The sequence below is a fragment of the Photinus pyralis genome, unplaced genomic scaffold, assembly GCF_008802855.1.
Source record: "Photinus pyralis isolate 1611_PpyrPB1 unplaced genomic scaffold, Ppyr1.3 Ppyr1.4_LG4, whole genome shotgun sequence".
Classification (NCBI taxonomy): domain Eukaryota; kingdom Metazoa; phylum Arthropoda; class Insecta; order Coleoptera; family Lampyridae; genus Photinus; species Photinus pyralis.
In genome coordinates, this window is record NW_022170511.1 from 49740719 (window position 1) to 49812807 (window position 72089).

Genomic DNA, 72089 nt, shown 5'->3' on the forward strand with positions numbered 1-72089 from the left:
TACCAACACGACGGTGCTCCTGCACATTGCAGCCGTGCCGTTCAGGAATATGTTTATGAAAGGTTTCTGAACTCATGGATTGGCTGTGGAGGCCAGTAAGGTAACCCCCAAGATCACCAGACCTCATCTTCCCTTGATTTTTCCCCTGGGGCTATATCAAGAATGAGGTGTACAGGACTGTACCAACTACTGCCGAGCGAGTATATGCGGGAGAGAATACATGCGGATTTCCATGGTGTAACAACTGAAGTTTTCAGAACCGTTATTTCCAACATTTATTTTAGGTTGATATATTCGCTAACCCCCTTGTTCGTATCTCATTTTCATCTTTTGTAGTTGTAAATCTACCCACCACTTTTTTGCACAACATGTTAACGATATTTTAAATGCTTTTAAAAATGGTAGACTTGGATTCAAAGACGTTTTTGCTATCCAAAGCCACAATTTGTAGGGGGGGGGGGGTCCCATTTGGCATTAAAAAAATACGACATTTAGCGAAGGTGATTCAAAATTTTATTTTTTTATTAAGCAAAATTATGTCTTAGCCTATGTCCCAAATTAAAGCTTTCTAAAAAATTCGAAAATGTTGAGGAAAAAGGTTACAACAGCGAAATCGTTAATCTTAATGATATAACATGTTACATAAAAAAACAAAGGACTTTTCGAGCACTTTCTAAATCTGCAATAAAATATGGGGTGTTTCATAAAAATTCATAAAAGGAATGTGTAATCAAAAATGTTTTAGAAAAATGGCGACGGTTATTGTGTACAATTTTGCTCTAAGACTTTTTTTGTGATTATAGTAAAGGAATTATGATCCGAGGGGCTACAGGACTAAAAAGCGGCCTAATTAAAACGTACCCTTTTCCTTTAACTTTTCTCTATAACGTTCCCGTTTAACTTTTTTTTCTATTATGTTCTTTTTACACAAGTCTTAGGCATTAGCGATGGAAAATCTGGGGCGAGGGAAAGAATCGTTTCCTTGTTTAATTTATAGCTACGAAATCAATTTATTAGGTATTGCAGGATCTGGTCAACCTTGTCAAAAGGGGTACGTAATTATTCAGTATCTGTCCAATAGGTAATTGTATGGATTTACGTTCATCACCGCTTTGTTATTATGTTGGAAATTTCTAAATAAGATATGACTATAGTCCACAGAAGTTCGCTAAGCCAATGCGATCGATTGCACTTGCACTGGATAAATATTGAAACAGTTCCGTTTGTTCTATTGGTATCTCTGTATGCTTACCGAGGTGACAGCAATTAAACTAAACTAATGTGGAATTGGGTTTCTACGGCAAAAGTACCTATACACAAAATTTAGGGGTATAAGCGTTTATGGGTTGTATAAGAAATAACCATTGGAGAATTTATTACGGATGCGGAAAGCGACCACATTAATTTCGAAACTGTATTTATTCATAATTTACATCCATCTAGGAAATTTCTACTTTAAAATTCCCTTTTGATCACCAGCAATGGAGGTATTGCATTATGGGGTATAAAATACCTCTTACTTTTTTGACGAAATACACGTTTTGAAGCACAAGGAATTCGAATTAAACAAAATCTCGATGATGCCGGCCTGTCGGTCTGTCAGTCTGTCGACCTGTCGATCTGTCGGTCTGGCGGTCTGTCTGTACTCTCATTTCCGGCTAAACGGCCGAACCGATTGCAACCAAATTTGGTACACATATTTTTAAACATAAAAGGAAAAGTTAAAAAGGCAGAATCATATATGCGCACATGTGTCAAAGTAACAAAAATTTTTGACGTTTTTTTTCAAGTCATAGTAATTTTTTTTATAAATATACACTTTTAGTTTTATTGTGAAAAATAAACTTTAGGAATTATTGTCGCGATCTTCGGAGTTCATGAATGATGTTTAATTAAAACATAATTGAGAAAAAATTCTGTCAAATTGTTCATACTTCACAAAATTTAGATTTGTTTCTCACGTAATACAATGGTTGTGAGGAAAAAACCATATGTAATTACGTACTGTGTTTTTGTCGCTTATTAAACACTGTTCATTGCTTGACGTTTTTACTATATCTAATTATAAAGTACAATACGCATAAGCGAGTCAAGTGTATGGTAAGGTTTGTGACATTCATGATAAATGTAGTAAAAAAGATAAAAAAATAAGCTTTCTAATGACGTATCACATGACACATGAAACTTCAAAGTATGTGAAATAATTTAAAATGGAAGAGTTAATAGTTTTCTTGGCTATATCTCAAAAAAATTTGAGCGTGAGAACTTTGGTTCCATGTTTAGCAGCGACTCTGTATATTAAAAACGCGACAATAACTCGTGTATCCGATTTAAATTCATCGCAAATTTTGGAAAGGGTATTTTTTCATAGTCCCACTAGAAACTGGGCTAGAAGTGTGCTAGTTTACCTATATTGATCACACCATAAAGTTTCTGAAATACCAATTTATTGTTACTAAAGGTCGACAACATTGGAATACACGATTAGGTTACCATGGTGTAGGTGTTGGAAACTCGAGAAGAAGTCGTTTAATCGATTTACATTGATTTTCGTGGTAAACGCGCCACTCCGAATGGAGTCATTTACGATTTTGCGGTTTTTACGGTTTCCCAAGGCTGCCCTAAACGACACTATCGGAGATAGAGTTATCGGGTGCAACTCCAATAGTCACATCAAAGACTTTGCGGATTTACGATAATTCGACCGGTTTAACCTGCTTGGTAGATTTTGCTATGGTTACAATTATTGGGACAATTGTTCCTATGGTGATTTTTATCAACCCGGTTAAAACGGTTGAATTATCGTAAATCCCCAATAAAACTCAACAAAGTCCTATATTAGATTAATTGATCAGTAAATTTCGGAAATATTTCCACGTGTACTTCCTTTTGTACACGAAACTCTTTCTTACAAACAAATATATTCTGATAGCAACTTTTAAAGTAATTTAAATAACCATCTCATTCTTTATTCTCATTTGAACAATCTATATACATACCTACACACATTAAACATTTTTTGTTCACTTTATGTTATGAAAAAATACCAACAATAAATGAACCCTTGAATTTGGCAAATTGTTGGATTGAAATTGTGGAATAAAAACTTTTCTTTTCGCTATTGACATAATCTTTAGATTCATAATTACTTGAAAAAAAATGCGTATTTATCTAAATTCTGATAAAATTGGACAAACTGCAATAAAATCATTTACATTTTCCTTTCTGTGACCTAAATTATATTTTAGTTTGCTTCTGTATTGTAACAATATTTGTTTAAAATTACAGTTTAGACAAATTGGCATTATAAAAAAATGTTTGGACTGTATTGATATTGCCATGACATCGTAGTTCACGATTGTTCTAAAGTAACATGATTTAAATTAACAATACGTTCTAACCGAGGTTCTAACTCTCATTACTTGGCCCCCCTTCCTAGATGATTTTGAAGATTAATCAATTCAAAAATGCACATTCGGAATTTCTTGAGTTAGTGGTTTATCACAAGGTGATGTAAGAAACGAAACTCAATACCTCCGTTAAAAAGGCTTGCATTCAAGCTATATACCCGCAATATTGGCGTCTCAACTAGTTACGGATCAAAAAACCCATTGAAAGTGAATGGGTAGTGACACATATTTCATTGACCGCAATTAAACAGTTCATCAGAACTAAAAAAAAATGAATTGAGATACGCATTTCTGTGAAATAAAATAAATGAAAGCTTTTCATGCATAGAATCGAACCCGAGCGCTCCGGTTGCAAGCCGAGTATCCTTACCACTATACCATTATGGCACACATTCAATCGTGATTTTAAATTCTTCTTATGGCGCCGAGAAAAAAGACTGCTTCTCGAAGCATATTGAGATAAGGATCATCATCAGTGGTCCTCCGAAAATTTTGAAATCAAATTGACATTTTTTACACTGTAAAATTTCTAATTTAATAATTTACTTGTCTCTGCGAGAAATTAGAAAAAAATTAATCCAAATTTAAATGACTACAATACTAACAATGTTCAAAGATATATTATGGTAGATGGTAAAACTCCCCATATATTAATATTATATAAGCTATTATCATGGGCGTTAAATTCGTCCTCGAAGGCACGCCACTTAGATATTCGTTCCATAACAAAACTGATCTCCAGAAAATTGGTACCAGGAGAAACAACTTTGGTATGTTCCGTTCAGGAATAATCGCTCACAGAAGATTTCCCCTGCGAAGATTTTGCCCCAATAGATTCCCTACTTCCATAAAATTCGCATCCAAGGGAATTTATTGCAAGTTAAGTTAGCAAAAGCTTGCGATATACAAAGTACCCCAACAGTGCGTCAATCTTACCTAGTTTATATAGAATGTCATTCAGGCGAAAATAACGTAACACCGAGTTTTCTCATTAAAGTATAATTGGAAATGCAACCAAAACATATCAAAACGTACAGTACAACGAACTGCTTTACTTCCATACAAAGCGCATAACATTTACAATGGAAAAATGCATTGCCACGCCACCTATTATAAACAAAGTTAAATGGTAATATATTACAGGGGCGCAATAAGGCAGAATTGTACTTCAATACTCCCCCTCAATTCCGAAATCATGAAACAAATACAATAAGTAACTTAAACATTCAAAATTTTTAACTTATCTCTAAAATACTTAAACTTTACGGTTGGTAGACCTTTAGTAAATATGTCGGCTTCCTGCTCATTTGTTGGAATGTAGTTCAAAACAATTTTATTTTTCTACAACTGTCAAAAAAACCTGTCATTTTCTGACGGATTTCGAAACGCGAAGTGCTAGATTTTTAATCGGTTAATTAATAAGTAAGGTTGCTCTTGACAACGTGCGCGAAATCGTCAACAGTGAAAAAAAGTATTTCGCGCACGGGACAAAGTTGAACTTAAACAGCAATTTAATTAACAATCGGTTCAGTTGTAGAAAAAATATTGTATATAACGCTAGCGCGAAGTTATTTCGCGCATTTGACTGATATTTTAACTCGGCTTCGCCTCGTCAAAATACCTTCAGTCTCAATGCGCGAAATTGAACTTCGCGCTCTTGTTATATAAATAACTATTTTATCAATACAGTCTCTAATGTAATGATGTTTTACATCTATATGCTTGGTACGCTTGGTTTCCAAGGTTTCAGCCATTTTTATACACGACTGGTTGTCCTCATATACAGGGTGATTCCTATAGTACCTGCCACCGTTTGGGAGCGTATAGGGGGTGCCTAGGGGAGTATTTTGATATAAGACACTTGGGGTCGGAAATCTAAAATAAGGGCGCCAGAACCAAATTTATCTTCTGGAATTTCACGCCTGTATGTAGGCAACCCAACCGACCGACGTTTCGCGCGGAGCGATGCAGAGCGAGTTAGCGCGAGGAAGCGACATGGGAGGGAAGGAGGGAAAACGACAGTCAAAAGCAATAACGTTTACAAGTGTTCAACGTGGCCACCGTTGTTCTCAATGCACTTCCTACATCTAGCCAACTATTATTATACTATTGCCATAGTGTTTATTCACTTGATACGCGTCGTTGCAGACGGGATTTCGTGGGTTTAAACAAAATTCTGATCAAGTGTCAGCCACACATCGCCGCCTGAGATCGCTCCGTGTGCACCGCCGGCCGGTTGGGTTGCCTACCTACAGGCGCGAAATTCCAGAAGGTAAATTTGGCTCTCTTATTTTAGATTTCCGACCCCAAGTGTCCTATATCAAAATACTCCCCTACGCACCACCTACACGCTCCCAAACGGTGGCAGGTACTATAGGAATCACCCTGTATATTTATAGGATATATAGAATAATTCGAAATTTCATTAAGCAATTGTGACAAAAAATTACATTCCATAACACAATTTGCTAAAGCCACATATTCTGCCTCACAACTAGACAAAGCTACAGTGACTTGTTTTTTGCTTTTCCAAAAAATAATATTTCCAAACATTTTGATGCAATATCCTGAAATACTTTTTCTGTCAATTATATCACTTGCAAAATCTGCGTCAACAAAAGCACTAAAAACACTGTTAGTTATTTTATCAGTTGACTTTTCAAACTTAAGAGCATAATTTTCTGTTGATTTCAAATATTTTAATACATTTTTCAAATATACCCAATGCTCTCTATTAAAATTATTTTGAAATTGACTGAAATATGTTATCGCAAAACACAAGTCTGGACGGCTTCCGAGCATAATATACATTAAATGACCTACTAGCTGTCTATAAGGTAAGTTTTCATCACACACATCGGTCACTCTCAAATTAAGATTACGCTGTATAGGTGTACTTAAACCGAGACTTAAACTTTTACACTCATTCATTCCAAACTTGCATAACACTTTGCATATTAAATCTTTCTGGTTAACAAAAAGTGTAGTTTTAGTTTTAATTATGTTTAAACCTAAAAAACATAAAGTTATTTCTTTACAGGCATTAGGGAGCAAATCTCTCATTTCAAAATTTGACATTAGTTTACCTTTTAAATTGATTAACTTATCCAAAGATTTAGAGAATATTACCAAATCATCAACATGCACTAAGAGGTAAGTATCTTGATTATAGTAAAGACAGGGATCTGACTTTGATCGTTGCAACCCTATACTTACTAAATGACAATGCAGCTTCTCGTACCAACATTTTGGTGCTTCGCGCAGTCCATACAATGCACGGTTAAGCTTACATACCACATTATTAAGATTAGAATTTACCTTTAGTCCTTGAGGTATGTTCATGTACACAGGCCGTTTCAGTTCTCCGTTCAGGAAAGCACACTTCACATCTAACTGACCCACATACATATCTTCTTCGAGGCACATCACTAATAACACTCGTAGTGTCACCATCCTAGCCACGGGTGCATACATTTCGTAGCTTGGATTGTTCTGCTGAAATCCCTTCGCCACCAACCTTGCCTTTTTCACTTTTTCTTTGCCGATCTCCTTTTCTTTAAAGATCCACCTTGAGTCGATTACTTTTTCATTCTTCGGCCTTTCGACTATTTGCCATGTACGGTTTTTCTCCAGAGCTTGTAGTTCGCTTTCGATGGCTCCTTCCCAGCCTTCTCCTGAAGCGATAGCTTCGTTGTATGACTGGGGTACATCATCTAATAAATTCCCTGCAGATAAGGCAGCAAAAAGATCTTCGTCATAGTCCATTGCAAAATCTTCGTATCTTTTGGGTAGATTTATTTTTCTCCCTGCTCTTGTCTTGGGTCTTGCATCAGTATTCGAATCTTTTATCGTGTCCTCGGTCATGTCGTTACTCATGTTGTTACTGTCCTCTTCAGATCTACTTCCTGACTCTTGGTCCAATTCATCACGCTCTTTTTCTTCTCGATCTTGAGGTACGATTACTTCAACATCTTGTGGTATATTCATCCTCTTCTGCATTGTTTCGTCGAACACAATATTTCTTGCGGAAACGACTTTTCCCTTTATAGGATCCCAAAGTCGGTATCCATTATCGGTGTAGCCAACCAAAAACATTTTCCGACTTCTCGGTTCTAATTTATTTCTTCGGTCCTCTGTCGGTATATGCACATAGGACGTACAACCGAACACACGGATTTTGTTGAGGTTAGGTTTTTGGCCATACCATATCTCAGCGGGTGTTGTTTTGTCGGGCAAAGTAGACGTAGGTGTACGGTTTATGAGGTAGACTGACGTTGCTACAGCCTCTTCCCAAAAATGTTTTTCCAAACTGGATTCAAATATTAGACATCGTGCCTTGTTCAATATTGTACGATTGAGTCCGAGATTGAGTCTCTCTGCCACACCGTTTTGTTCTGGAGTTCTAGGTACTGTGTACTCCAATTGCACACCCTTTTGTTTACTATGGTTTCTAAATTCGTGAGAAATATATTCTCCCCCGTTGTCGCACCTTAAACGTTCAGGCAATGTTTTGAATTTATTCTGAACTAAGGCTAGGTATTCCTTATACTTTTCAAATGCCTCACTTTTGTGTTTGAGGAAATAAACAACAGTGAAATGTGAATAATGATCAATAAAGGTAATGAAATACCTGTTTCCTGTGTGTGCGACTGGATTCAACGGTCCACATACGTCACTGGGCACACACTCGAGCAACTTCTTCGCTTTTCTCTCCGGCTCCAAGGTTTTGAAAGGATTTCTTGTTTGTTTCCCTTGCAGACACACTTCGCAGACCTTCGAAGCTGGGTAAGTCGAAGAATGACCCATTCTTCGGTGCCACAAATCTTGATCAATTCCCGTCACATTTGCCTCACATAAATTCGGTGAAAGCAAATTTAGAAAATATAGATTACCCTCCAATTTTCCTCTAGCCAGAACCCGATCCTTTCTACTCCTTATTAACACCTGGTTCTTTTCAAAAACGATCCCCATGCCTTTGGACTCTACTTTCTCTACCGAAAGCAGATTATGTGTAAGATTCTTGCATACTAGTACATTTTCTAACCTTACTTTTACGCCGTCTTCCGTTTCTACATGCAGCGTTCCCTCTGTGTTGGCTTGCACACTTTCGCCTTTCTTTGCCACATTGATATTACGTTGTACTTGTCGCTTTTCTGTCATGAACTGTTCAAATTCTTCAGTAACTAGATGATTTGTACAACCTGAATCCACCACGAATCGTAAAATCCTGTTGGTTTCTTTTCCATGGTTTTCACTCGACATGCAAGTTATAAAAGCCACTTCATCGTCGTTTTCCGTCACATTAGCTTTCTTTCCTTGGTTGTTCTTGGGACATTCGGATTTCTTGTGCCCTTGGACACCACAACCGTAGCACTTGTAGGGAAACTTCTCCGAAAACTTGCTTGGGGGAAACTTTGAAGGAAATTTCTTTTTCTTGCCGCTGTGACTCATGAAACTGCTCGAACTACCTTCGGCTGACTCTCCCTCGATCTGCTTGAATTTCAGCTCTTCGCTCAGCAACTTACTTTTTACAAAGTCAAGAGTTACTTTGCAGTTTTCTTGCGAGAACAGTATGTCGATGGCTGTGACAACACTTTGATATTGTGGCTTTGTGATTGACGCTAGCAGTTGTGAAATGATTTCCAATTCGTCCATTTTACCAACTGCATTTTTCAGCTCAGTCACTGTTTTTTCGAACTCCACAATGTAGTTACCCAGTGAGTCGGTTCCACTAAACTTCATGTTCCGCAGCTTCCTCTGTAGTTGCACTTGAGAAGCCACACCGGTCTTGAGATACGTATGGTTCAGAGTGTCTACGATCTCTTTAGCTGTGGTCTTAGCTTTGATCATCTCGAGAACGTTGTCGGCTAAACAATTTACAATCAGGTTTCGTGCCTTTATATCCTGCTTAACGAACTTCGCACGTTCTTCCACATCGGTAGGTGCTTCGTTGTTTAAGGTATCAAGAACCCCGTGATGTTCTAATAGCAGCCTCATTCTGAACTCCCAATTTGAATATCCCTGTCCGTCGAAGGGTTTAATGCCGATGGGCATGATGTTCTGAGACGCCATTTTCAACACACGCGAATGTAGGACACACGTTTTAATTTACCACTTTAATACAACTCTATCACGACTAATTCACCAAAACTACAGTTAACGAGACTGGGCCCATAACCTATAGAATGTCATTCAGGCGAAAATAACGTAACACCGAGTTTTCTCATTAAAGTATAATTGGAAATGCAACCAAAACATATCAAAACGTACAGTACAATGAACTGCTCTACTTCCATACAAAGCGCATAACATTTACAATGGAAAAATGCATTGCCACGCCACCTATTATAAACAAAGTTAAATGGTAATATATTACAGGGGCGCAATAAGGCGGAATTGTACTTCAATAGTTTATACGAGTACCTCGTAAAGAATAGGAAAAAAAGAAAAAAAAACGAATGCCCGAAGGTAAGTAAGAGCCGCAAATTAATTATTTGCCGCAAGTGTACTCCCTATTTTCTCCTAAAGTAAGATTAATTAAAGAGATTAGTTCATCATTCACATTTTTAATTAATCTTATTTTACTACAAAATACGAAGGTAATTTTTGGTGAAATCATCCCTTGTAATAGTTGAAGAGATCACAAAATACTATCGAGTAATGAAATAAAATACGTAGTGGTACTTCCATTTGACCAAAAAAGTTATGACACCATGAAAGATGGGAAATTTTACCATTTCAATGTAAACACCAACTTTCTCATTATCAAAGTGTTGTCCTTTACTCGGATTATCACTATTGCTCAAATTTATTTCTTAACTTCAATAAACAAGGTCGCTACGATTCATCTAAGTGTGACTTGCTTATGAGGAATTATTCAGAAAAAAATGAATGAGAAATTAAAAAAAATCAGTTATTTGTTTACACCGTACAAATGGGACACCCTGTACATTCAAAAAATAATTTCTGTAGATGCGCAACCATCTATGGTTAACATATGCTTATAAGGATTTTTTATATTTTTTATCTATAGTATGAGCTAGGGGAGACCGACGCATTGTTGCAGGGCCCTGTATACCTAGAGATCCATTTTTGAGACCACGACCATCTGCCAGACCATACATACCATTTTTGCTGAAAGTTACCAACAAAATTGTGGAACAGTTTTTTTTTGAAACTTCCACGTGCAAAGCAGCTAAGAAATATTACGTTTTTATCCTCCACCCACTACAAAAAATAAATAAGTTCAAATCTTTCCTCAAACCAGGGTGTCTTGGGGTTAGTACACTTGTTGTCTGTCGGTATTGTTTGCGTAGAGGGGTTAAATATCTGTGCAATGTTGTGTAACTAATGAAAAGTGCTGCACCAATGCAAGCTATGTTTAACAGTCGTCTACAATAAAAAGCTGGTTGTTCATAGAGCACGTAGTTTCTCGATTATTGACATAAATCGAAAATTAAATTTAAAACCAATAGAATATAAGCCTATAATTAAAGGAAAAAAATTACGTCGTAACTGATGCATTTAATTATTAATTATTGGTTAAACGTAAAAAATGCTGAATATTATTATAGAATTTTACCGGCACGCAATCATTAAATATACCTTACGGCGGGCGTACTGAAATCCCTCGAAATTATTTTTAAAATATTTAGAATTCATTTTCTTTATGCAAAGGAGGATCGTGAGAAATCACGCTCTAGTAAAAACGTGAATTTTCCATTAGATACAAAGATTGCAACGTAAGTTTGGATCGCCGCAAACTGGGAGAGATAGAGATGTGAGATGTCGAAAATATTCAGAGCTAATTTCAGCATTTTGTAGCCTGTGTGATAAAGGCTTAAGGGAAAATATTAAATCAGGCGACACATTTAGGAACAGTTTCTGGTATGCACTAAATCGGCAGCTGCTTCAGTTTTATTTAAATTTTGTAATAGTTTATTTTGATACACTTATACACTTTACTCTTTAGACAAGCTCATTTGCAACATCGACATTACAGAAATCGATGATAAATCGGCTAAAACCGCTTCCATATTTTGCAATGTATTAACCCGTAACAAGTTTGCTCTTCTAAATATCACGATTGTCACAGCCAGTAATGGTACTATTTCCAGGGAATCGTACGCCAAAATTAAATCCCACAAATACAGTAACTGATCTGGTGGTAGATGTCCGCTGAACGCTCTCATCATCCATTTGAAAACGACACGGATCCTAAAAAGGCGTTTGTTTGTACAGCGTGTCAGTCGGCATTACTTACGGGGGGATGTTGTTTTTCTTGAAATGGTGCCACAAGACTGTATCAAAGCACTGCAGAAGTCGCTCGTACAAGAGGCAAAGGCACACTATGCCCTGAGGATGTCCGCAAACCTTGTGCAATCTAAACCAATATCTCAAATAAAAGGCCCGAAACATAAAGTATAACTCGACGGAATCGTCGAATAGGTAACAGAAGGGGGCGGCTAAAACGAAATTGAGTGATATTGTCACATTATCATCATTCCAAGTGTACTCACCGTACATGGTAAATCCGTGAAAGGGAATGACGCCGCTGGGAGGAAAAGTTAGAGTGCTCTCCGGCACGGAGGACTTGCCTTTTAAAACAACCTGCATGTAACCCGGTTTATAGGGTAGTAACTTTAATACTTCCGGATCTCTAGAGAAGCACAACAAGACCTAATAATTCCTTTTAGTTTGGAGTGCTTAGACGTGAATGCATAGGTACCTGATGCAAGACGTCCTCAAATACGAAGTATTGATCGTCATTAGATGCGGTTAAATGAATGTCTTTGATGATTAACTTGTCAATCATTAAATCATACTGAAGGACGTGAGATTTTAGCTTCTCGTACTGCAGGCGATGCTGAAAAGAACCAGAGACATTAACTATTACATATATACTTAAACAGTAAACAAAAAGTGCTTTTCTAAAATGAGCAAAACGGTACAAATACGCAAGACCTAGAGCTTCTTCTTGATTACCCAAATTTAGTTTTACATGTTGAATACTTTTGATACTATGTTAGTGGATTGTAGGGTAAGATACTCTGGCATAGATTTCTGAGCCATAACTACTAAAGTGTAGGGTTGAACTAACGGTGTCGTTTGTGTCGGAGCCCAATACCAGCTTCCACATCTTGGTCCTCAAACTTGGTGGGCAACCCTTCTTTAGATATTCTTGAGCAATTGGCGCGTGATTAGTCTCGAACACCTTTTCGCCTAACTCGATCCGTTCGGCTTCAAATGCTGCGTACCCGCAGGACGCGTTCCTAGATACGTCAATTCCCAAGACAGCCTCCCCGTGTGATAGCTCTGAGTACAATATCCTCTAAAGATAAAATTAATGCAGTTAGTAGCAACAAATGGTGAAAGGATTAAGTACCTACCAGTTCGCTTAATTCTTTAACTTTGATGGGAATGTGTGAAAAATCCCAAGCCGGTTCGTCCCTGAAGCAGAAATAAAAGTGTATGGTAAAATGTTTTTGGGTAATTTGATGATTTCACATTTTAATAGTTGGTTAGTGGATTCTTCTGTTGTGAAATTTTTTTCTTTAAATGTATGGAACAGTGGAATAATTCATTTTTAAGGGCCGGTTTGTGTTTATGTCTCACGTTTCTGCCTTACTTGATAGAAAATAAACCCACAGTTATGAGGAAAAAAATTACTATATTTAAAAAAAAATTAAATTCAAATTCCACTGCACTTACAGTTTGTTTTTCTATTAATTACTCAATTAGTGATGTCTATCCTGAATCTTAATCCAATGTTAATCCGTGGCCACGCTTAGTTTTTTGCTACCTTGGTTTATATAAAAATTTACTTAATTAAATACAGCAATGATTTTCATGACTCTAAACAACCTACGATTAAGTTACCTATTTCAACCCATTCGCAGGAAAATTTGGATTAATTAACACAATTTAGGCAATCAAAATTAGTATTCAATACAGATTAGCTCCTGGTTAATGAGATTTAGGTAAATAACTTTTTATAAAATAACTTACAGTTATAAATTCGGTATTTTCTCCTACCGAGATGAAGAGGTGTGTTGTTTAGTGGAGAATGAACCTAATTATGCCCAACATTCTGCTTCGGATAGGTGACTTCTGGAGGTAGGTAGTTGATAGCTGAACCGTTTTACTGTCTATTAAGGAAAAAGGCAGTTCGTTTTCCCACACGCGTAATCCAAATTAAACAAAAAACTGTCGCGGATTAAAAGTGTCTCCGAAACGTTAAAACGTTAAACGTTAAAATTCCACAGTCCGTTGATTTGCAAAAATGATCGGGACAATTATTGGAAAAGATTGTTTTAAGGTTCCACTATGTATAAAAAAATTGGGAACACTCTTGTACTCCCCCAGTTTGAAAGACAAAGCATCTCTTTTTCTACTTGTTTATTTAATTAATCAATGAGTATGAAACCTACGGTGATCTGGTTTGTCATATTGTTTTGTTATCAAAAGAAGTTACTAAATACGGATTTTCAAAAAGATCGGATGAATTTTACTTAGTAATAACAAAGCGTTAATTTTCGAGATTACTTTTTACATTTTTCCATAAATAACAATAACAGTTGAAAATGAGCGTTCCGGGCCAACTGTATCTTATAGAAAATTTTATTCTAAACAAATTCATTTCTATTCATTTTTCCCCTCCGAGCAATAGTTAGCGAGATATTCGGAGGCAAATGTGAAAAAACACGACATTTTCCCATTTTTTCTTCGTATTTTGTTTATAACAATATGTTTCCGGCCAGGGGGACTATGATTTTCGGAATCAGCGGATTTTTTGACATAGGATACGCTTGGTGTCGTTGAGTGAAGTGACAACATCCAGCCCAAACCGTAATTTGACTGGACTAAAAGTCTTTCATGCGCTCATTAAAATGGAACGCAATTATTTATTCGCAAGGCACTTAATGCTTGATAACTATATCTGATGTTCCTTTAACGGAAGAGTAATACCTATTCACTCTCTGAAAGTACATAATGTATTTTTCTTACGTCAAATTTACTTTTAATTTAGGTAGTTTCGCTAAGGCCCAGTTTTTCAGTTACGGATTAATAGTTATTTATTATATAAAAGACGATAAAGGGATATTTTAACCATTGAGTGAAAGATGTTAATGCACGAGTGGCGCATCACAGCCATGAGCTCATCGTGTACCTCTCCAATTTGGTTTGGATTCAAGGAAACGCCATTAATTTGGAATTTATTTGTTCTTGTCTATGGAACTATAATTCTTCAAATAAAGATACATAATTTCTTAAGCAAAAGAGTTGATCTTGCTACAGAGAATAGAAAAGAACAATACAAAATCCAAGCTAAGTTAGATTCAACAAATTGGGTGGTTCATTCAGATCAATTTTTATTTAACATAGATACTTCAAACTCTGACACCTTTTCAAATGTTTAGAATTACTTCCATTCTTTAGTTTTCCTCAATTTTAATATTGGTGGATTAGTTCACTTTCTTATAATTCTTTAGTATCTCTAGATTTTCGAAGCCTTCGTAATTATCAGATTAATCGCATTGCTCTAGCTCTTCAGATTCCTTCTTTCTTTACATTCTTTCTTTTTTCTCAACTTTTCAAATCTTTTTGTTATTAAAATTTTATTTCATTTTTTCGGAAGCTTGATATTCTTCAGTTTTCCATGTTAATATCATTCTACAGATCAATGTCTCTTCAGATTATCAATATTCTTGTAGTTCCGTAAATTCTTCAAATTCTTCATATCCATCAAGCTTTTCAGATTCTTCCCTTGACTCATTTGATTTTTCAAATGCTGAACATCTTTATGATGTCATCCTATGGGTGCTCTTGCTTCCCGGATTCTTACGATTTTTGAGATTCATAAAATTCTTCCGGTATATGTTATTGAAGACAATACAAAATCAACTCTATCTTTCTAGGGCTAAATCTAGGTTTTTTAGTCTTTTTTATTATTACTTTTTGCAGATGATTGACAATTTTTTCACATATTACCTGTATTTCCGGTTGTGAGGAGTTGCAATTGAATTTAAATACTCTACATTATACAATATTCCTGGGAGGCTAACAAGCTACGGCAATTTACATTAGACTTCCGTCTTAATTCTACTATAAAACGATCTCCTTAAGGGCGCGCTATCAGTATTGTGTGTTGCCTATCTCACAATAGCTTTCTTATGGGAAACATGCCTAACGGAATTCATACCGTTTTTAAAAACTATACATTTTTTTTGGGAAATGTTTGTTGTTTCTTGTTCTTAGATGTATGTAAATTATGAGTGAACAGTTTATATTGCACTAAAACTCATAGCACATTCTCTGAAAGTGTATAAAGTAGACGTTCGATTGCAATGGCAATCTTTTGTGTATAATTCAAAGGTCAAAGAAGTTTTTGAAATATAAATTGTTTCTCCAGATTCTTGAACATATAAGGAATAAAACGTGATGTAAAAATGGATAATATGTGGTTTCTAAAGCACAAACGGTATGAACTCCGTACACTTGAAAAATAACTCGTAAAACAATTATAGAAAAGAAATCTGTGCTCAGTGTAGTTCAACGTGTATCCACTAAGATGGCTACGGTATACTATTCTTACAAAGCGGGAAATTTAAAGTGGAGTACTTATTGGAATGTATTAATGTATCTATTTTTTAGCAGTATAACTTATTCCTTTATTGGCTTTGTTGGTTATTAATGCAGATAAAATGTATCCAGCAAAAAACCGTACCATAAGTAGGAATTACACTGGTTAACGTTACCTACATTCAAAATTTGGGTTAGGAAACTGGCAAAAGAAGTATTTATAAACGTTGAGTTTAGGATCATGGGATTTTTCACTCTACGTTATAATTAATTAATATAAAAATTTCAGAGCTTACAACAAAAAGAGGTTATGTGGGATGGTGTTTCTGAATTGATAATACAGTGTTAATACTGCTTACGTTTACCAGACGAAGCGCTACTTATGGGCAAGAATACTCTCGCCCAAGTTGCTATCTAATAGCACTGTCGACTTGTACGATGGTATTTACACCTCGGAAGTGCTATCAGACAACTCTGCAAGAAATCAGTAACTGAAGATTATATATTTATTCGATAATAAATGTACACGTCACTTACAACTAAATTTAAGCACTATTAATAATAACGAAACCCCACCGATTGGATGCCATCTTGGTTCCCATAATTTGAATGAACTACATACTATCGGCATTGAATAATTCAATCGTTGAGTGAAGGATCTCAATGTTATCGGTATTATATCAAAATATGATTTCACACCCAAACAAATAACATTCAATTATGAGTTAGTATTGCTGACTTGCAAATCTGGTTTTCCTAAAAATATTGCGTGGATTGTCCTTTGTGATCATAAAGGCTGAGTATTCCTTAAGGCCGATTCACATTATTATCGGTCAGGTTACAGTCAGAACATGAACAGAACAGAAATACACGGTTACAATAATTGACCGCACCGTGTTCTGATCATGATGTGACCGATGGCCTTATATAAACGCACTGCAATGACATCGTTCGGTAAAATGATAATCGGAAAAAAATGTACTCGGTGTCGGAAGTCAATCTTCGGAAATGTGTACAGTCGAAGGATAGCCTAAAACAATCCATTAATAGAACTATATTAAAATAAAGATCCTCAACTTTACTTACCTAGGTAGGTACTGGTTTTTTTTGTTATTTTGCAGTTAATAGAAAATCAGGTAAACATAATCCATAACATAACCCAACTTTGAATGGCATTTCAGGAATTACAATTAGGCACTGTTATTGGCATTCAATTGAATTACTGAACAAAACCGCATATTATGGTAAATAAGTATTTTTAGGTAGAATTTATTTCGCAAGATCACTAAATTCCCTTTTTAGAGTTACGGAACGATATTTACAGTTACAGGTGGTAACCAAAGATAAGCAAAATGAAAATACTATTTTTAATTTTATCTCAAGACGAATGTATGCGAGTGTTAGCGACCTAACGAGGTACAAATAGGGATCGCGGATTCGGGATGGCAGCACAAAGCAACGAATATTTCAAAAATACTTCTTAGTTCACTTTTCTTACACCATGGCGTGCAAACGCACCCTTAAACTATGGGTTTTATTATAGGAACAAGCTCTGATTTTGCCAAACTGGACTATCCACACAGTGCTATATGCTTATTAATGAAAATAGTAAAAAATTATGGGGTAGGTGTGTCTCACCATTTTGCACAATATGTAATGATATGTAAAAATCGTACATATTAATAAACCAGTAAAAACAGAAAACGAATATAAATTATATAAAAGTCACTTTATGTTATATCTAAATTAATGTTGTTTAGGCGAACACAGTACCCACAATACTGATCACTCGAGGACTCTAAAAGTTTGCGTTCCTCTTTAAGCGTTTAAGATGGCAAATTTACACAGTGTTTGGACTTTTCCGATTTTGTAAAATTTTTAGAAAATTCGTACCCTACGATGGCATACCCCTTAGGGGGTCACTCAGTGAATCCCATTACAATGGAACGCTCAGTAGATGTAATTAGTTGCGGATAAGAATGTTTAACAAATACTCACTGTTTTGGTTTATAATTGGGCCCTTTCAAATTTAACAGCACCTCCAAGAAATCCTTGGGAGAATACACCGGCCTGTATTTGCTGATATCTACAACCAAATGCCACATAATCCAATTCTCGAGCTTTCAACTTACCAACGTCATAATTGCTCAACTCTCCCCATTTTTCCAAGAGCTCCTCCCGATCGGAATTTGTCCTCAATCTTGCCAAATGTATACCCAACTCCGTGCACATCGAATTCAACGACTTATGTATCCGTTTTTCCCATTGAATTTGTGCCTTCTTAAAGAAGCTGTCAAACATCGGCGGCGCCGGTTCCTTACTCTGTGACCGAACCCAATAGTAGACACTATTCCGCAAACGTGCTTCCAGTCCCGACTCTTTTAAAACTTTCGTTAACGAATCCCCGAACTCGTCATTTTTTACACTTGTCGAAGACACCACTTTCTAAACGGATCAATGCTACTCATATCCTTAATTTACAACCCCTCACCTGAACGTCGGAATATAAGCTCGGATACGAAGGCATTTGTTTAATATCTTCGCATAGTTTAACAGCGGTGTAATACACTCCCTTGTCTTTTATTTCCTCCATTTTTAACTTAACATACACCTAAATGTCAAAGAACTTTGAATGCGGTTAAATTACTACTGATTTATCTATCCTTATCGTAACTATGGTAACAAACAACATGTATTGATTCGCCTACCTTTCCTTGACTATTGTTTGGAGTATTAGATGGCAATAAATACCACTATTTTTCGAGAACGTTTCGGGCACTCATTCACTATGAATGTACTGCATGCTAATTTAATGCACGCAATATTTCAGACAAAATAGCAAAATATTGTTCTGTAAGTAGGCAAAATTACCATTATAAAGCTCTTCGGTGTTTCAGGCAACTTTTAAATTCCTGAACTTTATGAAAATTTTCAAGTTCTCCAGATATTATAATTGATAAAACGAATTTTATAATGCAGCTTGTAATTCCAGCCTTGGGATGGACATTTGCTTCAATTGGGTAATTCTTGTTCTCGCAGCAATAAAAGCAGCCATTTTTTGACGTCTGTTCTTCGGGTATTTTCTCTATTACCTCCTTATCATCTCAATTCCAACTACAAATGAGTATCCTGAAAAGATTTCAGGCGCAGCAAGCATTTTTATCTTCTCCCCATTTTTAAAAAAACAATTCCATTTCTACAACCTGGTGTAATATTATTTACCACGTTTATATAATTATGTCCTATCATCTCAGCAGTTTCTTCTGCATCTCTTTTTCTATTCCTGATATCTTCGTGTAACAACTTATGATATCTCCCTTTACACATCTGTCTTTCCTGCAGCTCCAGATCTGGCATATTGTTGGAAAAAGAACTTTTATAAAAATTAAACTACTTAGCAGCAGCTAAGAAGAATTACTTCGAAGCTGAATTTCGCCTCAAATTTCTATTATTTTAATGTATTTTTTTTGAGTGAGTGAATAAAGTTAAAGTTAAAGTTAAACTAGTCTGTTATGGTGCCTCATTATAAAAAGACACTTAGCTCTTGTGTTACGTCCACGGTCCAAAGACGAAATGAAAACCTTTGAGAATGAAAAGGAACTGTTAATTTGTCATTTATTATATTTTTATTATATTATATTATTGTCGTTTAAAGCCGTCCAAGGATTCTTCATATATGCTTCTATGCTTCACTTTGCGCATGTATGGCAACTTCTATAAAAGTTTTTTTTGCTAATATTGATTCGATTACCTTTACTTAAGTACACAAGGCAACAATCGATCTATAATTGGTTTTCGTGATGGATTTGTAGACAGGAACCAGGAAGTCTATCTGCTCCCTACTATTTTCCAGAAATTTGACTTTGACCCTATATATAATTTGCTATTACTTTTTCTTGACACTACATCGGAGCACACAGTAAACTTGACTTGGTCACGGTACTTTTCCATTGTGTTACGCACTTACTACGTTGCTATTTGCAGATTAATCTTGTAGGAGTGCAAGCCTATTGTTACTACAAAAGAATGCTACATTTCATATATTAGATCTAAAATTAGACACAACAGATAACGCGTCGTTATTTTCTACTACAACATCTTTGATAAAAGTATAAGCGACAGACAGTATTATCAATAAAAAATCCGTTTTAAAATAGACTATTTGTTCTATTTATAGAGCAATTTCACATAATGCGGGTCAAAATAGTACACTTTGTAAACAACAAATTAAAGAGACGCGATTTTCTAAGAGTTGATCTTATTGGAACTGCGAAGAAGACTTTTAATAATAGGACGTTGAAAGTTTACCAGATGCCCTTTTGCTTTCTGAAAAAGAAAAACTTAAAAACAAACAGATCTAAGCACGTGTCGTTTTTTTTATTTGAAGTATGGGAATATCCATTTGTCGGAATGAACTGTCACTTCTGACGTTTAACCTGTTCAAAATTAAGTAAAAAACCAACCTGTTAATGGGATGTTTGTAAATAATCTGATCGTATTCAACAAACATCCAGGACAAGAAAACCAAACAACGTTAAAAAGATAGTAGTAGGATATAATAGGTCCATTATTCAATTAGTGCTATGAGATTGCGACGTTAGTACGTGAACAGTACTTGGACTGGTCCTCCTGATCTTAATACATTATTTATTGCGTTCATCTCGGGGAATTGCTGCGAACATGATTTTTGCCAGGATTCCACGAATTTTCTTTTTTATATCTTCAAAACCGTTTAATACCGCCAAAGGTCTTTGTCAATCAGCCAATCTTAATTGAGTTGGATAACAATTAATAGGTTAACAAGGTTGAACTGACCCGGTTACATCGTGACTTACTTTTTTATTTGCCCTCGAATTACACATTTACGCAAAAATGCGTGTTGCAATTTCTTAATTAAATTGAGGTAAAATTGTTCGAAGTAAGAGAGTAGTAGAAAATTAGCTAAAGGAAGTATTTGAAATCGGATGTTAGAAATATAGGTCTGATTAGAGGAAGATCTACACAGCCAATTGTAACTTTGCATGTTTAATGTGTCTTTAACCTTTGATTACGGTTGCGGACTTGAGTACTCATCCAGTCGTTTCAAACAACGGCCACGTGAACGTACTCCCCAAGAGCATTTCCACACTCTTTGAGGGTCTCCATGTTTCGGGAAGCGAAAGGTATGTAACTTTGTAACGTCTTATTAGCTAATGCTATTGATGAAGTGGTTTAAGAGGCTGGACGGCTTGTCATTTCGCAGTTTTGTTAAAAATATTTATATGTCATCCATATACGAATAGAACGCGTTTCTTATATTATATAAAAAGACCGGACCAATTACTGTGCTTTAATCGAATTTGGTGTTACTCAAATCAGCTATATGTAATCATATAATCTGTACTGTAATCTTAAAAAGAATAGCCCGTCGGTTCTTTAATCATGTTTACGATTATTGAGTTGAAGATGGATTCGCAACTCATACTTGAACACTGAGAGAAAGAATTACTTGTAAGTACCCGTTTACGGTTACATTTATCCTAAGGTAACTTCGTATTCTGCCGAACTCACAGGCGATTCTGAGTAATGTTTCTTAAGGTACAAACAATTTCTTAGCGTTATACATCCGAATTATTACCGAAACTAAAACAATTTCTTATAGTGAAGTATCTTTTTTGTATGAAACTCTGCAATAGGTAACAATTAATGCACCTTATTTATGGGCAAACGTTGAAGTTGTAGTTGTAACGCATTTGAGATATAAAGAAATGTTTAGTACCTAAGTGAAAGGTTACTTGTTCTATATGTAACTCTACAATGGGTTAATAATAAATATACTTCGATTACAACTAAATGTAGAATTTTTAGTTGCAAGATGTTTGAAGTACCTATTTGTATTTGGAACTCTTTGATATCTTGTGTTAAGTGTAACTTATATTTAACACTACAAACATGATCTACATCATATGATATATTGTTTTACATGAAATGTTCAGTCCTTACACATTATGCATTTACTACCGAATGACTTCTTCTCTTACTTCAATTTAAACACAGTTGTTTTTAAAATCAAGTGAACTGCGTGCTTTCATCTAATGGATATCTTGATTGTTTATTATTGTTTAAATCTCACAGTAAACGTAACATCTACTAATTATTATACATGCATAGATTGGTCAAAAGAATTTGTTGGGTACCGTGTACGGCGATTAAAATAAATTATATCCCTTGTAAAATAGGTATCAATTTATTTTATATCTTAATTACAAAATACAAAACAAACAAACAAAAACAATAACTATTCTTATAATACAAAATACCTAGCTAGGTATATCCTATATCTATCATAATAATTTGTCTATCAGCATAACATCAATTGAATCGTTTATTATACAGTAGACCATACTATTAAGTAAAAAATATAAAATGTAAGAAATGTCCAGTACTGTAACATCGTAATAAAACGTTTATTGATTTGTTTGATATTATTTGAAAGTAAGTAAGTATTGCAGAGATCTTATAAACAGTACCTATACAACAAGATCAACATGGCTGCTATACCTACACATTGCTCAACGATCTGTGAAAGTAAGTTTTGTTTAGGAGCGTATATAAATTATACCTATGATTTAGGTTTAGATACTTACCCTGAAATGCGGGAATATATATATCATAACCCCACGCGTTTGATAGTGTTTTAAATTTCAATTGATAATTCCATATTATAAAACACGTCGACCAAGCTGCACAAGTTGTAAAGCACGTATAATGAATTGAAATGGCAATGACAAAGTGACAACTATGTCACTATATTTAACAAAACCTAATCTTTCTTACCAGGAATACGTTTGATTTCTGTTCACATTCAGTATACTTGAATAGCACTAACAGATTTTATAATTAATAAACATGCTTTAAGATTTATCAAAAGTATATGTATTACATTTGAAAAGCACATTTGAAATAAAGGCATAATTTGTTTGTATACGAAGAAAAACATATTGATCCTTAATATATTAAGATACCTATGGCCTCCAGTAATTTAAATTCACATCTAATTCGTGGTGTATTACGTGTAAATGTTCCAAGAACGCAATGGAATAGCTCCAAGACATTACGCCTTGCATTATAGCATTGTGAAATATACTATAAGATTCGAAAGTTCCCTACAACCATTCGTAAGTTAATAATTAGAATAAAGTTGATTGCTGGAATCGCATTATGATTTATTTACCCAGTATATTAAAGATACAGAAAAACATATTTAGTTAGCTTTAAGGATATGTTCATCTAACAAGTAAGACGTAGCTAGGTTGTTTTTAAAAATTGGCACCATGTCCTTATGCATACCTTACTATTTATTGGTGTCAAGAAAATGGTTTTACCGTAAGCAGTATTTGAGTCAATCATATAATTTTTTGTCATTGGGTTATTATTATATACATATATTGTCTTATTACAATTATTCAATTGTTATTATTTAGAGTCAAATGCTACAGGCAAACTTTTTGGGTCGAAATGTTACTATGTTAATAATAAATGCCTTCTTTTCTCTCAGTGAACTATTATAAAACTTCGCACTACATAAGGTGAAAAAAGAGAAACTACTACACTTTGTAGCAGTTGTCGTGTTTTTACCAACCAACTGTTGCTCTGTCTTCTAGCACACTATACTACATAAAATTCCAGTTGCTATAACACAATTCATCCGTAAACCCAATATTTCCCAATACTGAACCAAATTAAGTACTAACCGGCAAAATGAAAAGTTAAAATAAAAAGGATTTGATATCATTAACCTCGTCATTAACCAAAGAGGGTATTTAAAAGCTAACGTAGAAAAAATTATAAACTTTATAATCATTTCAAAAAAGAAGTTTAAAGGTTTACAACCCTTACACGTTTCAAAATCTTGTATGGGAAATCCATGGGATAAATGAGCTCCTATCAGATCAATGTATCTTCTGGTTTGACCGGAGTATGACACTTTTTGTCATTTTAAAGGGGATGCAGTAGTTCCTTTTAAGTTAAGGTTTAGTTGAATTTGAAATTGCTTTTGAAATGTAACCCATGCTTTGCGTAAATGACACCTAAGTATATGTATATTTTAAAAACAAACCTACAACCCGGTTTTCCTTTTTATCAATGCATTCTGCACTGGAAAATAAGGACAGCTTTTAATTATACCGTTCACATAAAATTATAGATTTACAGAGAGTAGACTATGCAGCTATTTTTAGCAAAGAAAGGACCAACCAACAAGTATGTTGTTTCGAGACGCCGTTGCACATTACTATTTGAGAATTCTAAAGCAAATGTCAACTGAAAGTCTAAACCGTACAATGAAAACGACCAGAATTTCACTAAATCTTCTGCGTACCTAGTAATTAGATCAGAAAACATGGTTTCTTACCGTTACCAACCATAGATTCCAACGATTTCGGTCAGTTAAATCCTTATTAATTATTAAATGAATGGAAAAGGCCAGTGGGAAAGTATCAGGTCTTGGAAAAATGTCAGTTTCAGTAAATACAAGTAAAATGGACATTGAAAAAACAAAAAATTAATATTTTCACGAAATATTCATTAGGTTTCAATATCGGAAGACAAACAGGTTTTATACGCAGTACCCACCTTATAATTATGCTTTGTGAATAAGTAATTAAAGCCTTTCAGAACTGAAGCATTTAATTTACTTAAATGAAAATGATACTTTGTATACATTGCGATACGCGAACAGAAAACAATGGGATCATATGATGGAACTAATTTTTTCGCAAGGTTTAAAAGTTTGGCAATATTAACTGGGGTTCCTTTAAAGGAAAATATTGGTGTGGTCGAAGGAATCTGTTTATGGTTATTGCCAGGTCTGACATACTTATACATGGGTTTAAACTTTTATAGGAAGTGGAGCTTAACTGACGATATAGATGATTGCATGTATTCAATAGCGATTGCGACAGGTAAATTATTATGCTATAATTTTTTCTTAAGCAACATAGTACTTATTTTTTAGCTGCACCATTTATTACGATAATGAGACTCCAAAGACGAAGACTAGTTAACCTAATAGCGTTGTTGGAAGATGACCGAACCGTTGATATGCGATTTCATACTGAATCAATACCGCAATTGCGGTTAATTGCTAATACGCTGGTTCGTTTCAGAGGTTGTTTACATTAATAAAACCATAATATCTTTAAGGCTCGCCTGGCGTTTCCAGTCGTAATGTTCATTGATTCTATTAGTTTTATCGCGTGGTATCTATCAGAAAGTGAAAAAAGTTTACCGTATGGTACAATGCCTAGTTGGGCATTAGAACACAGTTACGGAATGTGCTTAGCTTTCCAAATTGTAGTTTACTTTTTTCTAGGGATAGATTATGTTATGCTGGTTGCCATGAAATGGTGCGTCTTGTTGCACTTACGAATACATTTTAAGTACTTGAACATTACTATCAAAGAAGCTACAACAATTCAAAAAGGGGAAGTTTTTGATGACAATGAATCAGAGTTGTATTCCAGTAACACTGCAGCACGGTTTCCTTTAAACGAGCACGTTAGAGGTGTTATCGCGAGATACAGTCGCCTAACTTTAATTGCTACTGAAGCCGAGAGAGCATTTAATAAGGGCGCTCTAAGTAATTTTATTAATATATCGATTTTTGTTTGCTTTGTTCTGTTCCGGATGTCAAATGTAGGTAAACATCAAGTCTTCTGAATTTTCGTCTAATTTACCTTTTTAGATACCTATATTCACCATGGAGTTTTTGAAACTATTTTGGTATCTACTCACAATGTTATCAATGATATTCCTAGATAGCTACTTGTGCAGTCTGGTTGTTGAAGAAAGTGAATCGCTGGTGTATTCTTGCTACGAAACTGATTTTGTTGATAGAGATCGAAAATTTCAAAAAGCTTTGGTATTACTGATGACTAGAGCACAAAAACCTGTAATTTTTACAATTGGAAATTTTGCACCCCTTTCCATGGAAACAGTTATTATTGTGAGTAATGTAACTGAACAATTGAGGCTATTTAAATATACATTTAGGTTCTAAAGGCTTCAGTGTCATACTTTATGCTATTGCGCAACGTTAGAGGTGAAACTTCATAAGAAATTAAAAAAAATTGGGCACATTTCTCTCTGAGAATAGAAGAACTTTACGTTTTATAAGGAGATTTCATTTTAGGAAATTAATGAGATTCCAGTTTTGCACATCGACCCACTAACATACCAAGTACTGTCAACATAGTGTTATACCACAACGTGATTGGTTATCTTGAAAGGAACACTATTTTAATCCACTTCTACAATACTATCTGTTTGCACTGTTATTCAATTGTTTCAAAATAAAGAACAAGATTAAATTCGCTTCGTTATTCTTGGGTAAGATGATATAGAATATAGGTAATAGAACTACCCATTTTTTGTTGCGCATCCTTAGAGCTCCGATGTTAGTTAAAATGAGGTGCTAAATTCAAAGCCGAACCTTAAAGTGAAAGCACATTTGGGACAACTCTTTAGTTTTCATGATAAATAATTGGAAATAGTAACTTCATTTCACATCTTAATAAATTCAGTTTGGGATATTCTGTATCGTAGGCAGGTAACCATTTTTTTTCTTTAATTTCCACGTAAAGGTTGATTCTCACTATACGTAACGTTTCCATACCATATCCATTCCATAACCATTCCGTAAATTATTATACCTATGAAATTGAGTTGGTTGGTTGAGCTCCACCCAATTTCTAATGTACACTATCAACTCACCCTGCATAAAATTGGGAAGATACAGGATGCACAATAACCACAAATGCAAATCAAATGGTTCTATATTGCTGGTTGCTTTCAAATAAATTGCAAAATAATATATAAGTGAAATTACACACTGCACAAATCATAAAACCCCCTAATTAATTCCCAAAAATTATATTCCAGTTCAAAAAAAAATGATTGCCCCCAATTACTGTTCCTTAATGATCGTTTAAGATTGATAAATGAATCACACATATAAATGACAAAATGGTTACGTTACTACCGGTCACAAATAGTAACGAAAATATCCCAACGCAAGTTCGGTAGCAACAAGGCAAATAAAATACAACGCTTACCTTACGTAATATTCCAGATGTGAGGCAGCAAAGAGAGCTCTGTTGCACCATTCATCTCTGCAATCAAAAGAGAACAAAAGGGGTCTAAACCCCAGGGTTCGCAATATATGAATAAATGTCTGAAGGACCTACGAAGCTTGCGGTAAGCTCAAATCTCGGTACCCCGCTAAAAATGTCTGTGTCTCTGATGGAGTGTCGCAGCCACACAAAAATTAATATATACGATCAAGCAAAAAAAAAAGCATTCTCGATCATGTCGAAACAGTAGGTAGTTAAATGAGTTTCTCCCTCGTTTTCATAAAATGGACGCAGAACATTAGAATAAGCCAACGCTAGCCGACACTAATGTTGCATTATCCGCATAAAGCAAACATGAAACTTCGGCTGAAAAGCAAAGTGGCAAGTCGTGAATATAAGCGAGGAACAATAAAAGCCCTTGTGGAACTCCATCAAAAAGCGGTAGTCGGCAAAAAATGGGGACAATCGAAATTGGTCTGAAATTATATTGATATCGGCCTGGGTACCTCTCTTGGGTATTGAAATCACAAGTGCTACATTCAGTAACTGAGGAAACTCCCTAGTATTAATGATTAGTTTAAAGATGGCCGTCAGGGGTTAGACGAGTAAACTAGCATTACGCTTCGCAAAGTTAGCATTTAAACCATAAATGTCACAGCAGTTGCTGTTTTTTAGTTTACGTATGGCCTCTCGAACCACAATTTGCGATACAGCGCTAAGTCTGAAGCCAGTTGTGTTCTACAAGTTGCACTATTGAAGTAATCCATGGGATCACTAGTCCTTCGTGGAAGATTCTTGACTATAGTACGAGCACGAGCAGGCATTGAAGTCCTGAGGATTGTAAGTATACGTAACACTTATTAATAATAAATAGTTAGAAAAGGTCATGGGGTCTAGGAAAAATGTCATGTTCAGTAAATACAAGTGTAATGGACATTGAAAAAAGAAAAATTAGTATTTTCACGAAATATTCATTAGCTTTCAATATCAGAAGGCAAACAAGTTTTAGACGTAGTGCGCACCTTATAATTACGCTTTGTGAATAAGTAATTGTTAACCTTTTAAAATTGAAGCTTTCACAGCAATTGATACTAGAACAGAATGAGATCACACGACAGAACCAATTTTTTCTCAAAGTTTAAGAGCTTGGCAGAGATCACTGGGATTCCTTTACACGAAAATATTAGTGTGGTCGAAGGAATCTGTTTATGGATAGTGCCCTGCCTGGCATACTTATACATTGGTTTAAACTTTTATAGGAAGTGGAGCTTAACTGACGATATAGATGACTGCATGTATTCAGTCGCGATGGCGACAGGTAAATTATTATGATACAATTCTTTCTTACCACAGAGGACTTATTTCTTTAGCCACACAGTTTATTACGATAATGAGACTACAAAGACGAAGACTAGTTAACCTAATAACGATGTTGGAAGATGATCAAACCGTTTTTATGCGCTTATGTACTGAATCAATACGGCAATTGCGGCTAATTGCTAATACGCTGGTTCGTTTCAATGGTTCCGTACATTCATAAAACCATTATATATTTAAGGCTAGTCTGGTCCTTCCTGGCCTAATTTCCATTGATACTATTGGTTTTATCTCGTGGTATGTAACAGAAAGTGAAAAAAGGTTACCATTTGGTACAATGCCTAGTTGGACATTAGAACACAGTTATGGCATGTGCTTAGCTTACCAAGTTGGAATTTTCGTGTTTTCAGGAATAGATTACTTTATGCTGATTTCCATAAAGTGGTGCGTTTTTTTGCACTTACGAATACATTTTAAGTACTTGAACATCACTATCAGAGAAGTCACAGAAATTCGAATAGAGCAAGTTGTTGATGTCAATGAATCCGAGTTGTATTCCAGTTACACTGCAGGACGCAGTTCTTTGGACGAGCACGTTAGGGGAGTTATATGGAGATACAGTCACTTAAGTTTAATTGCCAACGAAGCGGAAAAAGCATTTAATAAGGGCGCTTTAAGTACTTTTATTAATCGATTTTTGTTTGCTTTGCTCTGTTCCGTATGTCAAATGTAGGTAAAGATAAAGTCTTCCGAATTTCCGTCTAATTTATCTCTTTAGATACACATATTCACCATGGAATTTTTGACACTGTCAGGATATATACTCACCATGTTTGCAGTAATATTCCTAGATAGCTATACCAATGCCAATCTAGTTTGTGCAGAAAGTGAAGCGCTGGTATACTCTTGCTACGAAACTGATTTTGTTGGCAGAGATCGAAAATTTCAGAAAGCTTTGGTATTACTGATGACTAGAGCACAAAAACCTGTAATTTTTACAATTGGAAATTTTGCACCCCTTTCCATGGAAACAGTTATTGTTGTAAGTAATGTAACTGACCAATTGAGGCGATTTAAATGTATATTTAGGTTCTTCAGCGTCATATTTTATGCTATTGCGCAACGTTAGAAGTGAAACTTCATAAGAAAATAAAAAAATTGGGCGCTTTTTGTAGTAACGATACTCGTCGAGAATAGAAGAACCTTACATTCTACACGGAGATTTCATTTTACAAAATTAATGAGATTCCAATTTTTCACATCGACCCACTAACATACCACAGTACCTACTGTCAACATAGCGTTATACCACAACGTGATTGCTTATCCTGGAAGGAACACTTTTTTAATCCACTTCCACAGAACTAACTGTTTGCAATGTTATTCAATTGTTCCTAGACATTTCGAAATACAGAACAAATTCGTTTCATTTTTCTTGGATAAGAATGATGTCGCTTATCTTAAATCCCGGCTTCATTTTTTATTTCTTCTCTTACTTAAGTATCGGTTTTGATCCTTGTTTAAATATATATAAATATATTCCATTTCCATTAACATTGGTCCAAAACCCGTAAACGTTTAAAATGTATATGAGAAATCCATGGGATAAATGAGCTCCTATCAGATTAAATAGTTTCTACTATGCATCTTCTGGTTTGCCCGGAGTATGACACACTTTTTGTCATTTTAAAAAGGATGCAGTGGTTCCTTTTTTATTAAGGCTTAGTTGAATTTGACATAAATTTCCACTATACGCCTAACTCGAAGGTATTAATTAGCGAATAGGCAAATTGCTTTTGAAATTCTTTGCATAAATGTATGTATAAATAAAGAAACCTTCGTTATACCTCAACTCGGTTTTCCTTTTTATCAATGCATTCCGCACTGGAAAATAAGGGCAGCTTTTAATTATACCTTTCACATAAAATTATAGATTTACAGAGAGTAGTGCAGCTATTTTTAGCAAAGAAAGGGACCAACCAACAAGAATGTTGTTTTGTAAATATTAAAGCAAATGTCAACTGAAAGTCTAGACCGCGCAATGAAAACGACCAGAATTTCACTAAATTTTCTTCGTACCTAAGAAAAATAGTTTAAAATAAACCGAAACATTACAGTTTATCAGAAAACATTGTTTCTTACCAACCATAGATTCCAACGATTTCGGTCAGCTAAATCCTTATTAATTATAAATGAATGGAAAAGGCCAGTGGGAAAGTATCAGGTCAAGGAAAAATGTCAGTTTCAGTAAATACAAGTAAAATGGACATTGAAAAAACAAAAAATTTATATTTTCACGAAATATTCATTAGGTTTCAATATCGGAAGGCAAACAGGTTTTATACGGAGCACCCACCTTATAATTATGCTTTGTGAATAAGTAATTAAAGTCTTTCAGAACTGAATCACACTTTGTATAAAATACGCGAACAGAAAACAATGGGATTATACGATGGAACTAATTTTTTCGCAAGGTTTAAAAGTTTGGCAATATTAACTGGGGTTCCTTTACACGAAAATATTAGTGTGGTCGAAGGAATCTGTTTATGGTTATTGCCAGGTCTGACATACTTATACATGGGTTTAAACTTTTATAGGAAGTGGAGCTTAACTGACGATATAGATGATTGCATGTATTCAATAGCGATTGCGACAGGTAAATTATTATGCTATAATTTTTTCTTAAGCAACATAGTACTTATTTTTTAGCTGCACCATTTATTACGATAATGAGACTCCAAAGACGAAGACTAGTTAACCTAATAGCGTTGTTGGAAGATGACCGAACCGTTGATATGCGATTTCATACTGAATCAATACCGCAATTGCGGTTAATTGCTAATACGCTGGTTCGTTTCAGAGGTTGCATACATTAATAAAACCATAATATCTTTAAGGCTGGCCTGGCGTTTCCAGTCGTAATGTTCCTTGATTCTATTGGTTTTCTCGCGTGGTATCTAACAGAAAATGAAAAAAGTTTACCATTTGGTACAATGCCTAGTTGGGCATTAGAACACAGTTACGGAATGTGCTTAGCTTTCCAAATTATAGTTTACTTTTTTCTAGGGATAGATGATGTTATGCTGGTTGCCATGAAATGGTGCGTCTTGTTGCACTTACGAATACATTTTAAGTACTTGAACATTACTATCAAAGAAGCCACAACAATTCAAAAAGAGGAAGTTTTTGATGTCAATGAATCAGAGTTGTATTCCAGTAACACTGCAGCACGGTTTCCTTTAGACGAGTACGTTAGAGGTGTTATATCGAGATACAATCGCCTAACTTTAATTGCTAATGAAGCGGATAGAGCATTTAATAAGGGCGCTCTAAGTCATTTTATTAATATATCGATTTTAGTTTGCTTTATTCTGTTCCGTATGTCAAATGTAGGTAAACATCAAGTCTTCTGAATTTTCGTCTAATTTACCTTTTTAGATACCTATATTCACCATGGAGTTTTTGAAACTATTTTGGTATCTACTCACAATGTTATCAATAATATTCCTAGATAGCTACTTGTGCAGTCTGGTTGTTGAAGAAAGTGAAGCGCTGGTGTATTCTTGCTACGAAACTGATTTTGTTGATAGAGATCGAAAATTTCAAAAAGCTTTGGTATTACTGATGACTAGAGCACAAAAACCTGTAATTTTTACAATTGGAAATTTTGCACCCCTTTCCATGGAAACAGTTATTATTGTGAGTAATGTAACTGAACAATTGAGGCTATTTAAATATACATTTAGGTTCTAAAGGCTTCAGTGTCATACTTTATGCTATTGCGCAACGTTAGAGGTGAAACTTCATAAGAAATTAAAAAAAATTGGGCACATTTCTCTCTGAGAATAGAAGAACTTTACGTTTTATAAGGAGATTTCATTTTAGGAAATTAATGAGATTCCAGTTTTGCACATCGACCCACTAACATACCAAGTACTGTCAACATAGTGTTATACCACAACGTGATTGGTTATCTTGAAAGGAACACTATTTTAATCCACTTCTACAATACTATCTGTTTGCACTGTTATTCAATTGTTTCAAAATAAAGAACAAGATTAAATTCGTTTCGTTATTCTTGGGTAAGATGATATAGAATATAGGTAATAGAACTACCCATTTTTTGTTGCGCATCCTTAGAGCTCCGATGTTAGTTAAAATGAGGTGCTAAATTCAAAGCCGAACCTTAAAGTGAAAGCACATTTGGGACAACTCTTTAGTTTTCATGATAAATAATTGGAAATAGTAACTTCATTTCACATCTTAATAAATTCAGTTTGGGATATTCTGTATCGTAGGCAGGTAACCATTTTTTTTCTTTAATTTCCACGTAAAGGTTGATTCTCACTATACGTAACGTTTCCATACCATATCCATTCCATAACCATTCCGTAAATTATTATACCTATGAAATTGATGGGTTGGTTGAGCTCCACCCAATTTCTAATGTACACTATCAACTCAACCCTGCATAAAATATGGGAAGATTAACGGATGCACAATAATGCACAATAACCACAAATGCAAATCAAATGGTTCTATATTGCTGGTTGCTTTCAAATAAATTGCAAAATAATATATAAGTGAAATTACACACTGCACAAATCATAAAACCCCCTAATTAATTCCCAAAAATTATATTCCAGTTCAAAAAAAAATGATTGCCCCCAATTACTGTTCCTTAATGATCGTTTAAGATTGATAAATGAATCACACATATAAATGACAAAATGGTTACGTTACTACCGGTCACAAATAGTAACGAAAATATCCCAACGCAAGTTCGGTAGCAACAAGGCAAATAAAATACAACGCTTACCTTACGTAATATTCCAGATGTGAGGCAGCAAAGAGAGCTCTGTTGCACCATTCATCTCTGCAATCAAAAGAGAACAAAAGGGGTCTAAACCCCAGGGTTCGCAATATATGAATAAATGTCTGAAGGACCTACGAAGCTTGCGGTAAGCTCAAATCTCGGTACCCCGCTAAAAATGTCTGTGTCTCTGATGGAGTGTCGCAGCCACACAAAAATTAATATATACGATCAAGCAAAAAAAAAAAGCATTCTCGATCATGTCGAAACAGTAGGTAGTTAAATGAGTTTCTCCCTCGTTTTCATAAAATGGACGCAGAACATTAGAATAAGCCAACGCTAGCCGACACTAATGTTGCATTATCCGCATAAAGCAAACATGAAACTTCGGCTGAAAAGCAAAGTGGCAAGTCGTGAATATAAGCGAGGAACAATAAAAGCCCTTGTGGAACTCCATCAAAAAGCGGTAGTCGGCAAAAAATGGGGACAATCGAAATTGGTCTGAAATTATATTGATATGGGCCTGGGTACCTCTCTTGGGTATTGAAATCACAAGTGCTACATTCAGTAACTGAGGAAACTCCCTAGTATTAATGATTAGTTTAAAGATGGCCGTCAGGGGTTAGACGAGTAAACTAGCATTACGCTTCGCAAAGTTAGCATTTAAACCATAAATGTCACAGCAGTTGCTGTTTTTTAGTTTACGTATGGCCTCTCGAACCACAATTTGCGATACAGCGCTAAGTCTGAAGCCAGTTGTGTTCTACAAGTTGCACTATTGAAGTAATCCATGGGATCACTAGTCCTTCGTGGAAGATTCTTGACTATAGTACGAGCACGAGCAGGCATTGAAGTCCTGAGGATTGTAAGTATACGTAACACTTATTAATAATAAATAGTTAGAAAAGGTCATGGGGTCTAGGAAAAATGTCATGTTTAGTAAATACAAGTGTAATGGACATTGAAAAAAGAAAAATTAGTATTTTCACGAAATATTCATTAGCTTTCAATATCAGAAGGCAAACAAGTTTTAGACGTAGTGCGCACCTTATAATTACGCTTTGTGAATAAGTAATTGTTAACCTTTTAAAATTGAAGCTTTCACAGCAATTGATACTAGAACAGAATGAGATCACACGACAGAACCAATTTTTTCTCAAAGTTTAAGAGCTTGGCAGAGATCACTGGGATTCCTTTACACGAAAATATTAGTGTGGTCGAAGGAATCTGTTTATGGATAGTGCCCTGCCTGGCATACTTATACATTGGTTTAAACTTTTATAGGAAGTGGAGCTTAACTGACGATATAGATGACTGCATGTATTCAGTCGCGATGGCGACAGGTAAATTATTATGATACAATTCTTTCTTACCACAGAGGACTTATTTCTTTAGCCACACAGTTTATTACGATAATGAGACTACAAAGACGAAGACTAGTTAACCTAATAACGATGTTGGAAGATGATCAAACCGTTTTTATGCGCTTATGTACTGAATCAATACGGCAATTGCGGCTAATTGCTAATACGCTGGTTCGTTTCAATGGTTCCGTACATTCATAAAACCATTATATATTTAAGGCTAGTCTGGTCCTTCCTGGCCTAATTTCCATTGATACTATTGGTTTTATCTCGTGGTATGTAACAGAAAGTGAAAAAAGGTTACCATTTGGTACAATGCCTAGTTGGACATTAGAACACAGTTATGGCATGTGCTTAGCTTACCAAGTTGGAATTTTCGTGTTTTCAGGAATAGATTACTTTATGCTGATTTCCATAAAGTGGTGCGTTTTTTTGCACTTACGAATACATTTTAAGTACTTGAACATCACTATCAGAGAAGTCACAGAAATTCGAATAGAGCAAGTTGTTGATGTCAATGAATCCGAGTTGTATTCCAGTTACACTGCAGGACGCAGTTCTTTGGACGAGCATGTTAGGGGAGTTATATGGAGATACAGTCACTTAAGTTTAATTGCCAACGAAGCGGAAAAAGCATTTAATAAGGGCGCTTTAAGTACTTTTATTAATCGATTTTTGTTTGCTTTGCTCTGTTCCGTATGTCAAATGTAGGTAAAGATAAAGTCTTCCGAATTTCCGTCTAATTTATCTCTTTAGATACACATATTCACCATGGAATTTTTGACACTGTCAGGATATATACTCACCATGTTTGCAGTAATATTCCTAGATAGCTATACCAATGCCAATCTAGTTTGTGCAGAAAGTGAAGCGCTGGTATACTCTTGCTACGAAACTGATTTTGTTGGCAGAGATCGAAAATTTCAGAAAGCTTTGGTATTACTGATGACTAGAGCACAAAAACCTGTAATTTTTACAATTGGAAATTTTGCACCCCTTTCCATGGAAACAGTTATTGTTGTAAGTAATGTAACTGACCAATTGAGGCGATTTAAATGTATATTTAGGTTCTTCAGCGTCATATTTTATGCTATTGCGCAACGTTAGAAGTGAAACTTCATAAGAAAATAAAAAAATTGGGCGCTTTTTGTAGTAACGATACTCGTCGAGAATAGAAGAACCTTACATTCTACACGGAGATTTCATTTTACAAAATTAATGAGATTCCAATTTTTCACATCGACCCACTAACATACCACAGTACCTACTGTCAACATAGCGTTATACCACAACGTGATTGCTTATCCTGGAAGGAACACTTTTTTAATCCACTTCCACAGAACTAACTGTTTGCAATGTTATTCAATTGTTCCTAGACATTTCGAAATACAGAACAAATTCGTTTCATTTTTCTTGGATAAGAATGATGTCGCTTATCTTAAAAGCCACGATGTGAGTAGTAGAAACATATCAAACCATGCATCTCCGACAATGGGGCCATCCCGGCTTCATTTTTTATTTCTTCTCTTACTTAAGTATCGGTTTTGATCCTTGTTTAAATATATATAAATATATTCCATTTCCATTAACATTGGTCCAAAACCCGTAAACGTTTAAAATGTATATGAGAAATCCATGGGATAAATGAGCTCCTATCAGATTAAATAGTTTCTACTATGCATCTTCTGGTTTGCCCGGAGTATGACACACTTTTTGTCATTTTAAAAAGGATGCAGTGGTTCCTTTTTTATTAAGGCTTAGTTGAATTTGACATAAATTTCCACTATACGCCTAACTCGAAGGTATTAATTAGCGAATAGGCAAATTGCTTTTGAAATTCTTTGCATAAATGTATGTATAAATAAAGAAACCTTCGTTATACCTCAACTCGGTTTTCCTTTTTATCAATGCATTCCGCACTGGAAAATAAGGGCAGCTTTTAATTATACCTTTCACATAAAATTATAGATTTACAGAGAGTAGTGCAGCTATTTTTAGCAAAGAAAGGGACCAACCAACAAGAATGTTGTTTTGTAAATATTAAAGCAAATGTCAACTGAAAGTCTAGACCGCGCAATGAAAACGACCAGAATTTCACTAAATTTTCTTCGTACCTAAGAAAAATAGTTTAAAATAAACCGAAACATTACAGTTTATCAGAAAACATTGTTTCTTACCAACCATAGATTCCAACGATTTCGGTCAGCTAAATCCTTATTAATTATAAATGAATGGAAAAGGCCAGTGGGAAAGTATCAGGTCAAGGAAAAATGTCAGTTTCAGTAAATACAAGTAAAATGGACATTGAAAAAACAAAAAATTTATATTTTCACGAAATATTCATTAGGTTTCAATATCGGAAGGCAAACAGGTTTTATACGGAGCACCCACCTTATAATTATGCTTTGTGAATAAGTAATTAAAGTCTTTCAGAACTGAATCACACTTTGTATAAAATACGCGAACAGAAAACAATGGGATTATACGATGGAACTAATTTTTTCGCAAGGTTTAAAAGTTTGGCAATATTAACTGGGGTTCCTTTACACGAAAATATTAGTGTGGTCGAAGGAATCTGTTTATGGCTATTGCCCTGTCTGGTATACATATACATCGGTTTAAACTTTTATAGGAAGTGGAGCTTAACTGACGATATAGATGATTGCATGTATTCAATGGGGATTGCGACAGGTAAATTATTATGCTATAATTTTTTCTTAAGCAACATAGTACCTACTTATTTTTTAGCTGCACCATTTATTACGATAATGAGACTCCAAAGACGAAGACTAGTTAACCTAATAGCGTTGTTGGAAGATGACCGAACCGTTGATATGCGATTTCAAACTGAATTGCGGTTAATTGCTAATACGCTGGTTCGTTTCAGAGGTTGCATACATTAATAAAACCATAATATCTTTAAGGCTGGCCTGGCGTTTCCAGTCGTAATGTTCCTTGATTCTATTGGTTTTCTCGCGTGGTATCTAACAGAAAATGAAAAAAGTTTACCATTTGGTACAATGCCTAGTTGGGCATTAGAACACAGTTACGGAATGTGCTTAGCTTTCCAAATTATAGTTTACTTTTTTCTAGGGATAGATGATGTTATGCTGGTTGCCATGAAATGGTGCGTCTTGTTGCACTTACGAATACATTTTAAGTACTTGAACATTACTATCAAAGAAGCCACAACAATTCAAAAAGAGGAAGTTTTTGATGTCAATGAATCAGAGTTGTATTCCAGTAACACTGCAGCACGGTTTCCTTTAGACGAGTACGTTAGAGGTGTTATATCGAGATACAATCGCCTAACTTTAATTGCTAATGAAGCGGATAGAGCATTTAATAAGGGCGCTCTAAGTCATTTTATTAATATATCGATTTTAGTTTGCTTTATTCTGTTCCGTATGTCAAATGTAGGTAAACATCAAGTCTTCTGAATTTTCGTCTAATTTACCTTTTTAGATACCTATATTCACCATGGAGTTTTTGAAACTATTTTGGTATCTACTCACAATGTTATCAATAATATTCCTAGATAGCTACTTGTGCAGTCTGGTTGTTGAAGAAAGTGAAGCGCTGGTGTATTCTTGCTACGAAACTGATTTTGTTGATAGAGATCGAAAATTTCAAAAAGCTTTGGTATTACTAATGACTAGAGCACAAAAACCTGTAATTTTTACAATTGGAAATTTTGCACCCCTTTCCATGGAAACAGTTATTATTGTGAGTAATGTAACTGAACAATTGAGGCTATTTAAATATACATTTAGGTTCTAAAGGCTTCAGTGTCATACTTTATGCTATTGCGCAACGTTAGAGGTGAAACTTCGTAAGAAAATAAAAAATTGGGCGCTTTTTGTAGTAACGACACTCGTCGAGAATAGAAGAACCTTACATTCTACACGGAGATTTCATTTTACAAAATTAATGAGATTCCAGTTTTTCACATCGACCCACTAACATACCACAGTACTGTCAACATAGCGTTATACCACAACGTGATTGGTTATCCTGGAAGGAACACTTTTTTAATCCACTTCCACAGAACTAACTGTTTGCACTGTTATTCAATTGTTCCTAGACATTTCGAAATAAAGAACAAATGTGTTTCGTTTTTCTTGGATAAGAATGATGTCGCTTATCTTAAAAGCCACGATGTGAGTAGTAGTAGAAACATATCAAACAATGCATCTCCGACACTGGGGCCATCCCGGCTTCATTTTTTATTTCTTCTCTTACTTAAGTATCGGTTTTGATCCTTGTTTAAATATATATAAATATATTCCATTTCCACTAACATTGGTCCAAAACTCGTAAACGTTTAAAATGTATATGAGAAATCCATGGGATAAATGAGCTCCTATCAGATTAAATAGTTTCTACTATGCATCTTCTGGTTTGCCCGGAGTATGACACACTTTTTGTCATTTTAAAAAGGATGCAGTGGTTCCTTTTTTATTAAGGCTTAGTTGAATTTGACATAAATTTCCACTATACGCCTAACTCGAAGGTATTAGCGAGTAGACAAATTGCTTTTGAAATTCTTTGCGTAAATGTATGTATAAATAAAGAAACCTTCGTTATACGACAACCCGGTTTTCTTTTTATGGAATTTTTGAAAAAATGCGCTATTATATTCGTTATGGCTGGCTGGCCGACTGTCCGGGTAAGATCTCAGCAACTATAATAGCTAGAAACTTCAAATTTTCACTAAAAGCTTTCTGCTATAGTGTAGATGTGCAGGCACTCATCTAAATTGAGTTAGATTACTTGTGAGATCGACAATTTCGATATGATTTTTGGAGGTGCTAAGTGCTATAATTTTACCGTTAGATAGCGCTACCAGTATAAAAACTTAATTATTTACTTTGTGATTTGTTTTACAAAATAAAGACGTACCCTCAATTGAAATTAAATAAAATTAATTATTTAACGCAGCCAAAATTACTCGTGAGATCGATAATTTTAAACTTCGCTAATAAAATACTGACCTGTGTTACCAAAAATGCGCTTTAATCATGCATATGCTGATTTACAACTTGTTTATCAATATCAATGCATTCCGCACTGGAAAATAAGGGCAGCTTTTAATTATACCTTTCACATAAATTTATAGATTTACAGAGAGTAGACTGTGCAGCTATTTTTAGCAAAGAAAGGGACCAACCAACAAGAATGTTGTTTTGAGACATTGTCGTTCAACTATTTGAGAATTCTATAAAACAAATGTCAACTGAAAGTCTAGACCGCGCAATGAAAACGACCAGAATTTCACTAAATTTTCTTCGTACCTAAGAAATATAGTTTAAAATAAACCGAAACATTACTGTTTATCAGAATACATTGTTTCTTACCAACCATAGATTCCAACGATTTCGGTCAGCTAAATCGTTATTAATTATAAATGAATGGAAAAGGCCAGTGGGAAAGTATCAGGTCTAGGAAAAATGTCAGTTTCAGTAAATACAAGTAAAATGGACATTGAAAAAACAAAAAATTAATATTTTCACGAAATATTCATTAGGTTTCAATATCGGAAGGCAAACAGGTTTTATACGGAGCACCCACCTTATAATTATGCTTTGTGAATAAGTAATTAAAGTCTTTCAGAACTGAATGACACTTTGTATAAAATACGCGAACAGAAAACAATGGGATCATACGATGGAACTAATTTTTTCGCAAGGTTTAAAAGTTTGGCAACATTAACTGGGGTTCCTTTAAAGGAAAATATTGGTGTGGTCGAAGGAATCTGTTTATGGCTATTGCCCTGTCTGGTATACATATACATCGGTTTAAACTTTTATAGGAAGTGGAGCTTAACTGACGATATAGATGATTGCATGTATTCAATGGGAATTGCGACAGGTAAATTATTATGCTATAATTTTTTCTTAAGCCACATAGTACTTATTTTTTAGTTGCACAATATATTACGATAATGAGACTCCAAAGACGAAGACTAGTTAACCTAATAGCGTTGTTGGAAGATGACCGAACCGTTGATATGCGATTTCAAACTGAATTGCGGTTAATTGCTAATACGCTGGTTCGTTTCAGAGGTTGCATACATTAATAAAACCATAATATCTTTAAGGCTGGCCTGGCGTTTCCAGTCGTAATGTTCATTGATTCTATTGGTTTTATCGCGTGGTATCTAACAGAAAGTGAGAAAAGTTTACCGTATGGTACAATGCCTAGTTGGGCATTAGAATACAGTTACGACATGTGCTTAGCCCTCCAAATTGGAGTTTTCTTTTTTTTAGGGATAGATTACGTTATGCTGGTTGCCTTGAAATGGTGCGTCTTGTTGCACTTACGAATACATTTTAAGTACTTGAACATTACTATCAGAGAAGCTACAAAAATTCAAAAAGAGGAAGTTTTTGATGTCATTGAATCAGAGTTGTATTCCAGTAACACTACAGCACGGTTTTCTTTAGACGAGAACGTTAGAGGTGTTATATCGAGATACAGTCGCCTAGCTTTAATTGCTAATGAAGCGGAGAGAGCATTTAATAAGGGCGCTTTAAGTAATTTTATTAATATATCGATTTTTGTTTGCTTTATCCTGTTCCGTATGTCAAATGTAGGTAAACATCAAGTCTTCTGAATTTTCGTCTAATTTACGTTTTTAGATACCAGTATTCACCATGGAGTTTTTGAAACTATTTTGGTATCTACTCACAATGTTATCAATAATATTCCTAGATAGCTACTTGTGCAGTATGGTTGTTGAAGAAAGTGAAGCGCTGGTGTATTCTTGCTACGAAACTGATTTTGTTGATAGAGATCGAAAATTTCAAAAAGCTTTGGTATTACTGATGACTAGAGCACAAAAACCTGTAATTTTTACAATTGGAAATTTTGCACCCCTCTCCATGGAAACAGTTATTATTGTGAGTAATGTAACTGAACAATTGAGGCTATTTAAATATACATTTAGGTTCTAAAGGCTTCAGTGTCATACTTTATGCTATTGCGCAACGTTAGAGGTGAAACTTCATAAGAAATTAAAAAAAATTGGGCACATTTCTCTCTGAGAATAGAAGAACTTTACGTTTTATAAGGAGATTTCATACCAAGTACTGTCAACATATAGTGTTGTACCACAAAGTGATTGGTTACCCTATTACACTATTTTAATCCACTTCCACAGTACTAACTTTTGCACTGTTATTATTCAATTGTTCCTAGACATTTCAAAATAAAGAACAAGTGCAATAGTTTAACGTTATTAGCTGGCGGTGCGTTATTGTTATTATATTGTAAAAATGCCGTTAATAAAAACCCACAGACACTAAACTCTAAACCGAGCACCAAAAATGATCAATTTTCTTCGTACAATTTCTAAACACCTATAAAAGATAATAGAAAACCATTAGCGATCGTTGGTTTATCAGAAAGAATTGTTTGTTTCATACCACCCATGGATCTGTTTCCATTTTATCTGACTGGAGAAGAAATGCAATTTGACCTAGAAAGGTTTTTTAAAACTAAAATCGAAAAACGAAATCTTGAGCTAGCCGTGGGAAATTTTTTGCAAGAAATTAACATTATTTGAAAATCTAAATTTCATAGTAGTACCAGCTGGCATTGCAGTCCTGAAATTTTAACTACATATCAATATACCTATACCAAATATAATAAATAGATTGAAATGGAAATTTTGGAACATAAATAGGGGTATTATACAAATTATAACTAATAGAGGATTATTTAATTCTTATTCTTACAAAATTAAAAAAAGTGAAACCAACATGTGTACGTGCGAAAATGGAATAGAAAGTGCTGAACATTTATTATACGAATGTGAAGAATTCAAAATTGAGAGAGACTTTAAAGATTTATTGGAATCGAAAGGAATCATTATTTGGCATGTTAACAAAAATCAATGTTTGCAAGAAAAAATTATTAGAAGCATTTTCGGAAATTTTTGCAGCAAAATTCAAAAAAGAAAATTAAGCAAAATTTTAAATAAAACTATTAAATAAATTTACAGGGACCTCCAAGTGGTTAGGGACGGGCAACGAAGTCTAGGTAAACCTTTTTAAGGCAATAAAAATCCTAGATACGGCCAACTCCTGTAAAATTAAGAAAAGGCTTATAGATAATAGGGGATATGCTGGAAGGCATGAGTACCTTTAAAACTAACAAAAAAAAACTATACGTTACACTTATTAATAATAAATACTTTGAAAAGACCAGTGGGAAACTAGCAAGTCTATAGGAAAAATGTCAGTAAATACAAGTAAAATGAACCTTTTAGAAAAAAGAAAAATTAATATTTTCACGAAATATTCATTAGGTTTCATTATTGGAAGCAAACAACTTTTATACGCAGCACCCACCTTATAATTATGCTTTGTGAATAAGTAATTGTTAGCCTTTCAGAACGGGAAGCTTTTAACTTTGTTAAATGAAAAGGACACTTTCTATACATCCCGATACTAGAATAGAATGGGATCACACGACAGAACTAATTTTTTCTCAAAGTTAAAGAGCTTGGCAAAATTTACTGGGGTTTCTTTAAACGAAAATATTGGTGTGGCAGAAGCAATCTGTTTATGGCTACTGCCCTGTCTGGTATACATATACATCGGTTTAAGCTTTTATAGGAAGTGGAGCTTAACTGACGACATCGATGACTGCATGTATTCAGTCGCGATTGCAACAGGTGCGTATTATGAAATATTTTTTTTAAGCCATCGACTATATACATATTTCTGTAGCTACACTGCTACACAGTTTATTACGATAATGAGACTCCAAAGACTAAGACTAGTTAACCTAATAGCATTGTTGGAAGATGACCGCACCGTTGATATGCGATATCGTACTGAATCAATACCGCAATTGTGGCTGATTGCTAATACGCTGGTTCGTTTCAATGGTTGCATATGTTGGAAACAGACGACGAATTCGGCCTACGGCCGATTTATTTAACCATATCGCTAAAGGTACATAATACAAAAGCCAAATTCGGCTTGCGTCAATTTGAACACATCTGGAAATGTTATATGCGATTCCTTCTTTAAAAGAATTATAGAGACCTCCATTATATGCTGTGATTAAGTAAACTAAAAAAATCACACTAAAATCAAACATCGACGCCGTGAGAAAACACCACACGCATGCTCGCCAGGGAAGAATTCTGGTCACACAACACCTGATGCCGGTCTACAATCGTATAATAATTGCAGTTTATGCTGTTACGATTGGCATCGGCTCATTGTGCTTGTGCACACTTCCGGATATGTTCAAATTGACATAGCCACATGCCGAACTGGAAATTTTTCGGAATCTGGTACTTCGGAGCGATGTGGACACGGGCCTAATTCGCAATCTGTTTCCAATACATACTCCAATAACCATTATATATTTAAGGCTGGCCTGGTGCTTCCAGCTATAATTTCCATTGATGGTATTGGTTTTATCGCGTGGTATGTAACAGAAAGTGAAAAACGGTTGCCATATGGTACAATGCCTAGTTGGACATTAGAACACAGTTACGGCATGTGCTTGGCTTTCCAAATTGGAGTTTTCTTTTTTTTAGGGATGGATTACGTTATGCTGGTTTCCACGAAGTGGTGCGTTTTGCTGCAATTGCGAATACATTTTAAGTACTTGAACATTACTATCAGAGAAGCTATAAAAGTTTTTGATGTCAATGAATCTGAGTTGTGTTCCAGACACACTGTAACATGCAGTCCTTTGAACGAGCACGTTAGAGGTGTTATATGGAGATATAGCCATTTAGGGTTAATTGCTAATGAAGCGGAGAAAGTATTTAATAAGGGGGTTTTAAGTAATTTTATTAATACATCGATCTTTGTTTGCTTTGTTCTGTTCCGTATGTCAAATGTAGGTAAACATAAAGTCTTCTCAATTTCCGTCTAATTTATCTTTTTAGATGCATATAATCAACATGGAGTTTTTGAAACTATCATGGTATCTACTCACAATGTTTGCAATAATATTCCTAGATAGTTACTTGTCCAATCTAGTTGTTGCTGAAAATGAAGCGCTGGTATACTCTTGCTACGAAACTGATTTTGTTGGCAGAGATCGAAAATTTCAAAAAGCTTTGGTATTACTGATGACTAGAGCACAAAAACCTGTAATTTTTACAATTGGAAATTTTGCACCCCTTTCCATGGAAACAGTTATTACTGTGAGTAATGCAACTGAACCATTGAGGTGATTTAAATGTACATTTAGGTTCTAAAGGCTTCAACGTCATATTTTATGTTATTGCGCAACGTTAGAGGTGAAACTTCGTAAGGAAATAAAAAAATTGGGCGCTTTTTATAATAACGACACTCGTTGAGAATAGAAGAACCTTACATTTTACACGGAGATTTCATTTTATGAAATTAATGAGATTCCAGTTTTGCACATCGACCCACTAACATACCAAGTACTGTCAACATAGTGTTATACCACAAAGTGATTGGTTATCCTAGAAAGGACACTATTTTAATCCACTTCCACTGTTTGCACTGTTATTCAATTGTTCCTAGACATTTCAAAATAAAGAACAAATGCGTTTCGATTTTCTTGGCTAAGAAGTCGATTATCTTAAGAGCCACGAAGTTAGTAGTAGAAGGCTTGAACTTTAAAAAAGGGATTGTATGACATATAGGTATAGGTTTCCCCCATACAATTTAAAGAAAATTGATTTTTCTACAAAATAGTGTTTTTTCCCTCGATTGGTTCAGCTAAAGCGAAACTATCAGTGTTAGAATCATTGTGTTGTGAATTTTCAATCTTTTGTAAATAAATTAATAACGGTCATTTTCGGATGTGCATGTTTTGATATGTTGTTAATCAGAAGAATTTCTACTCTAATCTAGTTATTTTTTCATCGACTGAGATTTAATAAAACGCCATAATCTAAAACGACTGTATTAATGGCCTTTGGGTTCCAAATCAACATGCTATTTATCTAGTAGTCGACATGCCACGAGTCGTTTTGGTGCATCTTGAAAAGTGTATTGAGGTTCCTGACGGTCACTTAAAAGACGTAATTTTAAAAAGTTAGCGTAAGTACTACTAAAATGGGTAGTCTATTATAGGAAACGCTGTATGAAAGAGCGGCGAATTTCGTGCCGCCTTTGGGAAATCGCGTATTTTCCCGTATCCCGTTCACGTTTTTCCCTGTGCCCGTGGGAACTTCGGGAAGTACAGCGTAATACTTTAACAGAACTCTACTTTTTAAATGTCAAGTTTCTTTTCGACAGTAAAACATGAAATCCTGTTTTTTCCTGTTCCCGTTCCCGTTAGTAAGTTTGGAAAGTATTTAGTACTACATCAGAAACTTTCGCGGACATACGTGTGACCATCTATTTTTTCGCCTCTCATCCGAAGTCGTAGTATATCAAGCTTTAGTATTATCTATTAGTTATATTACGATTTAAAATGTGGAAAAGAGAAAAATTGTTTATTTACGTCTTGTAACGTTGTAATTATTCTAAGTTAGTCAGTACGAATTTCCCTTGTTACGGCACTGGCGGGGGAGAATGCGATGTAACCTTCAATTGTTAGTTTTGACGATTGTGGGTTTCGGCATTGGTACCTGCGCGATTGGCGGGGCGAGGAAAATTCGTGCGTGTCTTACTTTCTTTTCGTTGCTCGTTTTGGGAAGACGCAAAAGTGTCGGTTGAATATTAGTTCGCTGGTGTAATGTCGTAAAAGATTGGTTTCCGTCATCTATTGAAGTATTACCTTTCACGGAATCATCTTATTAAACTATGGATTGATATTTTTTTTTGGTTAATCAATATCGTAGTGAACTCTTTTGAGAGGCTTTTAAACGAATTACCAGCGAAACTATTGACCGTATCTTCCTGATCGTTATTAATTATCATACAACGTCAATCTCTCCAATAGACCTTCTTTAATAAGAGGGTCCTTGTATCCCGTTTAAATTTGCACATTAACATATGTCACCGGAGGGACGTCCATGTTGAATTATTACCAACAGATGCCTTCATCTGAATACACATTCAGCAGTAATCAGCCGTTTGGAACCATGAGATAGATTACATGACCTATATCTGAGCTTATCACCGTCGACATAATTACTTAGCCTATATCAATTATCTGACCAGTTTTGGGGAAATTTTCACTATTTTAAATTTAACTGTAATCGTAATTCTGGTTAACGATCTTTCGATTAATGCCGACATAATTGGCTCTGATTATTGTTTTTGCATTTGAGATCTCCTTCGGAGACATGATTTAATATTGGTTTGTCCTATTACGATCGTGGGAAGTACCGCAAGTGGTAAGCCCCTCAGGCACCGTTAAGTACCTCACTGTAGCATTTTTGATTCACCGAGGCATTCTCGGTTAATTTGTCCTTTTATTCTTTATTATAGCTACTAGGTTGAACATTCTTGGGATGAGCTCACTCCACGAATGCCTTCGGAACTCCAGGTAAGAATAATACCTTCTCTTTATATACTTGTGTGTTCGCCACCTCGTTTTGGGGTTAATAACGTTAAGTTTCATGCCGTCGGGTGTGATCGAGTTATCGTTCACTAATTTGTGGGATTAATGTTCAATTAAGTAAAGTTTTTGGGGGGAATTCAATTTAGGGGAAGAGATTAGTAAATGTATATTGTTTTTAGTAGTGCATATTCATGCGTTAAGATTTTTTCTTGAATTTGGTGTACCTTACTGAATAAATTTTTGATTTTTGGGTGGTCAGGTACTCACTGATTATATTATTGTTGTGCCGCTACTGTTACACTTCCTTATTCCGGTAACAGTCAGTGTATAATATTCCAGGTAATAAGGTGGCGCCCTTACTGCTTTGCTCTAGCATACCTAATTATTAGATGAGAGGAACGGAATCCAGTGCCCGCAGAGACCGAACGATACCTAATGACCCTTGAGTGCTCAAGCTTACCCCGATTAATAGTCACCCCTGAGCTAGTTGGCCGATTAGCGGCGGGTTTGAGCAAATTCACCGTTATAGTCTTTCCGCGCAATTTTTTGGAAATTATTTTTTATACAAACCTGGTCCTGCTTTTTTTAAACTTTTCTGGGAACTATTGAAGATAGACATGTAGTGTAGACTATCTTTTAACATCGTTAAAACACACTATTAAAACATTCATTGGGATGAATCAGTTTTCTCTTTTTATTCTTTAATCTGCGATAAGCAGTTTTAATTTAAAAAGAGGAGTTATGTAGCGTGCAGCAGTAATATGCACTTTACAGAAGACATGCATAAGATGTGATTTTTAGATCTCCATTCTCCATCACATGATGTGCTGGCAGCTGGCACTCGTGTAACATTTTTTCTAGCCGATATGCTGGCTAAATGCAATACGATCCCTGAGTGTTCTCAACTGACGCGTTATAAAAACGACATTTTAAATAGAAATTAAAGCGTTTTCATAACTTTTCATGTTTGGACTGCCATTGTTGCAGAGTTCACAGTACAGGCGTTGAATGCCAACTCAACTTTTTCACATGGCCTGAAGCGAAACGCTTTAACTGTTCTTCTACCAAGAGTGGGAACAAACAACTTCACAAATTTGTAGAGTATCTCTGCCGCCTCTTTATGATTAAATGATCACAAAAAATTCGATATGTCGATCATGGTATTCAAGTCTGTAAATTCGATTTCAAACATTCCGTGACTGCGGGTGGTGGGAAAATGCTTTTTAAGTAGAGTAATAGCCGAGTAAATGAAACAACCTGGGTCTTTTCCGTGTTAACGGAGAGGCCATAAGCTACCCATAGTTATATGTAACGGTTAGTTTTTATTTTAAGTGTAGGGATTTTGTCAAGTATGATTTAACCGTGTTGTTATTAATTACCTAGTTGAAATCATCTCGTACTTAAAGATATGCTTTTTAGTGTCGTTTTTTGAGACGAAGAATCATTCCAGTGACAGTCATCATTTCACAACCAATTTCAGTTGGGACTGTTAATCATGGGTAGCAATTAAATGATTTACTAAACTCTCTTAGATATATTTATTTTGCCAATTTGAGCATTTAATTTATAGTACGCCTCATAGTAGAAAATTCAGTTTTCATTATTGATTATGCTATTATTACAACAACATTATTTTATATACTATTTGAAGCGACAGTCTGTGCTCTAAATTTCTATTAAAAGGAAATAAACAAAGATTTCATCATTGTACATGGTTTGTACTTGAAACTATTTTATTAACCAAGCGTAAGATAAAGTAATACGTAATCACCCTGGCGCCGGCTTTGTTAAATCCCAATTACGTGTAGCCCCAATTAAGTTTGCAAAAATTCAGTAGATGACCTACCAACGTAATTGTTGCAAACGACTCTTCGTTTAATATATAATTTCTCAATACTTTTATTTTACTAATGATATTAGAAGACCGAACTTCATGTAATGGTTTGTAATAACGACTTTTTGTGAAATCACTTTGAAAAGTAAGCAGTCATGGCTACTTAGTGTCATTTTGTCACTGCTGGGACGTGATTCGATTGATGATGACTACTGGAAGGGCCATCTCTAGCAGTTGGTTTTTTCCCGAGCCAAGACGTTGTCATGTTGATCAGAAACGTGGTTCTCCACAAATTTTCCGATTTATCTAACGCAAACGGATTTTTAGAAAAGTAAGTTGAATAAATCTGTGTATTGTATTTCTTTCGAGAGCAACAGTATAGTTTTTTACCTGATGATTACACCTTATTTATTTTCAACTTTGGACCATGGACAAAAATAAGAAACAAGCCATCCGAGTGGATGTGAGTAACGGACAAAAGGAAAAACAATTTAATTAGATCTTTACATTGTATGTTTACGATTAGTTTAATACTGCGTTTTAAACCTTTATCAACTCGTGCACATTTATACAACGATAAACAAATTATTCCCAAAATTTTTACAAATTATAATTATTATCAAACATAGCAACATGTTTTGCATTTTAAAAGTCAACAACCTCGAAAAGTATACACAATTTGTTGTAGGAAGATCGGTTTGTGTCACATTAAGAGGCGATTTCGTGTGGGATTACTTTTTTTTTAGAGGTACAGGTAAGAATTTTTCCAATTGAATCGAGACTCACAGTGGTTCCTATACAGGCACTTTTGTAGAAATTCTACACAGGATAAAGTAGCCTTAAAAAGAAATTTAAGAAGAGTCTGATTTCGATTAAATTTGGTACCTTATCTTCTGGTAGTCAGTTACAGTTGCTTTTTTACTCCAAATTGAAACTGAATTTGTTATTTTCACATGTGCAAATGTAAATTTTTGTTTACACATCATTTAGGTCCAAGCCAGCTTTGGTATGAATTTTGGAAAATTTAAAGTTTCAGTATTAAAAACCTAGGAAAAGTCGTCGGTTACACTTTATATGTTATTTTCAGGGGAAAAGAATGAAAGAAGAAACGTAAAAAAGGACCTCTGCTTTATTTGGAAAGAGTCGCTCCTCTCAAGTTCTTTTACAACTAATTACACCCTGTGTATTTTGTATTAAAAGTACTCACGTGTAGAATTAACCAAAATATTTTATTCGGGCATATTCAGCCAATTTACAACGATCGATTTTTTATTGCACTAGTTTTACCGTCTCCCAAAGAAAAAAAAATGGATTAAATTTGTTTCTGGAAACTTTCGCTCCGAAACTGAAAATGTTTAATTGATTGAAACCGTTAAACGATACTTCTTATGTATTATCCGCTCATTTCAATATAATTTTATCCAAACAGTCCAATAAAGGAGTTGCTATACTTTCAATTTCAGTGGAACAAATTTCACATTATCCACTAGAGGATAATATTTACATTTTACGTCTGGTACATTATTTCCGTGGAAACGTCGAATTTATAATTGTCACGAATAATTTCGAAAAACATGTCAGGTTCTAATACTAAAAACCTGCTCAAAATCTTGTATTTGACTCGTGTGTCATTGGATCTTTATCCACTTGAGAAATTAATTTCCTCGGCCACATGTCCCGGAAATTAAACTTTTCTCGGGTGGGTAAAAAAACGTATGACACATTTGATTAATAAATAGCTATTTCGATAGTATTAGATAGGAAATTTATCGCACGCTGGTTTTACTAAATGAGTTAGTTTTTTACTGATGTTCCACGATAACTCTTTCTGAATAGGTATACGAAATGTCAAGTTAATTTGCTTTCTAACAAAACTGCTGCGTTCGCGATGTAAATAAACTATTTCTCTGGTAATGTTGATTCACTGTAATTCCGTTACAATAACGGAGAGTATACAGGCAGTCGAGAAGCGACCCGTTACCAACATTGTCCTGGGAAAGATGAATGGGTCAGGTCAACCAAATAGGGATGGACACCTGGGGGGGGGGGGGGAGAATTGATAAAGTAAACGATTCTACTTAGACTGAAACAAATTTGCAAAAGCAGAGCATACGTGGTTAATGCAAAAATGCATTTGTTTTAAATTTAAGTGGTACAATCCTATTATACCTACAGCTGTATGCCATGGACGACGTAAAACAAAATTAAAAGGATATATTAAATAAGATGAACAAATAATTATACCAAATCTATGAAGAAAATAATATCTTGGAGGTTATAAAAACGGGAAGTCTTATAGAGAATTCCGGAAAGTAACACAATGAAACAACAAATTCAAAGAAAGAAGGACAGTTCAAGAATCCGAGGGAGTCATGTGCTGTTAGAAGATAGGTAGAGGAAAATAAGATACAGAATTGAAACAACAAAGCAAATGAGAAGAAGACATACAACAAAATACTCAGATCGGGACCGTGACGGACAGTAAAAAAGCATCTATATTTAGGTGTTTCAGTATTCTCTAATTGTATTTGATTTGTTCATCAATGCTGTTGGATTTTCCAAGTGATTAACCTTCGATAATGATTTAATTTTGAAATCGTCGTATTTTACCAAGCAGCTTTTGTTTTTATAGATTCGACATTGAATTTCAAACTCTGTTTTGAAAACTCAACTATAATCACAGAAAAATACCTCCAAGTGGTACAAATTCTCATCAGATTTGGAATGGGAACGAACGTTAGAGCAGAGAGGTGCATTTGAATCGGGTCAAAATTTAGAGACACCTTCGAAGAAAAAGAGAATATTTAGGTGTTTTCTATAATTAAAATGCAAATGTGTCCATTTAAATTACTACACAATGGTTTTTTCCAGATTCGAACACTTAAAACTTTCCTTTTATTTAGGAAGGTAAAGGAAGCCATCATCTAAATTTTAATAGGTGCTATTTAATATGCTACTAAATGAATCATACCAGGTCACTTACATCTTGAACTATCTTGTACGATTGTGATGACAAAAAAAAGCCAGAGGGAAGGTCGTACGGTGACACAGCGACATAGTTTAATGAGCCTCCGCTATCTTTGCTAATTAAATTTGTACTCTGTTTAAAAAATATTTATCGAAAACGAATTAATATATCAAATACAATGCTCTTTTAAAACAGTAAAATAAGTTCTGTTTTTTGGAAGTTGAATGAACCAAAGTAATCGTTCGGGCTGATCATTTACTTAACTCTAACAAAACCCCACAGATCAATTTGCAACATCATTGTTTTTAAATAACGCTTATCGGTCTCGTTAGATAATACCAAGTTATCATTTTAATTAGGAAATTGTTAGGTCTATGTCTAACAATTACAGTTACGATTAATGGCTCTGTGCACAATATTGAAGCTATTGCAAAATACTGGAAATGTACTAAGTTGATTGAGCTTAAAATGAACTTCAGCTGTCCCACTGTCAAAGTGCTTTTGAAACAAAAGCGAAAACACGGTAATTACGGCATACCACTTCCACATTATCACTCCGCATAATTTCGTTGTGTAATCTGTTTGTGGTCATTTGTGTTACTCCCCTTTGCTGTGATATTTGTTGCCCGTTCTTGTTACCATTAGTTTCGTTCGTGATACGATCGGTGACTAGATCGGTGACGTGAGACTAAAGAAAAAATAGTCCCACCATTCGACGGTGATCACGTGTGAAACGCTGTTTTTCGCATGATACAATAAATACGGTTACAAAATACCTATCGATGCTTTCTTCGTTAAAAATAAAGTTTTCAACCATATTGGAAAAAAATCACCATTGAAGATTGTGCCGTTATTCGTCTTGCATATACTGGCCCTTTTTGTTCGAAATACTTCCACAGTAAGAAATAAACGTTATAAATTAATATAAACCAACCACAATAGTAATTGAGTCTGTTTAGAAAGTTCTCGAGTTCAAAAGTACCTCGATTCTTTGTGTAACTTTTTGTATTATTTAACTTTAATTTAACCTTTATTTTTAAGTGGGCGGGGTTTCTGCCAAGGGTGATTATACCAACCCAACCCACTATACATTTACAAGTATCAATGCCGAACCCGGATTCGAACCAGGGATCCTTAGTACCACAGTCGACTTATCCATCTTATCTTTAATTTTTAAACGTGATTTAAACTTGGTAAATTAAAATTTAATGGAGTCACCGGTAACAATAGATCACTGTAGCAATATGTCCTTATGAGCCTTCTGTTGCAAGGTAAACCCGTGCCTTCCTAAGCTTTAGTTGACGCATTCATGGAGTTCTATACTAATCAGGTTTACACATCATACGGTATACAGTTTCCATGTATCTGATAATCATTTAAATTAATTAACCCATTTACAAACCTTGACCAAGATAATAAGTCTGTTCGAACTGCTTCATCCCAGTTTAATTTAAGTGCCTATAAATATAGTAAAATTAATTTAGCTTTAACAATAATTGGTTTGATAACACCTAATGGGTCAAAGGTTTTTGCAACCGTCTTTGATATCATACGTTTGGTGACAGAACCATTTATACCTACGAATCAAATAAAACTGTACAATGTCATCTTTATAGTTCTATCGAAAACCAAAATAGTTATTTACATAAAAGTCAGGAAAATGACACATTACTGGCGAGGAAATATTGAAGTGCGAGGTCCCTTTGGAGCCTAGTAACGGGCGATCAAAAATGAGTTGCTGTCGAGTCGCCTTTGGAAGTTCAAGTTAAATACGATTTTCCATATAAACAAAAATTTCAAAGGCGACTCGACAGCAACTCATTTTTGGTCGCATAGTACTTTAATTTCCGAGTCAGGTAATATCATTTTACTAAAGTAAGAGCGTTATCGCTGTGTGGGTTAATTATTTTCAAAATAGGCACATGTTATCGCTGGTGTATTTTATAAATTATCCTGCGTAATTTCTGGCCTGATGATAGGAGCCTGTTCATTACTAAAGCTTTGTGTAAAGTTTTCAAAACTGTTTCCTCTGATATGTGCACTCGCCATACAATAACTATTCTGTTCTGTCCCTATCAACACCATCTCTTCGTTTTGAATCATCTTGTTGTATTTTACAAATCTACACCCCAAACAAAATTGTGTCGACCAGAATTTTATTTGATACTATTGTCGCCATATACGCCATACGGCAATCATTGAATAACTTTTGGGTCTGTAGTCTTCAGTAAAATATTGTCATCGATTTTCCAACATTCAATCCGCTACCAAAAATCTTACAATTGGTATGCCACTTACTCAGGGCTGGGCTCGGAACAACTACACCCAAGGGTGACTGAGTACGTTGATTCAATTTCAATGTGTAAAGCTGCTCATGAGATACTTGCCAAGTTTGATAAGCAATTTGAGACCAAATCAGCTGTAATGAGAACGTTTTGTGAGCGAAAGCTATTATAATGCATTCAGATAATGACATAATGGAATTTTTTGCACGATTTGGTAGTATGTTAGCAACATTATCGGCAGTTAATGAAAATGAAAAACGGGAAAGTAGAAGAAAGCTGAATTATCTGTTTAGCTATAAAAGCTTTATTGAAGCTTTTGATTTTACTAGTCTTGAGAATCGTATGTTAGATTATATCTTGTGAAGAGCCAACGTGTCAGGCAAACGCAATAGCAAGTGGATCATCATGTCTTTGTCTGACACCAAAATGGATAATAGAGTTGGTGGACCACAAGATACATCTGAAATATCGCATTGAAATTCTTAGAGATCAGGTGTTTTAATACCAGGCGCCTTCAATTAATTAATTAATAGAGGAATATTTCCGATAGGTACCTAGAGTTTCCACATTTTAATACAATTGCTCATTAACTCCTTCGTAAGGTTATCACATTTGCCGTATATCAAAAAAATACCAGAATAAAGAAATTACACGCCCATTGCACTTAATTTCAAAAGATAACCTGAGTACGTATAGGTTATACATACTTAAATTCGATAAGATGCCATAGCCGTTTTGTTATATTTTTAGAAAGAAAGTACTGCAAAACATAAAAATTTGTGTCAAATGACACTGATAACTTTACATATTGCCCACTTGTCGATTGTTCATCCATATTGCGGATAAATATAAGCAAGTGAATTCTATTACACTTAGTGGCTTTTATCCTGCCTGTAAAGATTCGCCGCGGTTTTTTTTTCTCTCGTAGACCGCGGGGAAAACGGAATCGCGTTGACGGAGGAACTAATGTAAGTACCACAAACAATTAAATATAATTTGGTAATAAGATGACAAAGTAACAGTTCCACATTTGATAAGCTTATCATGAACCATTGACTTTTAAGCGAATTATTTTGATCGTAGAGTAAACGAAGGTTTGACCTACTTAGAAATGGACAACGAATCATGTATGTAAAAATAGCCCGGAGATTTATGAACTAACAACATAAGATTTTTTACGTAACTGATACAATATTACACTACTACAATGGTAGTAAGTTGAGGTTGTAAACGTAGTAAAAAACGCCGTTAGAAACAAGAGTTTTGCTCTAAATCGCAGTACGTTGTGGTATCAAAAATATTCGGGTCGTGTTCAACATCCTTGACCTGGTAATGAAACTACTTGATAGTACAGTGAGCGTGTGCGGTTAATACTAATAGCCGTATTATTGTACAAATTTACAATTGCTTCATATGATCATTGGTAAATTACACGCTACGTCTTTCCAAAAGTATACAAAGAGGACCTCAACACCTCCACCCTCCATTTCCCTTAATGCCTACGACTCATTTATTTGAGAAATGGTGAAAAATCCATTTCAGCCATAGCATAGATTAAGCTAAAAAAATTTTTGCCGATCATTGCCTGCGACAGGTAAAAAATCATCGACCTTCAATACGACAATCGGCAAATTTGTAAGAGTACGATCTCAAATCATTTCGACCCTGACACTTCGCGAAAACCTCGCGGCCATTGGACCTACCACTTTAAGGTCTGTTGACCTTTCGGGTGAAACGAATCCACGGCCTCCTTGGGAAAATTTGAGTGGTCCAAATTTCGCACCATCGATGAAAGTGCAAATTTGGAATGCACGTGTACTTTATCCTTCACGGTCACCGCCGCTCCTAATTACCCTAATTACGTAACGAAATTATGCACCGTGAAATGATTAAGTGACAGTGCAAAATGCGAAAGAATACGGAAATAAAATTTGATTAGATTTTTGAAAGATCGATTTTCGCCTATTACTCATACTAGTTTCTAAGAATAAATTTTGCCTTAATAAGAATCGCCGTCTAGTCTCTAATTCCACTTGATTTCAATTGCTCGCCCAATGCAATAAAAACTTAATTATCGAATAGAGTTGTGCTACTCTGATATGTTATGTTCTACCTATAGGGTTTCGAGTGTGAACTGTTGTTTGGGGAGCATCCACGTGGTTTAGTGTCCACCGTTGCTGGGTCAACTGTAGCATTATTACGGATTATGTCCTGCAGCGGTAAGTATCCTTGCAAGTACTTTTAAAGCATCAATATTTTCATAAACATTCGAAAGATTAGAAATTACTATGATGTGCACATTGGTATATGTGTTCCAAAATATAATTTTTTTACTAGCATCACCTCACCATAAATTTAAATTAAAGGGACACAATTGGTCCCCAATCTAAAATGATAGGACCACATGTACCTTCATTCTTAATGACATCTACTCTTATGGAAAATGTAGCGTTGTAGATATAACCATCATACACAGAGGAGGTTGAAATAGGATACCACGTGGTGTTCAGAATACTATTGACTCTAACGTGAACTTTTATTACATTTATAAACGTGCTAAAACTAGAGTAGTAACACAAGGAATAGTAAAATCCAAGAAATTTGTTGTGAAGATTCATTGAGTAAGTGTTTTTTCTCCGGGTGTACAAAAAATTAAAAAGAAAAATATTGTTTTTTCCTTTATACACTAAATTATGCCGCCATTACATCTAAAATGATAGTTTTAAGTTATCGTGAGATAATTTATGAATGCGTGTACAGATTTCGGCTGCATAGAAAATGTATGTGTGCAACTTGAATAAAATCCTCTAATTTTTCGAAGAGCATTCGTGTTGCAAGTATTTTCCTATTTTCCTCCGTCAAGATCGAATGTAAACAAGAATGTAAACTACCAGACCAAAAAGTATCAATTTCATTTTTAGCCATGGCTATGGTGAATGCGGAAACCTGAAAAGAGTATTTGTCCATTTGTAGTGATTAAAACCTACAACAAAAATGAAAGGAGTAGAAATGTAGGGCCGATTCTAAATCACACTAAAAATTATCATAATCTCTAGAACTATGTAGCAATCAAAAGGTCAAGTGACGAGCAAACAGATCCCCAGGGAAGTTACGGCCACGGCCTTCGTGATATGTGTGGTGTAAACTGTCAATTTTGTTTCGATGGAGGTAGTAAATTGAAAGCACGTGTACTTTATCCTTCACGGTCAATACCGTTTCCAATTGCGCTAATTATGTAACGAAATAAACTAAAAAAGTTAATCCAATGCGTCTGGAGAAACGTTAACATACAACCTTATAACCAATTTTACTTGATATACAAATGGGCCTATAATAATTAAAAGAATTTAGCATATTTTTTGTTAAAGAATTCGTTTATTGTTACTACCTATCGTCTTAAAAGATCACGCTACAGTTCCAAACATTTTTCCAATAAAAAAGTTACCTACTAGGAGTGGAACTGGTAACAAATTTTTATAGAAGTAAGTACTAATCATGTCGCAAAAAGTGTTTAGAACAATTTCCTTGACACAAACTGACACTTCACTTACACACTTAAAAATTAGTTACCAAATGAAAATTGTTTACCCCGCTGGACCTAGCCCCCCTCCCCTTCCTACTGTGAATCAATTTAAGAATTGTATCCAATTGATGAGTTATTTAAGCGCTTTTCATATCACCAGCATAAATTTATAGAGCTCGTTTAAATCGCTGGAAATCTAAAGGTATTATGTGGTGGCCGAGTCTACTTGGATTCAGCCACCTCCCTGATTGGAACCACTTTTTTCAAATTTAATTTTGTACTGGAATTACGAGCTATTTTTCGGCGGCACTCTTACAAGAGCACATAGATATAATCGTTGGGGTGGCAAGGCCCACTTGGACGTACGACCTCCTTTGTTTTCCTTTACCTTTAAAATTAATTTTTATCCATGAATTACGAGCTATTGAAAAGCTTTCATTTATCAGTATCTCGAGCTCCACTCTCAAGCCAGTAATCGTTTGGGGTTTACTTATTTCAAATTAATTCTTAAGCATGAAAATTGTCACTAAGCCACCCACACAAACACCAGCTAGATCAATTAAACTCAGGTAAATACTAACAAAACCTTTTACATGAAAATGTTGACTATAAAATTTCCCAAGGCACGTCCGGCATCCGCTATATTCTGAAAAATCTCGATACAGACTTAAAATTAATTATGCGAGAAACCCGGACCTAACAGTACTGCAGCAAACTACACTGGTCCAACAGCTTGAAAAACTCGACTCGTGATGATCGAGGGTGTGGGTTTCGACGCCAGGTCAAGTCCTCGTGACTGGTCAGATTTCCTTCGCAACCCTTGAAAACAAGAATCCACTTTTTGAGTACCTGGCAAATAAGTTTATTTGTGATTTTCCAGCAGAAAACAGCAGTCACAAACCAGAGTGAAAAAAATTATTTCATCTAATGATTCTCTCACCTCACTGACTAGAATATGCAGGAAGAGGCGGGCGGGCGAATCATTTTCCAGGCGAAAGACATGGTAGAGCATGTGGCCCAGAACATCCTCGTCCATTCTGACATATTTCGTTCTTCTTTTTTCTGACAGAACGCGGATTTCAAGAACGTTGGATACCGTCAGGTGTTGACGCTAAGCGCCGATACATAGCGACTCATTTGATTGGGCCAGCACTTCGAGAAGAAACCTCACTAGTCCTACGTGGCTTTCATTGTTACACGTCCTTCTTCAATTCTATTATTAAATTTTTTAACTTGGATGAAACGCCCCAACGTAAGTAGAACCACCAATTCACAAAGAGGAAAAACAGAAGAAAATGACAACTTTGGAAGAATTTACTGCCGTTATGTATCGCCCTGAAACACAGGAGAAATCCACTACGAACGTGCGAAAATATTTATTTTGTACAAAAAATAAATCAGTGCAGTTCCCATGCCCCGGACTGCATACCAGGCAGGTCATGTGTGGGACCACTGCTTGTCTCCTACTGAATGTCCTACAAATCCCCCAAGTTGGGGATGGAGATGAGACACAGGGGACTGGGAACCAAATCGGACCAAAGAGGCACAAATATGGAAAGAGCTGCCAGTCCTAGGAAAATGCGGCTGCCTTGTGAGAGCATGCTTGCGAAAAAACGTTCCTGCAATCTAAAGTGTTTGTTCAAAACACAGAACAACTCAAAGAACTCCGGAAATGCCACCTCAACTACGAAAATCATCAAAAACTGTCGAATCTTGTCGGACGGTAAAGATATCATACAATCGCTCTAGATATGAAAAATGAAGCAGACTCCTGACAGAAATTATTTTTTGATATTATTTTTGTCATTTTCACCCTCGAAAACCCCGAGAACGACACCATAAATGTAAAAATCGCACTAAATAAATATATTGGTGGGAATTCGTCTCAGTTTTAAAAATGAGCATAATTTTCAATACTAAGTGACGGAACCTCTGGCTCCGCGACTCAAATCACCCAAATAGGTTTGGGAAACGTGTGTACGAATTGACTCAATTTTAATACCAAATGCCGTTTGTCCCAATGGGGCATTATTGACATCTCTCCGATATAATTAATCTATTTTTAACATTATTTCAATAACACTTTTCAGTAAAAAGACATGAGCCCAGGGAGATATTATGTTGTGCAATAGTCTAAATATCTCAAATTTGCTTTGAGAGTATAGAATTAACTTGATATATTATCGGCCGGTGTTATAAAGCATACGTAACTATGTTGTCAGCTAACAATGTTGTTAGGGCATGTGATTGCATGTTTTTTCAAAGAATGAAAGCATGCTTTGCAAAAACACATTGTTAGCCGATAAAATTAGTGACAAGTTGGTTATTAAAATGGAATAATTGTTCTTTATATTACAAGGGACAAAATAATGCACTAATGGACCGTTTGCATGCCGTAATCGGGGAGAAACGGCCTGGACTAGCAAAGACCCACGTCAATGCACCTGGTACATTTGTGACCTAGAAGTTGGTTGATTTGCGATTCCAATTAATTTCCCATCTCCCTTATTTGCCTGATTTGGCTCGGTCAGACTTCCATTTGCTAAAGCCGGAGAAACATTTTCCATGAACGGCGAGCGCGTTAAGAGCTCGAGGAAAAGCATTTCCGAAACGGTGATCGCGGGGTTGAAGAAACGCTGGCTGAAGTGAGTTGAGCGTCGGAGAGACTACGTCGAAAAATGAAGTGTATTTTGACCCTGTATCATTGTTGTTTATTTCAATACAGGAGACATATCAAACGACCCTCGTAAATTCAATTCTGCGATCTTTGCACTATGTGATACGTGTAGTGGTGTTAAGATTTCCCTCAACTTCAACCCTACATTGTTCGCATATTCATATGGTATATTTAGACAGGTGTAGGACCTATTTCTTCGAGTGGTTTTATTCCCAAATTGGTTGAAACAACAATTACAAAAACTACGTTAGTGATCCAAATATTGTTTATTTACAACGAGTTTTATTTTGAATACTGCATAAATAGGACGCAGTTCATTTGCACATGATTCCACGAAAACAATTGTTCTACATTTATCTCGAATTCTCGTATCGATATTTTTACCAAACGTTTCTTAAGAAAAAACCCAAAACCTTAATAAGCAAATCGCTGTATCGTTAGATATGCAGACGTAGTTGTGTCTGGCTAGTATTTCCTATATTTTTATATAAATACCATTATCAGTTTACAATAAGAATCCATCGACCCTGAGTACTCAATTATGTTGTTTATATCGTTATATATAGCGGCAATGTGCTGTAATCAATTTACAAATTCTTCGTTTTATAATTAAATCGAGTAGATTCTTATGTCTGTATGGAAAAGGGAATGAGTGCCAAGGAAAGTAAAAAATGAGCTTTATTCTCTTGATAAGATGACTAAATTGGTGTTTGTCGGCTTAGATAACGTTAATAATTAATTACGCAACCTTTGGCATGGTGTGCCAAGTGTACGGAAAGCTGGGGGCATTCCAAGTTTATCACGTAAATCTGACATTATGATAAATGTATATATCACGATGTTTAAGCGAGATTGTGTGAAATATCCCTCGAAAGGCATCATGCATGCGTTGCAATAATGAGCGTGTTGCTTGTTTGAAAAAATTGCATTTCTCTCAGAAAACGTTATCAAAAACTATCCTATAATCATTTCATTCGATCCTCATCTGTAGATAGATAGATTATTTAAATATTTTAGCTCGAATAGCCCCATAACCCGAATAATATTATGGATAGTTTTGAAACTCCATTGGGTCATTATAGGGAGAAAATGTAGATCAGGGTTCTTCGAAAGCAAGTGGTAGGAGTATTAATATTTTAATTACAGTGATACTATTTTAGAAAATTTCATGATTTGCGGTGACCTGGCTTATGCTCTAGTTACACCATAGAAACAAATATTAGCAGAAAACTTATTCAACTTCCATTTATAATAATTTGCAAAATTAGCCATTCTTATTGATGATCTGTTTTCTACATCCTGCTTTCCGAGACATCGAGAGGATGTCGTCTTTTCCTATAACATTGGAGAACTCGGTCGTTCGCGGAAAGAAAAAAGCTATATGATGTACATCCCTCAACCGGTCGAGGGCGCATTTACATTTTCTAATTAAAATGTCCAAATAAATAGTCACGTGAAAATACTCGAGCGCGTCAGATATTAATAGTGTATATGCCCCACGTGTCTCTGATGTAGGAGGCATGCTGGTTTGCACGGTGAGGGAGATTACACGAGAGGGTAGAAAACAAGAAAATATTTGGAGCGTTGTACGTATAATTTATGACACGATCGCCTGTGATCCCAGTCAACTGACATGCTTGAAGTGAAGCGCAGATTCAACATCGTTATTAATCCGACGACACTCGACATTTCTCTACGTCGCTAGAACTGATAAAACAGCTGCGTCGCTTATCTCGCACGTGACATTGTTGGTCGAACAACCAATTAATCCTTGTACAATAACAATTTTTTATTAACTCCTGGCCGAATTAAACCTTAAAGTCACGTAAAGATTTAGATCCTTGGTTAGCCGTTATAAATTTATCATGAAAACAAAATACTTACAACAAATGAATTAACCATTACCGACTAAATTTACAATTAAAGAACACTAACATTGAAATAACCATTCAAAAATCGTTATCCAATTCTGTGTACTTAAATAAAAATTCCCCAGATCTTATGAAATACTTTTAATTATGTTACATACAGTCTGTCCTGACTGCTATTTCCGATATTCAGACCGAACACGTATTTTTACACTACAAAATATCTCCCTTTCACCTTCGGCATTGTTTTAATGTAAAGAAATCGTATGCTCATTTAGTTTATACAACATTATAAATCGTTTACATTTTCTTCATATACTTTTATTTTATCCTTTTCAAACTTTCTTGCTAATTTGCACCATGTGAACTTTTTTACGGTTTTCAAGAAAACGACACAATGCTACTCAAGCTAAAACAGTAATATTACAAAACCGCAGGAGAATGTAACGGTTTAATGTTTCATAATTTGTTATTTATTTGTTAATGATTTCTACCACCAAATTGTTTCTGTGGTTTCACCCATAAAACCCTAAAAGTGTCATACTTGGCTACTATTTATTGCTGTTTTTTGCAACCAAAATCCTTTTGTGCCTTCATCAGTCTTCAAAACCTTAAATTTAAGATAACGCTTATCTTAAACTTATGGTCACATTGCATAATATTACATTTTCGTGTATCGTTTCTTGTGTGGTTTCTGATTAAAAAAACTGTACACGTATACATATAATACTTCTTATACCTGAAGCAATACAAGAAAATGTCAATGCGACTTTTCCTTGTAGAAAAAATAGACAGATCTAATGAGTTCAAATAAACACAAGAATCGACGCATCTATAAAACCCAATGAGAGTAATTAAACAGTTCTCTTCCTTTGAACTCATCATAAAGAATACAAAGAAAACAAAGAAGTGGAAAAATTGAAAATGAATGTTCATATTTTCGCCATATCTCTGCTTAGAAAACCGATATCAAAATGCGGTTTTCACTGATATTCTCACTTTTTCATCTTATTTAATAATATCGTATAATAATGTTCCATTTGAAATTTTCAAGAAATACTGCAAAGTTTATGTTAATGTCACATCGCGCCCTCTACCACTCATCACACTTACTAAAAAGACTCTATTCATGTAAAATCTGGTTCCACGAAGAGATCTCTTTCCAACAAAACCTAATATGTGAAAATCTGTTAACCTAATCCGAAGTTACATTCAATTCCTTAAAGAGATGTTCCCCTTCTCCCACCCCTCATATTTTATGAGCTAGAGCAATTTGTGCTGCATCAAAATGACGCAAAATTGATACATGATTGCTATGCATGTCTTTCTTATGCATGTTTGTTGGGTATATTTTAGGAAAAAAGTCATTTTTCTTCTTAACAATGAATCGTATGCCCTCTAGCGGCGGAGTTAGAAACTTGAAAATAATTTCCAGCGATTTCTCTTGGCCCCTTTTGTTAACAAATTTTTTTTCCCAAAGCTGTGCAATTAACGGTTCCATAGATATGACATGTGACCATTATTAATGGGACACCCTGTGTACAGTGGCGTATTAAGTGTCATTAGGTTCTTTATCCACGCGAGAAAAGTTTAATTTCCGAGGCATTTGGGCGAAGATGGATAAAGAACCAATAGCAGACGAGTCAAATCCAAAACGTCTCAATGACCAAGAAAACCTGATATGTTTTTCAAAATGGGTCCTGACTGTAAGTTAATGTGACCTCTTATGCATTATTCGCGTTTTCTTTACATTTATGTTCAATTATTTCTGATACCTATGCGTATTTATTTGTAATATTGAGGTCATTGTAACAGCTGCATCGTTTCACACCCTTCTTTAAGATTGTTTGACGTTTTTCTAATTAGCCTCATGCATCAAGACTATCGATTGCAAATTTAACTTCAATACCATTTCCTTGTACTATTAATAAACTCGTTAAGCAATTTTTTTTCTTGATCTACCAATTTTGCCTGAATTTGTGTTTTTTTTAAGAAAAATGGAAAATTTCTGTGTTAGTCCCATGAAAAGTCAAGAACGAAGTCATGGGTTTTAACACTTTAGGAATGGGGCTTTTTACACATTTCATATGCTTACTATTTTTAAGTCATGAAGTCGACTAAGTTAATTGAAGCAGCCCACATTAAAGAGTGGAGTAAAATTTTCAACAGTGCTGCTAAAGTATATCATCAATTTTACATGCACAAAGTCAATAACAACTCGTACGGTATCTCCTTACTGTATCACAAAAATGTTATTATGTTTACGGAAGAAATTTCAGATTGATAACAGACAATAAACCGTTAATTCGTATTTTTCATCAGAAGTCAACCTTAGCAGCCACGACTTATCGAGCGAAATCTTGTGAAGGTGATTATTTGCTTTTTTCCAAAAATGCGTGATCTGGACGCATGACAACGTTTTTTGCATGGAGGCTAAGACACAAAGGGGTAGAGCATGAAGCATTAACTGAAGAGTTTTTAATACATCCTAGTCCTTATCCCTTTCTGTGGTATAAGAAAGCGTGAAAACATTCCATTCTCAATAAACTAAGGGTTCGCATGCTGCTACAGTATGACCTTTCCCATTTTTTCTCTGTTATCAGATAGATGCATAATGGCACATGGCAAGATAATGGATGAAACCTATTAATAAAGTGTTTATAGATAAAAGTATATTTGGAAACGATTTTGTTTAAGGTTCAGAAATCACGGAGCAATAACATCACTGCAGCAGCCTACGATATTGCCAAATTTACTACCTTCAACAAGGCTTCTACGAAGGACGTTCTAATCTGGTTGTACTATGAAGTGTTTTGAAGATATTGATATAACACTTCTTCGGATCATCAGCGTTGATAAGATAGTTTTAAAAGTCTAAAATTCTAAAGTAAATACAAATTAGACGACAGTTCCAGTCGTGTTAGTAGTTACTACGGGTTGCGTTTTTGGTCACAGACGCTAGTGTGATGTTACTGTTTTGGGATGTTGTAAATGTGGGTTGTTTTTGTGGTACGTGCAGCTGCACCCTCTGGAACTTGGAATAACACGGAAAAGAATTTTTTAATAGAGAAAGCGTGACCTTGACCGTATCGTCTATATAGACGACACGTGGGTGCAAAACTTATTATGTCAGTGATAAGTTCGGCGAAATTTGGACTTAAAATGTTTTCATCGCAGTACATAGACCTTAATAGTGATACTCTTAATCGCGCAGATACTTGTTAATTATTTTCTGATAATTCCTCTACTCATGCGATTTCCTTCTTTTTTAATCAAGCTGCGCCTGCTACGTCACGACCGTTCTGAAAGGTGATTGATTACGTAAGTTCTAGGGTACGGATTGCAATATACTTTGAGGAAGTTGAACTGTTTGCTTTAATTACCGTGCCAAATCCGCGCTTGTAATACGTGAAGGTGCGCTGTAATTATCGTTGTATAAGTGATAATTTTGCGTGAAAACCCAGTTTTGAAAATGCCACGTGCCCTGTTTACAATAGGTACAAAACTGAGTCAAAGGTGGGTCATTTTGACATCAACAAGTTGAACTATAAATAAATTTATCTCTACAAGTATGTTATATTATGGTAGCTTAAGCACGACTTGGTGGGGTGCTGATATCTAATAATTTTGTTATTGGAATAAAAGTTCAAATTCTTGTGAGACTTAATCGAGCACGTACAAAGTGATTTTTCGCGATTCTCAGTTACGTTGTCGAATGTGTGATTTAAGGTTTTATTGCTTTTTTGAGGAGATTTCTATTGAAAACCTCATTCGGTGAGTAAGTTATTTATTACTGGGATAGTAGCGTTTAAACAACGACAAATTGGCACCCTTTTTTAACGGTGATTGTTCAGAAACCGAAGGTTTTGACTTAAAACGGACTGAACATTTTAAGGACGCGGATCACTGTTAAGTAACCTTGTTTGTTCACTACAGAATATCACGTCTCATAATCTATAAGCCACCATCGGGTTTTTGTTGTCTAGAGAAGCTCACCATTTTGCGTTGAGTTACTGATACGCTATTTAAAAAAAATCCGTTTCTGTGTTAAGCGGTTAACAACCTCGGTTCCTTTTTACACCTGGTCACCCCCGCTTATCCAAGACAGTAATAAAAAAAAGTCATGAACATTACTGCGAAACGTGGGAAGTACAATATTGGCAAACGGGCCATACACGGGGTATATATTAGTTTATGTTTCCGCTGTGCTATTACATTTCATCGCAATTAAAAGATAAGTAACAGCCCTTAGTTATATTTCACCCTAAATATACATAAGTAAATTCGCGTCAACCTACACTGTATTCCTAAACGTATCTCTTTTTGTTTCAGATGGCACGGTTTATCCCAATGCTTCTGTTAGTCTTAGTATGGTTAAATACTGCCGAAGCAACAGATGACTTACTAAAATTATTACAATCTAGAAAAGCGACGAGATATTGCGGTCCAAATTTATCAGAGGTTTTATCGCTAGTTTGTAGAGGAAGATATAACACACCACCTCCAGTTCATGGTGAGTGTCGCTGGTAAACAAAATAACCTTCGATATAATCGAAACGCTCTCTCAATTTTGCCCTGACATTTATGTTTTGATTTCAGATATACAAAGGAGGGACGTTAGCGAAAACAGCGCGGTCGTAGAGGATGTGGACCACCCTTACGCTTCACGCGCGAAACTCGTTAAATTAATACACAAAATCAAACACAGTAGACAACGAAGAGGTGTATATAATGAATGTTGTGAAAATCCGTGCTCCTACGACATTTTAGTAAGTTATTGTGCATAGATAAAGGAGTTTTAAACAGTATTTCGAAGTCGCGTTTAAAGGATGTGTGAGGTGTACAAATTTCGAAAATTTGGAGCGTCGAAAGGGATATGAATGCAGTATTGGAAATAAATTTATATTAGATTTATTGGTAATGTAGCATTTTTTTTCAAAAATGAATGTGATATTTAGATGTGATGCATAATTCTTAAGTTAAAATTAGTACGGTGATTTGTAGTTTTAGTCGTTTCCAAAGTCGTCTTCCTTTGGCTGTTCTCGTAAATCATCTACTTAACGTCCAAAAATTGTATTTATATAGTACAACTTGTATGTGATAATTGCATTTTATGTGAAATTATTTTTTTAAAATGACATGTAAATCACCATACTCTTTCTTTGTCGTCTAAATTGAACTGTCTAGTTTTAGTACTTTTAGTCTCTTCACTTACCCCTTTTTTAAAATCGTTTTAGCTGTAAAGTCACGAATTGTGATCCGTATATTAGGTTAAGTAAGAATTGTGATTTTGAACAAATGTCCAACCAGTGTAAAAAAGATACCAACGTAAGTAAAAAATATAAGTTATTTATTATTAATGGGAGTCGTGTATATAAAAAAAAACACTTCGCAACCTGCAAGTCAGCCACCTACTGTGACTAACAAAAATTCAATCCAATTAAAATGCCCAATGGTCAAAGAACTCAATCGTTAATTGGAAATGTTTATAGTCTGTCTGACATGAGTCTACCAGAAATGATGTTCAACGACCTTGATTTCCTCATTGTTACTTTGATACGTGACTTAAATTTTAATCGCAACTTACCTATATTTTCGCTGTTTATTAATTGCCCCATAGCTGAGGACATATCTAACATTCTCACGTAAAGGCAAGGTCGTAACGTTTGTTTTTTTTCCGTTTTCAAGCGAATTTGCTGTTTTGTGGAATGTTGTTTGTGTAAATGAAAACAATACCTCTTCACCTTGCCCTACATTACAAGTTGATATACCAAGAATTAAAAATTTAGTGATGAAATAATTCTTTTGTGAAACGAGTTAATTTTTTTGTCGAAGACTTTGTTTTTAGTCACTGGTCTTGTGTACCTATCTCAGATTGAGTAAATTGAAAAAATAACAAAAAGAAGCAGAAAATAATTCAGTAAATGATTTAGAATGTTTTCATTAAAACACATTCTGAACCCTCCTGAAGCCTACTGAACAAGTGTAAATTGACATGTCCTTTTTAATATTCTGAAAAATACAAGATTTGGCGAATACTTCAGAATGAATGGCAACTGAAAAAGACGTAGAAATATTATAGTTTGATTGGGAATATCTCTAAGAATGTCGAAACTTGGAAATCCGCTGGGGAATTTGAAAACCACTACAGTAATCTAAGAACCATCTACGATATCTCTGAAAAACTTCTAGTGCCTGTCTTATTAAAATTCTAACGTTTTCAGGTTCATGGCATTTTCCACATTGTTCAAATACTTCAAACCCTTCAATTCGTCTATTTAAATTCCACATGCAACGTCCTCAGATTCATCAGATTCCTGCGATTACCATTCGTTATGCTCATTCTGTAAGAGTTTTCCATTATTCAAAAGATTTTTAGGACATCTTCAGACCTTTTTAAGAGATTCGCACAGGTTCGACAAAACCCTCAAATTTCCCAAATGTTCCAGTTCTCCATATTTATAGTAGTCATGAGTAGTCGGAGTTCCGCTATTCATGAGTTTCCTAAGAATCTTACTATCCCCCAGGTTATTGAAGGTTTCCAATTTTTTCATATTCTTTTCCAGGAATTTTCCCTGAAGGTTTTTTAATCCACTAAAAATCCCATAGCGCGTTCTTCGGTGCTACTTCAAGAAAAATGATCTCAACGAGGACTCTTAAGATTTTTATGATTGTATATGTTTGGAATCTTACGAATTTTAAGGATCATAGTCAACACTTCTATGACTTCCTTGTAACATAAGTTAAATTACGTCCTTTATTTATTACAACTTATTAACGACAAATTTATAACAGTCTTAAAATTGATTAATTTGTAACAGTAATTATTATTTATCACTTACAATTTACAATCACTCAAGCGTAGCAATGTTGGAACCGATTGGAAACGTAATTCGATTTGCTTATATAGAAAATGAAAAATTGTTCTAGAATGTTTCTTAGAACGCTTCGGAATGTTCTACAATTGGGTCACATTCGCCTTCGATCTTTATTGCCCATGACTCATTTTTCATAACGCCTCGATGTTTATCGGGATTTATGGAATATTCGCTACAATATCTAAGCTCAAATTGCTCAGGTACCTCACATTAAGATTCTCGGATTGTTCTTCAGAAGATCATTTATTCTATTGATTCCTTCATTGGTCATACGATTTGCAATATTCGGGAGATGTTCATCGCTGATTTTTCTTTGTTGTTTTAAATTTGGAGGCTTTTCATTCGCTCTTGGGCCATTCTCAGATATTTTCAGAAAGATTTCAGCGATTGTGGCTTCTAAGAGATTCTTGGGAGGTTGAGATGTTTCCCAAACTCCTGAGGTTCTTTACCATATTCAGACAATATTTGACATTCTTCAAAAGAATATCATTTTAGTTTCTTCTATCAGCTCCGTAGTTATGAGGCCCTCTTACAATATACCCCTACGTATACAGTTCTCTCACTACCTACTATCTATTATATTTAATATGTATTTTTTAATACCTCTGTCACTTAGGCTCCTCTTTATTATCCCTCAATTCCCCATGATGAACGTGTTTTTGACATGGATTAGCGCTACTATACCCCATATCTTATGTGTCCCTACTTCCCTATTTTTGTGCTTCTTCTAGCACCTCACTGATTGCTGTCATTGTTGACTTCCCCTGTGTAGATTTCCCTTTTTTATCAAGTCTTCTTTTAGTCTTGCCCTAATTAGGGCTTTGTAGACCTTGCCTATCACGTTTAAATTTTGTCCTTTCTTCCTCTGGTTTCTTACGTTTATCTGTATATCTTGACCTCTTTGGGTATGTTCAATAGCTCTTCCTTAAATTCCTCGACCTCTTCTCTCTTTCCGTGGAAATGCTCGTTCCCTTTCCTCTCTAGACGAATAGCTCTTTCAAAATTGCTTGTTTCTCGTATTTATTATGGTGTATTCTAGGGGCATTATTCTCAGCGCTTTGTTCACGAATTCGTATTGGTTTTAAATGGGCCTTTATTAAGCTAATCGACCACTTCCTTCCATTTTTCTTTGTTAGTTCGGGCTATGATTGCTCCCAGTTTCATTCTCTTTTCTTTGTAGGGGTTCTCCAGCTCCCGATCATCCTCGCCTTTCCGTTTCGCAGCTTGGTATCTTCGCTTACACTTGTTTGCGGTGTCTCTGGCCTTTCTCGCTTCTTCCGACCACTAGGAGATGTTCGTGTCTTTAAACCAGGATTTTCAGAAACTCTACAAAAGAATCTGTGGAAATGTGTGCAGAACATCTAAAAAATATCTTTAAAGATCTCAAAAACATCTGATCAATTTTTCTATAATCTTTGAAAAATCACTTCGACTCCAGGGATCTGAGAGAATTTTTAATCTGGAACTTGCAAACTTTTTACTTCTGGCATTCCCCCGACCGCTGTTGTGACACACATTCCCAAATGGGAAAGTTCCTTAAAATATTCATGTATTTCAAACAATTCTAATTTGTCATGTTTTCCCGTCCGTCCTTCGTTAATTTCTACTGGAAAGTGGTATTGATTTCAAAACTTTGGTTAAAAGTAAGTGATAGCACCTTTCTCCACATAAGTGTAGTGCAAGGTGGTATTGATCTAGATTATTTGTAATTGATTTACTATACCTTGGCAGACCAATAAAGAGTACTATAGCAATGTAAAAACGCCTATGATTTTTTTCATAAAGAAGAAAGAGACCTGTCTGATCTCTTTATAACTGTATACTTGTATCGTATGCTTAAAAGAACAAGTACAATATTGAGCTTTTTTTCTTGTTTTTCATGTCATGAACCTTAATAACGTTTAAGTCAACGAAACTCTTCCGACAACCTTTCGATCAGCCTGCATAGAAACATTCCAGTTTGATGAAATATACACAAACACTTATTGAATGCGAAAAGCAGAACATATCTGTCGTGATGCAAAAACTGACGGCGTAGCCTATCGCCCAAGATTATTGCCAAATAATGTTTACGTCAAAATTAACAACCTAATTACAGCAAAGCGTAATTAGATAATTTCGATGGCGTGCAGCATCAATTAAAAAGAAATCATTGTTTTCTTAATAACATGTTTCATTTAGATTATCTTCCAGATGGGGTTATGGGACGTATTGTACGCACTGGCAGTCTACCTTCTGGCTACGTTTACGGTATCTGCGCTAACATCTCCGGAAGACAAACTGCAAATGATGCAAGCCAAAAACGCCACATACTGCGGAAGTGCACTGGCCGATGCACTCTCGCTAGTATGCAGAGGAAAGTACAACACACCTGTAACCAATGGTGAGTTACTTATAAGCAATTACATCTATACACAACAAATTATTTCAGAACGTGACCGGAGAAGCATCTCACCCAATAATAGAAAAAAACGTTATATCATCACGAAGGGCGTTTACGATGAATGCTGTAAAAACGCCTGCTCTTACGCTGTACTGAAAAGCTACTGTTGGGACTAAGAAGAAAGCACCCTCTGCCAACAGATTGACATACCACTGCCACCTAGATGTGAATTGTGATATTGAGTATGTGATAGTTTTAAAGACTCTGAGGAAGACACAGATCTCAAAAGGACAATGCCTGCAGTCGCCTGCAAAATATTACACTGTTTTGTATCAAAGCTACCCTTTTTTTTATAAATTTCGTTTAGAAATACACGTTTTTATTAAAGATTATTCCATGGTGATACTTATGGTTCAGTAAACCTGTAAACCCCACTTTAAGAGATATTTCGTGTGGAAGGTTAAGTACTACATTATCAAAATTGGTTCAGCGTCTTCTTTTATTAGCGATAGTTAAGTAATGGTGCAATTCGCAACCTTTGCACCTTACTTGACTCACTAGTTGTAATGGAAGTTTTTATCACGCTGCGACAAGTCTATTATCTAACAAGTTATATA

The 72089-nt window shown here is 35.2% G+C and overlaps 5 protein-coding genes across 5 annotated transcripts; 4 read left to right on the forward strand and 1 right to left on the reverse strand.

Moving 5' to 3' along the window:
* Positions 1-11331: 11331 nt before the first annotated feature.
* Positions 11332-18725, reverse strand: LOC116169953 (TBC1 domain family member 19). The gene is made up of 9 exons (XM_031486164.1): positions 18484-18725; positions 18125-18437; positions 17991-18078; positions 12800-12860; positions 12511-12741; positions 12139-12276; positions 11930-12089; positions 11674-11875; positions 11332-11627 (listed from the first exon to the last, which is right to left on the reverse strand). Exons 1-9 carry the CDS (start codon positions 18583-18585, stop codon positions 11372-11374), a joined length of 1551 nt encoding a protein of 516 aa, XP_031342024.1. The 5' UTR covers positions 18586-18725; the 3' UTR covers positions 11332-11371.
* Positions 18726-21094: 2369 nt separating this feature from the next.
* LOC116168340 (putative odorant receptor 92a) lies at positions 21095-26297 on the forward strand. The gene is made up of 7 exons (XM_031484115.1): positions 21095-21154; positions 24876-24934; positions 24988-25127; positions 25176-25296; positions 25345-25667; positions 25717-25977; positions 26025-26297. The coding sequence occupies exons 2-7, from the start codon at positions 24910-24912 to the stop codon at positions 26085-26087; spliced, it is 933 nt and encodes a 310-aa protein (XP_031339975.1). The 5' UTR covers positions 21095-21154; positions 24876-24909; the 3' UTR covers positions 26088-26297.
* Positions 26298-31350: 5053 nt separating this feature from the next.
* Positions 31351-32439, forward strand: LOC116168341 (putative odorant receptor 85d). The gene is made up of 3 exons (XM_031484116.1): positions 31351-31809; positions 31859-32119; positions 32167-32439. The coding sequence occupies exons 1-3, from the start codon at positions 31414-31416 to the stop codon at positions 32227-32229; spliced, it is 720 nt and encodes a 239-aa protein (XP_031339976.1). The 5' UTR covers positions 31351-31413; the 3' UTR covers positions 32230-32439.
* A 4505-nt stretch (positions 32440-36944) lies between these two features.
* On the forward strand, positions 36945-38505 carry LOC116168339 (odorant receptor 43a-like). The gene is made up of 5 exons (XM_031484114.1): positions 36945-37288; positions 37346-37473; positions 37522-38013; positions 38063-38323; positions 38371-38505. Exons 1-5 carry the CDS (start codon positions 37072-37074, stop codon positions 38431-38433), a joined length of 1161 nt encoding a protein of 386 aa, XP_031339974.1. The 5' UTR covers positions 36945-37071; the 3' UTR covers positions 38434-38505.
* Positions 38506-65753: 27248 nt separating this feature from the next.
* Positions 65754-71760, forward strand: LOC116169219 (LIRP-like). The gene is made up of 5 exons (XM_031485246.1): positions 65754-65985; positions 66544-66724; positions 66811-66995; positions 71283-71472; positions 71521-71760. The coding sequence occupies exons 2-5, from the start codon at positions 66544-66546 to the stop codon at positions 71646-71648; spliced, it is 684 nt and encodes a 227-aa protein (XP_031341106.1). The 5' UTR covers positions 65754-65985; the 3' UTR covers positions 71649-71760.
* The last annotated feature ends 329 nt before the right edge of the window (positions 71761-72089 follow it).

Coding starts and splice junctions, on each gene's coding strand:
- LOC116169953 (XM_031486164.1), bottom strand. CDS start 18,585: ATGGAGGAAATAAAAGACAAGGGAGTGTATTACACCGCTGTTAAACTA. Junction 18,079..18,124: donor GTTGAGCAATTATGACGTTG/GTAAGTTGAAAG, acceptor ATTTGGTTGTAG/ATATCAGCAAATACAGGCCG. Junction 11,628..11,673: donor AAGAAAAACAACATCCCCCC/GTAAGTAATGCC, acceptor ACGCCTTTTTAG/GATCCGTGTCGTTTTCAAAT.
- LOC116168340 (XM_031484115.1), top strand. CDS start 24,910: ATGTATTCAATAGCGATTGCGACAG. Junction 24,935..24,987: donor TTCAATAGCGATTGCGACAG/GTAAATTATTAT, acceptor CTTATTTTTTAG/CTGCACCATTTATTACGATA. Junction 25,128..25,175: donor GGTTAATTGCTAATACGCTG/GTTCGTTTCAGA, acceptor AATATCTTTAAG/GCTCGCCTGGCGTTTCCAGT.
- LOC116168341 (XM_031484116.1), top strand. CDS start 31,414: ATGCCTAGTTGGGCATTAGAACACAGTTACGGAATGTGCTTAGCTTTC. Junction 31,810..31,858: donor TTCTGTTCCGTATGTCAAAT/GTAGGTAAACAT, acceptor TTACCTTTTTAG/ATACCTATATTCACCATGGA. Junction 32,120..32,166: donor CCATGGAAACAGTTATTATT/GTGAGTAATGTA, acceptor ATATACATTTAG/GTTCTAAAGGCTTCAGTGTC.
- LOC116168339 (XM_031484114.1), top strand. CDS start 37,072: ATGGGATTATACGATGGAACTAATTTTTTCGCAAGGTTTAAAAGTTTG. Junction 37,289..37,345: donor TTCAATGGGGATTGCGACAG/GTAAATTATTAT, acceptor CTTATTTTTTAG/CTGCACCATTTATTACGATA. Junction 37,474..37,521: donor GGTTAATTGCTAATACGCTG/GTTCGTTTCAGA, acceptor AATATCTTTAAG/GCTGGCCTGGCGTTTCCAGT.
- LOC116169219 (XM_031485246.1), top strand. CDS start 66,544: ATGGCACGGTTTATCCCAATGCTTCTGTTAGTCTTAGTATGGTTAAAT. Junction 66,725..66,810: donor CACACCACCTCCAGTTCATG/GTGAGTGTCGCT, acceptor TTTTGATTTCAG/ATATACAAAGGAGGGACGTT. Junction 66,996..71,282: donor TTTTAGTAAGTTATTGTGCA/TAGATAAAGGAG, acceptor ATTATCTTCCAG/ATGGGGTTATGGGACGTATT.